General features: G+C 38.8%; 1 protein-coding gene across 1 annotated transcript; it reads left to right on the forward strand.

Moving 5' to 3' along the window:
• Window positions 1-7708: 7708 nt before the first annotated feature.
• On the forward strand, window positions 7709-41369 carry ACER3 (alkaline ceramidase 3; the record flags this gene model as incomplete). The annotated part of the gene is made up of 10 exons (XM_009578180.1): window positions 7709-7819; window positions 15939-15991; window positions 20200-20252; window positions 22211-22292; window positions 23438-23473; window positions 32408-32466; window positions 35778-35879; window positions 38608-38712; window positions 40433-40478; window positions 40708-41369. Coding segments are annotated over 10 exons (701 nt in total), but the record flags the coding sequence as incomplete, so codon positions are not given.
• Window positions 41370-50653: the final 9284 nt, after the last annotated feature.

Below are 50653 nucleotides of genomic sequence, written 5' to 3' on the forward strand. Positions count from 1 at the left end.
CCAATTACCTCATTACCCCTCCCCAATCCAGTAAATCACTGAAATGGTTTACTTCTTCAGAAGGATATCGTCGTACATTTATGTATTCTGGAGAAATGGAGGCCCAGCAAGGGAGAAGCAGCCTAGAAGATCTAGAAGCACTGCCCTGCACGCTGACTTTAAACGCTAAAACTTCCCAGCTGGCCACCAGCTCTGCAGCAGCAATGCTGCCTTTAGTTTTTTTGGCCTCGTCCCAGCACTTCGACTTACTGGAAGCAGCGCTCTGCTGCGGCTGGGGCTGAGACGCGTGTGACTGGAACGCAGTGTGCTCACACTAGTGGTATGCATCTGTGCTGGTGCTAGCATTGAGGAGGAGGCAGCGTTCCTGCCTCGTTTGCTTCTTTTCTTTACCCGTGGTGGATTGTTTTCTTCATGTATCTTGCACCGTGTTGTCCACTCTTGTTTGAAACTGTTCCAGGATTCATGGCTTCTTTTGGGAGATGTTGCTGCTGCCAAATAAACTTGATTTCTAGATGTTCTACCTAAACTTCCCCTTTCCTTGTTTCAGTCTGTAAGTGCTGATCAGAATGCTCTTCTTCAGTAATACAAATAATTTTTTTTTTCAGTCCTTCTCCCATGTAAATCTGTTGGCTTTCACGTTGCTTTCTTGTAGCTGCTGCCTGGCTGATGTTTAGGTAGCTGTTCTTTTAAGATCTTTCTTTTCCTTTGTAGTACTGCTGGTTGCTGTATCTGACCCCTCCCTCTCATTTGTCCCTTACCTTTTTTTTCTCATAGTAGTATGCCAACATCTATACAGAGCTAGATTAATGCAGCATTCCTTTGTAATGTACTCACTTTATCACATTTTTCTATGGTGTTTTATCTACCTTTTAATTTTATGATTCCTGTGATCCATATGAACTTGCTCTTTAGATTTCTGATTTTATTTTAAATACCTAGGGAGATCTGATAGTCCCTCTAATAACCCATTAGTATGAATTGTTATTCATCTGTACCCATTTTTATAGTTCTTCAGGAAACTTTCATACGTAGCTTATACAGTTCAGTAATTGCTTCACTATTTGTTTCCTTCAGTATTTTTCCCGTTTTGTTATTAGAAATGTGGTGGCTAATACAAGTTGCAGCTGAGTTGCTGAAGTTGCAACTTCAGTTAATGTCCAGGTAAACAAAAGCAAGGCTTGCTTAGTATTTGGAAAGGAGAATTACAGGAGGTAAGAAATAGATCTTGTCACTTAAAAATAAACACTCTAAACACCCCCAGCCTCCTCCCTTTTTTTTTTTTTTTAAAGTCAGCATTGGTCCTGTGCTCCAGCCTGGAGTAACGCTGTGTTGTGTTTCACTGAGTAACAGGGAGTTTATATTGATCCTTCATGCGTGTTAGCAAGTAGGGAGTTTATTAATTACATATTGGCAAAATTCCTGTCAGGATGACTCGGTTTTCTCCCCTTGAGCTCCTTCTGAAATACCAAATGGAGACAGGAGTTTTCATTTCCTGGCACTCTGAAGTGCAGTTATTGTAGACTTTGAAGTGGAAGATATTAAAAATGGCTGTTGGAAGTGAAAATCTAATTGCTATACTGCCCTCCTGGTGATAAGCCGTAAGCAAAAACAGCACAAGATTGAAGTTAGAGGCCAAAACAGCTGATTCCGTGTAGTTGGGTCTTCTGAACAATCATGAAATGCCTGTATTTTGAAACATCAGTGATAGAAACCTCCTCTGGGCTCTGGCTTAGTTATTATTGACTGATAATAGATATGGAAACTTGTTGGATTTTATTCAAATTAATTCCTCTGTTGACACTTAGAATGCTGTGATAGGTGAGCTATGAAGTACTTGTATCTTAGCAAAACTCCTGTATTAGATTTGAATGAGTTTCTTATTCTTGTAAGGAAATACTCTAGATTCCTCCTCAGTCTTTCAGCTGTTAGGCTACCTACTCCTCCAGTGCGAATCTAATTTCCAAACACCTTTCTGTCTTTCATTGTTTCCTCTTACCGGGTGCTGCTGGGCCACAAGACTACCCTTTCTATGCCTTTCTTTCGCTGTTATTCTCTGTGTGTGTTCATCTTTGGTTTCATATCCCTAGAGATTGTTCCAAGAGAAAAAATCTTTCTTTAAAAGAGAGGGTACCTAATGGTAGATGGTTATGCTCTCAAATGTGCCTGAATTGCGCTGCTTCGCAATCTCTTTAAATTTGGTAAACCCTCTAATAATGAGCTGTAGTTTGCACTAGAGCTGCTTGAGATGATTCCAGAAACAAAAGCCATGAAATAGAATTCCTTATATCTGAAAGCAGCTAGAAGGATGATTCAAGTTCAGCATGATGCCATCTGACAGGCTTTGGTTTTTATAATTATTTTTATTTTCTTCATGCAATGATGGAAAAAGAAAAAGCTACGTGATCCAGGAAGTGCACTAAAATTGACCGTGCAGAGCACCATGATACCCAGACAATGAAATGGATGTTTTCAGCCTCAAAGTCTTGTTTGTTTGCTTGTTTGCTTGTTTGTTTTACTTAAAGGGACACTTTGACTTTATTGCAACTTAGGTATCTATTTTAGAAAACAGCAGCCACTTTCCGTTCTCCTGTTTCACAGTGAGATGCAGTTGTCCTTCAGGGGAAGCTGAAAGCCTGTAGTTAATGTCATGTTTGTTGGTCCTGATTTTAAATGAGCTTTTTATGTATAGTCAACTTTTTTAACTGCAAAAATTTTCTTTGCTCTCTGAGGATAACATCTATTTCTATTGTTTTTGAGTCTTGTAGAAACCGTAGCAGAGTGAAAAGCCTTCATTTGTTTGACAGAGAAAGAACATTTTAACATTTGACAAGATCCTTGCAGTTGGTAAATCTTGCAGTCCTTCTGTGTACAAACATAGGAGAAAGGATCTCTTAACGCTGTAAATCCCATTGGTCACCTTGTCAAAAGCTGAAGATGATAATTTTTGCTTCTTTTTTATAATAGCGCTTTTCCTCCCTCACTGAAAACATCACCTGTATTCTAACTCCCAGTATTGTGTTCCTGATGTTTTTGCATCCTGCGTATTATTTCTTTATGACCATGTTCTGTTACAACTTGACTTATTTACAACTTTACTTGTTTTTTCCTTTTGACTCCTCATCCAAATTTATTGTAGAAATGACTTTCTAATGTAGAATTAACTACGTATTTGGGGAAATGGAGACTTTATGAAAGTAAGGTCCTTCAAATTTGTGTACTCTCTAACTGTACCAAGCTACCTGTATAACAGTAAGCAGTATATTGTGCTTGTGTTTGCCTGTAAATACTATTTCCTCTTTAAGTTTATATTTTTTGTCTTTGAGGTGGTAAGTCTTTGTACAGATCTTTGTGCATTTATGATAATATGCGTATTTTTCAGGACCTGAAGATGACTCTGAATGTACATGCATTGTAAAAAAGGCTTGTCAGGTTTTGCTGTTGTATTTGTAGAACAGGGTGCAGATGTGGTTTAACACTCATACAGCTGACCTTCCCGTAGACAGAGGGCTGTTGAAATGATGTTTTGCATAAATTTCATTTTGTTCTGGTACCGTAAGGCATTCTCTCAATGAATAAAACAGTATTTTGAAACAATGGTTTGCATTAAAACAGTCTTGAAAGATTTTTATGAAAATTTGTAAGGTCAGTCACACAGTCTGCGTTTTTCATGATTAGACATTAATTTAGCACTTTACCCAGTACCATGTGTAATCTTTGTGGACATAGTCTGTTTTACTACTGTGATAGGCCACCACATCATGTAATCTGGCTTTTGAGCTTACTGAGCTTCACCTGAAAGCAGGTAGGTTCATCATGCTGCCCATTTCTGTTGGGAAGCAGTTGTAAATATCCCCTCTTCAGTGGGAAGCTTTCCTCTTAATTCTAGCCCGCATTTATTTAGGGTTAGTTTATATCTATTCTTTTGTCAGTATTATCCTTCAGTTCAAATAGCTCCCTTTCATCCTTGGCATTTACTCATGGTGTATTTACCGAGCGCAGTTTTATTCCATCCAGCCGTTGTTTTGTTAGGCTAGGTGAGCTAAGCAATTTTTGTCCCTTCTGATTCATCACTCCCATCTGAGTGATGCTTCTCTGCACCTGATGAGCTTTCTCTTTTCTTTTATCAATAACTAGAGAACAGTGTATTCTACTGTTGGCTTGCATGAAGACATTACTATTTTCCCTGCCTCTACTGGAAATAAATTTAGGGGGTTTGGTGCCTACAGTGATGGCTTATGGTCAGTCACCATGCGATCTTAATTCACTTTTCTGCCTCTTCAAATAGATTAATCCTACATTTGGAATAAGGATTCATATTTGCGTTGAAAGGCATGTTCTTGGCCATCATATTTAATGCTGTTCCTGTCATTTCAGTCCACAAGTTCATTCATTTCTTCCTCTGATAATATAGTCCTCCTTCCTGTTGACAGACATGGTGAAGATAAAATGCTGAGAAGCAGTCTTTGGTCACTAAAGAAAAATTAGATCACACTCTGGACCAGTATTCAAGGAATCCAGTTCCGAAATACAAGAATGCTGTAAGAGTTAAGCCCAGGTCCATCCACGTGCATTCATCTAATTTCTGATATACTATATTTCTTACAGGCATAACCAATAATCTCTTCTTTAATTATTTTTCATACCTTCTGCTTTGTGCCTTAGTTGCAAATTTTCTCCAATATCTGATTTTCCCAAGGAGGTCTGCTGCATTATTTTTTTCCTTTTTTTTAAAAAAAGAAAATCAGATTAAAAAGAAAAAGATTAGGTTTCTTGGCAGTTTAACTTTTTTCCCATTTTTAACTTCCATATCTATTTCCTTCAAAACTTGTTTCACTTCCTTGTTTGTTAATTAACTTTAGAGTTATGGGTCTGTAGTTGTGTCACCTTTTTCCTTCTTTCTTGGTATTGTTTGCTAATCTCTGTGCATATCCCACTGCCATTTTTTGATGGAATTAGTAAAAATCCCTTTTAATGATTTTATAAGCTATTCTATGTGAGGATAATCCTGTAAAGACTAGCTAGACTTTTATGAAATACGCACTCCTAGGGACCTTGCATTTGAAAGAGGCCTTGTAGTTTTTGTTCTTGAAAGAAGTCATTTTGCTAGCAGCACACCAGAGGACTTCATTGTTCCCCCACCCCCATTTCCCTTTGTAAAAAATTTGCACAACTTTCAATATGTATGTTTTGCAAATAGGCTTGCCTAATCCGTTCTATAAATGTTCTGAATAATAAGGGCCAAAAAGTGCAGAGAAGGAGTGGCAGGAATTTACAGCTAGATTAGGTTTACAGTATTTCCTCTCTCAGCAAGATGGTCCTAGATTAAATGCTCGTAAATTTTCAATAATTTAACATAATTATAGCTTTACAGGAAGTGTTGAAACCTTCCCTTTCCTACAGAAGAATGCCTTTTCTGCATTCTTACATCCATCTGAAGTTTGTTGTCCTACTGCAAATCTCTTCTAAAGTCACGTGCCTTCCCAGGTGCGGATAAACATTGTGGTATTTCTTTTGTTCGCCATTTTCATATTTGAATTTTTGCCAGGTTTTTGACAGTTTCATAATGAAGTGACCTTGAACAGTGATATTTATATAATGTCTAATAACTTCTCTGGAAAATGGGCATAGATGAGAACGCCTTTAGGAAGCAGAAGATTCGGTATCCAGACTATATAGCCTTTATTCTACATTTTGAGGCTGGATGACATCTTTGTATGATCTGTGGGAGGACGTGGCAATGGTCAGCGTACCACGCAATACTGAGTTTTGGTGGATTTCTTCCAAACCTGGTCTCCGCTGAAAGTGAATCACTGCCCATTGCAACATTGTGGGAATGTGGTAAAAGGTTAATGATTCCCCAAAGAATTTAAGTACGAAAAAGGCCTTTTATATTGGTATAAACTTGTATGTCTTTGCAGAGCTGTTTTGGTTTCAGCTGGGCTTCTTTTACACGGAGGAACTTACTATAGAGCTGGTAATAAGTACTACAGACTAGAAGAGTAAGATCTCTGGCACATCTCTGTTTTGCTTGTTGTAACTTGGTGAAATTCATGGTTGTGCAGGAGATGATGTTAAATCAATAAGGAAGTGATTTAAAGAAGATCTGATAAAAATCAGATGTGATTTTTATCTAGTTGAGAGGACTGTCTGAAACTGAGATTTGAATCTACTTTGTGAGAATTTAGAAGAGCTAACTTGTTAACTAGGTACGCTTCTGCGTCATGTGTTCTGAAATAACCTTTTTTCCATTTGGGTTTGAATTTTATGTAAACCTGTAAAGTATGGATTTTTGTTCCCAGTGGTGCTGTAATACTTTGGGGTTGTATGATCATAGTTTGGTAGTTTTTGCTTTTCTTTGGGATGGATCTTGGGAACTAGGACTCCTGAAAAATACGTGCTTGAATTGGGGACTGATTCAGACATGGCCTGCTCGCTCTTGTTCTTTGTTTTACAAAGTGAAACTCTTCTGAGATAGAAAAGCCAGAAATAGGGTTTTTTTGGCCTCTCTGTACATTGTATTTTCCATTGAGATATCTGGAAATTAGTTTCAATTTTGTATATATTTAACTGACAGCATGTGAAAGTGTGCAGTTTAATTTATGTAAGCAACATTCTGCCTTTTTTAATAGATTTGCTCTTTTTCCCAAATTGCATGTCATTTTATTCCCGTTACATAACCGTTATTCTCAAAATTATGATTTGTGGTTAGGCTAAAAAGCTGAATCTGCATCCCTTCTGCTGAGAAATGTACCATTTCCTTATGCTTCACTTCTCAATATTTCATTGTACTTTTGCATACGCCAGGACAGTTTGAAAAAACATCTCTAAATCAGACTGGGAGAATAGTCTTAAGGAAAAGAAAAAGAAAGGTTCCTTCATCTTCCCAAGTGCTGGAGGAGCTGTCATGCCCCCTGGTATGAGAGCTGGGCTCTTGGCTTGTTCTTGCTTTCTCTGATCTCTGCCAACACGTGTCATTTCTTTGCGTTGCATCCCAGCTTCAATGGTATCTTGCTGAAGTTCAGGCTCTTAATAAGCTTTGACAGTTGCCTATCATGCTGATCAGTCATGGCTTCTGACTTTTGGCTATTCCGTATTGTACCCTCTTACAGTCTTTGGTCTTACATTGTGATCTGTGATGTAGCGTCCCACCCGGCTTGTTCTGCGTGTGCGCAGTGGCTAGCACGCTAAAGTTTGAACTGGTTTCATATGGGAATGAGTCATTCGCTGACCTTAAAGTATTTGAAGGGAGTGTGGAGGAGAGAGTTCCAAGAATAGGTTTAAGAAAAGAAAAAAACCAAACAAACAGTTCTTTTAAAATACGAGGCTTGAACTATTTGGGGCTTATATCTCTTTAAGGAATCGGGTTTTAATTCATGAGCTGTGCAATCAAGGTAACCCTATTTTTCTGCCTCCTGCCAAGAAAGTAAGCACCATCTAAATCAAACTTTTTAGTTAAATTAGTATTTTATTACTATCCATACATGTGAAAAAAGACAAGAGTTAAAATGTTCTTAGCCTTCAGGTAGTTAACTGTGTTGTACCAAAATTTAACTTTGTATTATGTGTGAAAGCAGAAGACAACTTCCAAAAAGATGTAGTTTTGGGGATGAAAACTGTCAAACCTGTCTTTAATGAGTGAATGCAGCTTTATTTATTTAAAGTGCATGGTACCCAATTCTAAATCTTGCTTTTGGTTTCTGTCCTACAGGGAACACAGTGAGTAACCTGATTTTCATTCTACCTCCAATCTATGGTGCGATTCAGACCTATAAAGATGGCCTTGAAAAACGGTATTTAGCTGCATATTTGTGTCTTACAGGTATGTGTAAAACTTAATTTGCTCTTTCATTATAAAGAGAGCTCAGATGTGCAATGAACAATATCCAAATATTAATAAACCAAGTAGTTAAATCCAAATGCTTTGTGTGTGAAACATAAACCTCAATTTGTTATACTTGTTAATGTTTACAGAAAATTGGTGTTTCTTGGAAGGACATGAAGTTAGAATTCACTAAATAACTTTGAGATTTTAAAGTGATCCTTTTCCGGCTTTAAGTCCTGCTCAGTGCATCTTAGCTAACTGTGTCCTTTTATGATGATTTACAGAATATGTCTTGTCCTACTTCCAAACAGTTTCACACTATATTAATATTTTTGTGACATTTGTATGGGACAGTAATACAAGAAATGGCCAAGATCTTCAAGGAACTGGAAAAGCATTCTTTCATGAGTTTGAATTTGTTTTCAGTTCCTCTTTGGCATATATTACCCAACAACCTAACTGCCATCATGTCTGGGAGGTTTTGCAGGGATGGAAGAACAATGTGACATTTTTGCATAGATGAACTTAAAGGCAGTCTGTTTTTTCTAAAATAGCAAAATCCAGAAAAGAACTAACTTCCTTTAAGACGTTAATTATGCAACTAGAAGTCATGTTCCTTACGAGAAAAGATGATGTTCGAAGAAGGTTCAGATTTGGCAGTTGGGTCGCGAAGTAGATTTCACAGAATTTCTGTGTTTCATAGGATTTCTGTGTTTGCTATAGCTCCTATCTCTGTGGAGGCTACCTTTTGCCCAGTCTTCTTAGCGGTAAGAGATCGGTTTATTGTAAATGTTACTTTTAAGATTGGCATACTTATGTATTTAGACAAACATTGTCGAAAACCACATATCCATATGCTAAATGTATTCTTGATGCCAATTAAACTGTAACATATATTAGGTACAACTTCATGGTTTTTCAGTTACGGCAGCTTTGCTGATATGTGTGAAAGATTAGCAGCAACAATGTACAGCTTTGAATGTTGTCTGAACACTTTCCAAATAGCCATTTGTAAGCTTTTTATGGTTTTGAGTAATTTTTCATTTTTGTCTCAGTATAAAATAGTTTGACAGAAGGAATTCTTGAAGGTCAGGGTTTCCTTTTAAAAAGACAGGGAGAGAAACTGTGTAAGCATTTGCTGAAGTTGACTTTTTGCGTGTTCTTGAATCAAAGTATCCTATACTGCCATTCTTTCTAAACTAAAAAAAAAAAAAAAAAAAAAAAGTAAAAGTCTGTATTTGAGACTCAGTCTTCACCGAAACTTGTGGCTACCTGTCAGTGACACTTCGTGATGGACAAAGTGTACCACTATCTGACCAGAATGTCAGGCTGTCACACCAAGATTGCCCTGAGTGGGCATTTCTTATATCTCGTTTAATGTTTAAAATGTTTTGGGTTTGTTTTGTTTTGTTTTGTTTTTTTTTAAAAATAAAAATCTTTGAGCACAATAAATACCATGGACTTCAGTTTTATGCTGTTCTTGGTGTTCGTGAAGGGGAGCTCAGCCTGTGTATTTGACAGCAGTGCTGGAGGGCAGTCCTGAGTTCCAGCTGGGCTCTGCTCATCTGTGACTGGGATGCCTTTGACTCCTGTCTGAAGTGATAAATGCTTGCATGGCTTGATTTTTATCTCTTGTGTTGGAACTTAACATTAAAGGTCACTCCCAAAACCGTTTCTCTTCTGTTTTGTCTCTGCTTCAGTATTTGTAATGCTGGACTGTTTTACAGCAGTTGAAAGACGTAAAGGAATGTAGAAGACTTTATAGTTTCTCAATGAAAAACAGGAACAGGATGGTTTGGAATCACAAACCTCTTAACATTTGTTCTACTATAGAATAAAAGCAGCAAATGAGAAGATAAACAGAATTTTAAATATAGTTGAAACGTGCCAGGAACATTGGCATTCTTTCTGTGCATGTGACTGAATGAGAAGCATACTGAAGTGGGGATAGAGTAAGTGTACAGAAATTGCTTTTTGTAAGGAAGTACCAGAGAGAATTCTTTCCCTTACAGTAATTTCATTTATTGATGGATTTCACTCTTCTTACTTGATTTGTAACAAACAAGTATAGACTTTATCTGTAAATGGATAGTGAATTTAACACAAACTTCTGATTTCACTTCAGGCACCATGCTTCATTAAAGACCATATAGTAGAGCTTCTAACTAGCTAGTAGTGTCTAAGGGTTGTTTTGTTAAAGTAGAAATTCTTTAACAATTCTGCTATGAAGATGGGGGTGGATGGGAGGGCACTTTAGTTAGGTTTTAACAACTTTGAATCATTACTGAGATTTTACAAGATGTTAAGACAGCTGTCAAAGCGGACATTAAAATTAAATCTGTTAGCATTGGAGAACATAAGAAGTGTTGTTTCTAGACATTATTTTGATCCAAATCAGCTGTTTCTTCTGGATGCTTCCAGACATTTAGCTGATTGTCAGTTCCTTTGTGTTTTACCACGCTGTGTTCAGTGCTTGATTTTATACCCCACAATTTCTTTTGTTGACATTTATTTCCTCTTTGAACCAAATGTGTTTTGAATTAGGGAAGCACTGTTCACTTCACATACATGCTAAGATCCAACATTGGCAGGACAAGAAGGGGGATTTCTAAACAACTATTCAAATAAATTTCTTGTTCATACTGGTGCCGAGACCAAGTGGCACTTTTCAGCAAGTTTTTTGAGATACAGCGCACTGTTCTCAGCCCTTATTTCTGCTGTCTTTCAGCTCAAAGGGCATGTGTCAATGAACTCTGTAGGAACTGGATACGATTTTTACGCTTGAGAGAACTATTTAATCAACCTATAGATTATGAAGAATAATCTTAAGTAATTACTTTAGCATGTTGCATCTCATGAAGTAGGTAGAACAAATCATCAGACTGTCACGACCTCGAAGAATAAGCAGTTGTTTTTGGATGGTTCCTTATGATGCTGTGGTATTGTATCAGGTTCTACCATATGTCATTTCCTCAAGCGTCCTGGGAAACTATGATTCCCAAATGGTTCATATTCTAGAAGGGTCTCGATTTTAAAAAAAAAAAAAAAAAAAAAAAAAAAAAATTATGTATATTAAAAAAAAGAGAGCGTAACTGGTTTGGAGCTAAGAAGATAAGAAAAAGCAGTCAGTGGAGTTATATACTTTTAGATGCTTTACTTGAAATTTGGAAGGATTGTTCTGTTTTGTATTTCTTTGGCCTGTTTAATAGGGCTCAGTCATTGAAGCTGTGCCAAAGCGGAGGGAAAAAAGGATGCAAAAAGTTTTCTACGTTAGGCATAGCCATAGGAACTCGTAAACAACTTTCTGAACTTCATTTCCAGTGAAACTCTGTATCTGTGAAAATAGTTGTTAGAAGCCCTTCAGTCAAAGTTAATTCCCTTATTCTTACCTAACGGCCGTAGAGAAGGTGCTTAGGCCATGTCAACGTTAGTAAATCAAATGTGCTCAGGAACATTCCTGAGTGCTGAAGCCAAGTAGTGTGGAACAGCCCGTGTCTGTTCGTCTTAGCCTCCAAAACAAGGTGACCGCATACAAATTCCCTGCTGGGCACGGGCCCTGGGCTCTTCTGGCTGCTGGGCTGTGCCTGGGAGCTGCTCGGGGAAAGTGCTAGTTGGAACAGGCCAGATTCACGCCGCAGACTGTTCTAACAATTCACTAGCGCAGGCGGTTGCATTATAGTGTCTGGGAACAGTCCCAGCCATGCTCGAGTTTATTGTACAGCTGTACCCTTGGAGCAATCAAGGTCTCTCCTGTTTCTTACGCTGTGAAGGGAAAACATTACAAAACAAAATAATTCTATAAAAATTGTTCATTTAATTCTACTTTTTCATCTTGTTTCATTCTTTGACTGTTTATGATGCAGTATGTTGTTGTTTATCTTTAGTTCAGTTCTATCGTTGTAAGAAACCATTGGTGGAATTCAGCTCCAAATTCAAACACCTAAACGTTTTCTACCTGCGCAGAGGGGTCTGTCTCCTACTGCAGCCAGTAAAGCCTAGAGAATCATTTGGCTCATCCTAAAATAGCCCCTTATATTTGGTCAGCTGAATTACTCCTTATAATGCCATTCTCTTTAGCGGAAGCTTTGACACCTAGTTCATGTGTAGATACCTAAATAAAGGTGTCTGCATCCGGAGCATCCTTTTCTTCAGAATGTTTTCATACAGAGCCTGTACAGTTTAAATTCAAACCACATCTATGAAATCCTAATAAACTGTTTTTTCTATAAAGGCTTTAGGCTTATGATAAGAATTTTGAATGCTGATGGATAGTCTTATATCAAAATGGATTATCACTGGTTGTGTGATACTTCTGATTCTTCCTAAAACTATTGAAAAATTCATAGGGGTTATTTGTGTCCCTCTAGGGTTCAAATCCTGAGAGTTTATATGGTTCATATATGGAGCTGGATCTCATGTATAATGTCAGATTATTTCTAGCATGAATATTGCCTTGAAGTCTTTGACGGTGTTGAAGCACAGTGCAATAACTGTGTATGAAGTAAAGTTTGCAGATGCATTGCTTTTACATCGTCACTAACACAACTATTTTATCAATTGGCAGTAATCACACATTGTGTTTGCTGCAGGACGAAAAAGACCATGTTAGTCTACATATAGCAGCTAACGTGACTTTGCATTTCCAGTCTTTTTAAGTGCTATTCTGATCTCATAATACTGTGATTTAATGTGTATTCTTTGCTTAATACATAATTTATGTATATCCCCTGTAACTTGAGAGGTTTGTTGGTGTAACCCCTGCTTACAAGATAAGGAGCAAATCTATTGCTCAGTTTGTCAATGGCTGTATGGGAAAGTTGCTTCTAATGAAAATTGGTGTAATTGCAGTGATTGTGTTCACTCACATTTTGAAAAGTACAAAGCTGGTAGAACCTCTTATTGCAGTGATAGTTTTTGTGAAGTAAATATTCCTTAGAAATGTCTTGATCCTGAAGTTATGTGATGAGAAGTATATCTAAAGATAGCTGCATTTCTGTAGAACTGCAGGTAGAAGCTTAAGTTTGAGCTTAAGTATTAAACCGCTATTTACTGGAGACAAATACATGTTAAGCCCCTTGTAAGTTTACAAGTTAGACTTTAAGTGTGACAAAAAGGTCGTGTGCTCTGGGCAGAGCAGAGGAAGTAAAGATTTCCTTGCGATCCTTGGCATGTGATAGGTGTTTTGTCTTTTTACTTTGCAATGTTTTCAGCACCAAACACTGACCCTGCATTAAGCCACGAGATCGCAACTCTGACTGGCACAGCTCTTGTCCCAGTGAATGCGGTATTAGCTATTAGTTCCCCTCTGCTGAAGTTTACCAGTTATATAGTGATGTTAGTGAAGCAGAGTATGACATATGCTTCAGCTGCTACAGTTCAGTTCATCATCTCTTAATGCAGTTTCCTTCTTCCTCCTTTTTGAACAGATTCATGAAGCTTTTTGCACAGTTCTGTGTTAAGATATAGCGTATGCCAAAGATAGCAAATGAGAAACTTGGGTCTTAGCTCATTCGATGTCTAGATGTAAAACATTTTTAAGTTGTCCCTCTGCAATGTAAAACACCTTTTTAAGTTATCCTTCTGCAGTAAGCAGGTATAAATGGGATATGTAAAGAATCATAGTTTTATTCTTCAGTCTTCATGTAAACCATCTCTTCAAAAAGGTGCTATTGTGCATAGTTACCACAATAATGTTTGAGGAAATGTTGTCTGTGCAGTCTTGAGAGGGAGAGTGTCATCTGATGAGTAATCTAGTCATACAATTTCTGTAGTCATGTAACATCCTGGGTTTCTTCCTGAATGCACTTAAATACCAAACAGACTTGACTGTGTTCAGGAGCTCTGTCAAGATTGCAGCAAGCAGTATTACAGCCATTTTCAGTACAGGTTTTTATTTTAGGAAGGACCATATGATGAGTCCCTGTAAACTTTTCTTGTTTCAGATAACTATTTTATTGCTACACAATATAGCTAAAGCATCATTCTCCAATGCATAGTAAAATTTCATAATTAAAGAAACTCCAGGTGTGATCATTACACAGAAGTAAGAGGGGTTTTTTATTATTTTTAGAAATTAATTGTAGTCGTGGGATTAATGACCTGAAACACTAACATCTGCGGCATTCTTGATTTTTGCAAAGACTGGAAAGGAAAAATAATCTAGAAATAACTGCTTCTAATCATATAGGAGGAAGGGGAGGAGTTTAGTAGCTGATTGTTGAGATTTATTAATCCCAATAACATTAACACCCTCCCCCAAAAACAAGAAGACCCCCCCGTAACAACATGTTTTGTTAAATTAAAATCAGTTTAAATTTCTTATGCAATGATTTTGCCCATATTTCAAAATTGCACTTGTTACAAATTGTAAGAGTTTGTATCATGAAGATACTGAAATCACTGTGACAGCCAGGATAATGGATGGTACTGTTTTAATGATGATCTTAATGATTTTTTTTCTTCAGAATGAACAGTAGTTGTAGTATATTCTGTATACATAGAAAAGTGGCTATGAGAATTTCTCATTAAAATCTCAATGAAGGTGAAAAACAGTTGTTGCTTATTGTTTGGAAAGATTTTTCAGAAGCAAAACAATTTAATCAGAACTTACAGAAGTGCATATGGTGGTTTATGTTCTGGTAGACGGCCATGCTTAATTTTCCCAGAGAATTAATGACATTAAAGTATTCGGCAATATGTTTTTAAATGTAGCTGTATTACAGTTTTATGTTTCAGTAAAGTTACATGCTTAGGTATTTCATTTCATTGAGTAAGTATAAGAATCACAATTCTAGTCTAATAGCATCTAAAGAAACATCTCCAGACATGTCTATCAGCTGTCTTTGGAATGCTTTACAAAATGCAGCGTTTGTTCCATAGAGGTCTGTTTATGCATCAGTGAAATCTAGCTGCTGCATGTAGAAAAGGTTATGCTCTTGCAGCAAAGCACAGCAGCACTACCCAGTGATCAAGGCTTGAGTGCAAATTACTTGGCTTTCTCTGAAAGTAGAGTCTGAGGTAAAACATAATTTCCTGAAGGAGGACAAGACATCGCATTAATGCACTTGTTCTTGCAAAATAAAAATGAGCTGGTGCTTAATGAGAGTGTTTAACTGATAACATTTCAAAGTAATGAATGATACATTAAATACTCTACCAGCTTTGCTCTAAACAGTGAAATCTAACTTCCAAGAAACATTGTCCTTGTCTAACTGAAAAAGCTGTGTATAGGCAAAGTATATATCTCATAAATTAATTTCAGAAGTAAATTCAGAGTTTAAAAATAAAGTATTTCAAATAAATAAAAATCATTACATAGAAGGATAAGCTTCCAAGAAGGCGGCTTAGAAATGGTGCTCTTGTCTCATAAAACAAATTCATACTGCGTGGGTTTTGTTTGTTTACCCTGAATTTCTAGTTCTGAGTTCTAGTAGCAATTCATTTCTGCTTCTACAGCTGACAAAAAGCTCCTTGTAAAATTTACCTTTTAAAACTGGACAACAAGCAGAAATATCACAGGCTTTCAGGAATACTAGCAGTTAAATGATGCTTTGTATTATAGAAGGATTGAGACTGATAAATCTTTAAGTACTTAAAATAAAAAAAGAAAAAAGAAGAGAAATAGAATGATAATGTTCCATTCATTCTGGGTTCCCTCCACTCCTATCCTCATTGAGATTACACTAGTTCATAGGAGACAGTATTGAGAGGAGGGAAAGGCTTTCAGGAATACTAGCAGTTAAATGATGCTTTGTATTATAGAAGGATTGAGACTGATAAATCTTTAAGTACTTAAAATAAAAAAAGAAAAAAGAAGAGAAATAGAATGATAATGTTCCATTCATTCTGGGTTCCCTCCACTCCTATCCTCATTGAGATTACACTAGTTCATAGGAGACAGTATTGAGAGGAGGGAAAGAAATTCAAGGGCATCACTGGTGACTAAAGTATAAAGTAGAAGGCTGTGGAAAATTGCGGTTTTGTCCCTGAAATGGGATGCTGATGTTCTAATTTTTTTCCCAGCAAAGTTCATGCATTTAAGTTAATGTACCTGAAAGTTTTACATGTAGAATTTCATGTTAACCGTAAAAAACGAAAAGTTTTGATTTATTTTCAGCTGTGGGATTAGGATCTTGGTGCTTCCACATGACCCTGAAGTATGAAATGCAGGTGAGTATTGATAAGTAGCTGTGAATCATTTTATGTGTGTATCTCACAATATAGTCATATTGCCATTTCTTGACTAGATGAAACTCGTGTAACATGAGTTAATCTACCTTAAGTATCATTGTACATGACTCCTGCTCTCAACAAGAGTGGCATGGGTCTTGTTTCATTAGATATTTTCCACCGATAGATATACAGGAATATATACTTGCATCTAAAATAAGAGCTCTAATCGATTGCTTATGTTGGTAGAAGACACTTTATCTTTTTACTCAGGTTGTTATTTTAAAATTCCTACAGCTTTGCCTTAATAGCAAGCAGTATAGACTAGAGTTATTGTTATTTATTGTATCCTTTTTTTCATCTTAATGTTTTCTATTACGTTTTCTATTTATCTAGGTGTACCTGTAGCATTAATACTGAAGTCAGTATCTTCTGAGTAGCAATAGTTGAGTCTTCCTCTCTCTCTCTCTCTCTCTCTCTCATTCTCAAATAGAGGCATTCTGTAATAAATCACTGGGCATAAGGATTTGGTCCTGGTATTTCCCATTTTCTAAAGGGACACAAGGAGTCTTGTCCTGTTGTCCTGTTTTAGATCTGAGAAGACAGAGGAAATTCGTCTTTAAATCAAAGTCAGGGTGAAGTGGGACTCAGTTCAGAATTAAGAAACCTATATTTAGAAGTGTGTGCTGGAAGTCTGTGCTCCCACCGTAGTCAGTGGAAATACAGTTAAGTCAGTGGAGTTCAGAGAGCCAGTCAGCTAGGCTGAAGCATTTTCCAGACTCCATTGGCAGTCTTAACTTGAATAATATTCATTTTTCTGAATATAGGTGTTTAGTGTCATTTTAGACCTCGTGAGTGTTCTGTCTGGCCTCCAGCTGCCATCCCACAAAGGTGCAGGTCTCTTAGATCCCCGTGTCACATCTGCCAGTCTTGGGTGGGTGTATTGGAGGTGACAGAGCATCTCAGACGGCATTAGGCACCTATGCCATGGTGACTGAATCGAGTCCTGGATTTCTACTGATCATAATGGGACCTGAGACACTGTGTATGTGGACACCAAAAGTTAGGGTGTCTTAAACTTGAACTGAATTACAACCTGTAGTGATATTTGCCTCCATAATGCTTTGTTTCATATCTCTGGCATGTGCTGGAGACTGTCAACCTCCATGGAGCATACTGTTGCCACCATGAAAGAATATTATTGCTTTTTCTGGCATGAAAAAGATGGTTTCTAGATCCATTTCACCACTCCCTCCCAAATTGGTGTGTGATTTACCTATATTCTCTTCAGTGGTGAAACTGCCTTGAATTTCCACCTTTTTATCTCTCTTCCCTCAGCTGCTTGTTCCTAACCCTGCCAGTGTTTCAAATCCTCGTTCTTACACTGATGCAGAGGTGAGCAAGGCCACCCTGAAACCCAGATCATTAAAATGATCCAGGCTTAAAACATTCTTATGTGGGTTGGGTTTTTTTTTTGTGTGTGTGTGTAGAGGCTATTTTAGTCCAAGTCACTTTGATGCTACTTACCATGTAGTTATGGTGTTGCATCAGAACAACTAAGGGGCCTATGAACTGTGGTAAGTAAAGGGCGGACAGAAGCAGATGAGAGGGGAGCAAGAATGTCTTGCGTCATCTTTCCAACTGGTGTAAAAGACTTCCTGTGAGGCAGAGAAAGTACGCTTATTATTTTGGCAGCCAAGTGAAATCTGCAAGTGGCCCATAATTACTGTGATTGCTAGCTCAGGAATCACCATAGAGGAAACATTTCAACCTGTAAATAATCTTTTCTCGTTCACTTTACCTCTTGTTATGATTAAAAGTCAGCATTGATAGCTGTTCGAAGAGGTTTTTTTTTTTTTTTACATTTGTTTCACAATCTTAATACTGTAAATGGTCAATTCAGATTGCTTAATTAAGAGAAATGTGAAAGCTTCTGTTCTTGAAAGCAGCTATTTAGAACACTTCTGAAGCAATCACCTCTCTTTTTCTCTTATTTTTATGGGAATCTGCTTGATTGTGCTTTCCTCAAGAATCCAAAATGCTTATTTAACCAGCAAAATCAGCTCACTGAGTTTCCTTCTATCCATGTTTCCTTTATTCTTCAGACATGTTCAGACACGCTGTTGACAGCATTTCTGGAAGCATTAATTCCTTTGGATACAGAAGCCATTGTCTTCTGCAAGCAAATTCTAACTACGATCTTTTGAGAGGCTCTTTGATGTTACTGTTATGTCCCTGAGATGCTGCCAGCATATGAACTTAAGAGTGTAATCAGCTGTCCAAATTTGAAAAATTTTGCTATATTGTATTTCTTGTTCTTTTTTCTTCCCGTTTTCTTTTAGGAGCCCTTAAATGACTGATGCTCTTAAAGAGCTGCATGAATTAATCCTGCAGCTAATTCCTATCAGACTTGGTAAAGCATCTCACTGAACTTATAAATAATAACTATTAGTATAAAGGCTAAATTCAGCTATTGCTTCTATTTTTTCCTCTCTAAGGCATCACAGCAAAGATAAACTAATGTGTTGGCAAGGTACCACCTAACATGCCTGTTAGCTGCAGCTGCCATCTATGTTCCTGATACTTTCTTTGTGCTACCTATTGTCGTCCCTGACCCTATAATGCACAGATTCAGGGATTTAAACCTTTTTCTGCAAGGTTAGTTGTGTGCTGGATCAGCTATTGGAACTGGCTCACCGTGGGTCAGGCGAGCATGACTGCCTCACGCGAGAGAAGCAGTGGGAGCGTGGGTGAGGAAGCAAGACCCGCCCATTCAGTGGCAGCTAGTCAGTAGATCGGTTTAGCAGTATTGTGAAACATTTCCTGAAGTTTCCATGACCGAAACGACGAAAAGCTAGTAGTTCACACTCAGGATAATACATCTCTCTCCTTCTGTAAAGAACTAGATCACTTTTTTTCCCCCCGATACGAAATTTCAAAACTAAATTAGAAAGTTTTTGCTTGTGCAGTTAGAAAAATTCTTCCAAACCAAGCAGAACCAGGCTGGCTTTATAAAAGGGTTTGTGTAAGCTGGTATTGCTCTTAATGTGTCTCATTATTCAGAAAAACATGGTTGTGAACTCATTAAGTACCCAGTACCGGTAGTAGGAAGGTAATTTCTGTACAGGCATGGCCATCAACAGCTTTGAGAGTGATGATGGAAAAAGATCAAAATCTTGTTTGCATCTAGTTCTTGAGTTTCTTAGGAAAGAGTCAAACCTGGTGTAACAATTCCAAGATGCCTGACTATTAACGTTTGCTTAACATATGAGAAATCAGAGGCAGTGGATCTTCATTGATCCATTTGTATGCTTTTGCATTTTCATGATTTTCAGTCCTTCATAAGAGGAGGTAAGTTTCACTATATATTTATGAGCAGAAATTTGTTAATATTCTTTGAGAAAAGTTTTAGAAGAAAATGGTGCTATGATTTTTACTTTTTTTTCCCCTCGATAAATAAATGGCAATTTTGAGCGTACCTGTTCTTGAGAAATCACCTCTCGTGTGATTACTATTTTAATTCCATCTCCATTAAGGTGGCAAGTTCCTCGCGAAATAACTGTTTTAGCTGTAACATGCCAGTTTTCTCCCAAAGTATAAAAATTATTTAAGGCAATAAAACATTATATGGCAGTCATAATTTGGGGGGGGGGGGGGAGAACCCCACAACAAACAAACAAACAGAAAAAACTGTCTCTGAATTAAAACAATGTAAGAAATTTCCAAAATTAGGAAGTAAACATGCAAGCACATCGCAAGGTGCTTCCTAATGGGCTGAAGTTCTATTTTATATTATGGAAAAAAATTATTTCAGTTTCTCTGTAAAGTTTGTACAGAAGTAAGAAAAGGCTACTGGCTGTATTGAGCAGGCTATAAATGGGGTGGTCTTATTCAATCTGACTTTACAAAACTAATTCTTATAAATGTTTCAAGAGGTATGAACAGTGAAAACGGCATGATTCTTGGAAGGCGTGGGCTTTTTATGAAACGTAATATTCAAAAGGTTCAGAGTAATAAGCTTATTAATGCAGCAAGCTTTCAGTAGCTGAGTATGATTTGACACTGCTGTGTACTGAAGTACAGTCAAGAAGGTGGATATCCAAATGACTTAACTCCTGTTTTCTTCAGACTTATCTCTCCTTAATTAACTTACACAAGCGTGTGAGTTAAAAGTAGTTTTCACATTTTGATGTCTCTGCTTTTTGTAGCTGTTGGATGAACTGCCAATGATATACAGTTGTTGTGTGTTTGTCTACTGCCTGTAAGTATTTGTTAAATGGTTTTTTTCTGAACATTTATGAAATATTAACTTTTGAAATGTAGAATCTGTGAAGCCCAGTCTCGCGTATAGTGAGGCTGACACTGAAGCTTCTACTGATCTCAGTGAGATCTCAATTTTGCTAACAGGAGAGCATTATGACTTAGCTATTAGAGCACCAGGCTGGCTTTAGTCCTAGTTTTTGCAAATTTCAGATTTCTGGTTAAACCTGGAAAATTAAAGAAAAAAAGATTTTATGAAGAGTTGAGTGCATATTATGTGGAGAGTGTCTTGGAACATGCGTGGCAGCTTAATGGCATGCCAGGATGTTTTCTCCCATTTAATTTTGGGAGCGTGTAGCATTTGGTGACTATAAAGATACTGTAAGTTGGCTTTTTCTTGCCTGTTGCTGCAAGGCCTGGATTTAATGTGATTTGTTCTGTCACTTGGAAAATCCAAATGATAATCAACTTGTTGCAGACAAAAAGACAAAAAAATTGTCTTTGCTTTTGAAAATAAAAAATATTCAGCCGTTTAAAAGTGGAATATCTTTGGTGAAGATTACTGGTATCTTGCAAAGGAGATGGGATGCTATAGGACTAAACCCACATCTGCGGAAATTACCATCAGTTTGTGATTCATGCATTAGTATGATTTGTGCAAACTCAGGACCAGAATCATAATGCCTCTGTTAGTGGAAATATTTCCATTGTAGCTCCCTATCTCCTTGAAATTGCCTTTGCATTTATTTTGTCTGATTTGAATGTGATTGGGGAAAAGGATGAGAAGTGGCTATAAAAATCTGTTTAAAAAAATAATTGTGCTTATTTTGTGCAATGGTTACTCTATTATCTTCAAAAGCACTGAAGTCTTACTGCGTTTATAGCTCTAATAAGATTCTGTGTATGTATGTTTGGTAGTAATTAAAATGTTCTGAAGAATGAGCTAATGTTTCATTTAGGAGGCCTTTAATAATCATTTTGGTTTTCTTGAAGGTAGGTGGCAGGGTGGTTCTGCACAGGACATTCCCTTATACATCATTCAGTCCTACTGACTCTCAAGCTGTGCAATTACTTTGGCAAGCCATTTCGCAATATAGCACATTGTGCCATCTTGTAGAATTTTTTTTTTTCCCCATATATTCCTACATGTTTTTTCTTTGTTTCCTTTTATTCATCCGTGATGGTGTCTGTTTCCAAAAGTTCATAAACAAATAAACTAGGTAGATGTAACTTGGAGTTACATAGAAAACTTTCTCTAGCCCTAATGATTTTGTGCTTCTCAAAGCCTATTTTTGTTGCGTTTTTTGGACCCTTTTTCTGGTGGAGATACGGTCTGGAATGTGTGTGTGTAATTCCATCACAACTGTGACTGAAGTGCAGTGTAGAGATTGCGAAGCTACTTTTAATTAGTTGTTTTACATACTGGCAGCAATTAGCTGTTTTTACCTTACACTTCTTCCAGTACCCAATCTAGCAAATGTACTGCACTCTGACTGTAGTAAAGCCATAAACAATCTGCATTTTAACAGATCTCTAGAGTTCACGGTTTTGTAAGGCAGTCCCTTTCCCATGCTGCCTTTAGCTCACAGATGTAATGTTTTTTGGCAGCTGTATTGCATTTTAAACTCATTTCTAATTTGCCATCCATTATCACCCCTTAAGCACCTTCTGAAAATGCTTCTGCTTCCCAAACTCTTTCCATTGGCTGGGTTATTTTTTGTATATGCATAAGCTTATTGGGTTTTTTTGTACTAGATTTTTTTAAAAACATTTATTGGTAAAAGTATGAATTTTTATATTAAATGACACCTCTCGATTGGAGGAGCTACAATTTCTTGAAGGGCCTAAGACTCATTTGGATCAATTTTCTCACAAATTTTGTGATAATATACCTTGAAAAATGCATCCTTTATATGGTAAGTGATGAATGTTACCGCTCTCCTTTATGTTCTGTTCCAGGTATGAATGTTTCAAGTACAAGAACACAGTCAATTATCCACTGCTTTTCTTGTTAATAACATACAGCTTCGTAGTCAGCATAGTAAGTAACTTTTTCTAATACGGCATTTTCACCTGTAGGTTGACAGTTTTCTGGCCAGTGAAGGAATGTTATACAGGCAGTACTGAATCTCTCTCACTTCCAGTCAAGAAAGACAAATTATTCTTTTGTCAGAAAAATTATGTGCTGGCCAGAGAAACCTGAAACCTTTCTATCTAAACCACTGTATAGAATAAATGAAGAAGAAAAGCAGAAATCCAGTTGCTAGAATAGGAATGTGAGAAAAACAGTCACCCTTGACTTGTTGTGAGACCTTGGACAAGCTGCATTCCTCATCTTCCCTCACTTTAATTAATCTACAGAAATAAGAATAATCCTGTTCAACAGACTGCAAAAAGTGAACTGCGATACACAGTCCAGGATATTGACTGGTGTTTTAAAACAACAGCTGGAATAAGAAAGGAGCTCAGCTGTTAGAAAAATTAGAAGAATTTTAACTGTGTCATGGCTAACTTGATTCCCTTTCTCAGTGTAGCGTGCTCCCTTTATGAATAAAATGAGTTTTGTGCTGGCTGCCAACCACAGAAGGAATCTCCTTCATTATTTTTATTGACAATAATTTCTTAAAAAAAAAAAGTAGTATTACAGGCCATCTTCTGCTTTCAAAATACTTGCCTGTTCTCTTCTGTGCCTCCTAAAATTTTTTACACTTGTGGCATGTTATTTCTAAGGTCTAGTGCCCTTCTCTCTTCAAAAACAGAAATTAAATGAGCTGCATTAACAATAGGAAGAACTACTAGCTCTTTGTAAAATGAACTGAAATGTTCAAGCATTGTCAAAAACAATAATAGCAAATGAAAGTAGAGTACATTATTTTCTTGAAATGCGTATCGAGAATGTGTCTGGTAATTTCTGCATCTTAATTGGTTTTGATTGTGTTGCAACTCTATTAAATGAGGAGATTTTAGATGTTAGTGTCTCTATTTGTGCTTCTTAATTTAAAATAATTCCACAGTTAAAACCTCAGGTTTTGCCAGAGGAAACTTCAAATGTTTAATCAACTTTAATGGTGCATGGATAGGCACTTGTGTCTTGATTCTAACAAAACAAGTCTTGGCAATATTTAGATGAATAATGTTATGATCGTTCTCTGTTGCAAATTATTTCTCTTCTTTTAATCTTTCCAGGTTTACTTAAATTTGAAAGAGCCTGTATTCCATCAGGTAAATCTTGCTCTGTTGGAGAAGCTAATCTTGTTTTTAAACTATGCTGATTTAGTGGAATGTGTTACAAGATTTTATAGTTGGAAGGAAGATGGAAGGCAAGCACAATTTGCCTTTTGCTTTTTCTTTAAGCAGTATTGCTGCCTGTCATGTTGCCATCCTCTTACTTGGTGACCTGAAAAGCTGGAATGGTTTAATGTGTGTTGTGTTTTAGCATTTGACCTAATATTTCACACGGTTTTCATCAGTGGCAAGTGTAACAAGGTGACCCTCGCTATGGGCTAAGGTATGTGTGAGAGGGAGGGCTTAATGAGTCCTTGTCCACTTCTTTCCACTAGTAGCTGCTGTGAAGCTATAACGTGATACCGTGACATGGCTTCGGTGACTTAGCACCATGTTCTCCTCTCCATTTTAACATGTTAGTTTGGGGGTTTTTTAAGTACTCAATTTTACTTTGTGTAAATTCAAGCTGAATTTGAACACAGAATCTTCTAGGGTTAGCAGGCTGGTTGTTACGGTCTTACAGGCTTAATGGCACATTTGGTACAGGTTCCTTTTGTAGTAGCCCAAGAGTACGAATGTGCATCCGCTGCCTGTGGGGATAGGACTTGTATCACTTGCCTCTTCCCAGGAGGTTAGAAATCATGCTTGTTTATGCATGCCATGAGTAGTTTTCCCTCTTTTATGATTTTTTTATTAGGTATAACAGATGAAAAATTGACAAGCAAAAACACTGAGCTCTTTGGAGGCCAGAGCTTTAAAGCCTTAATTTCTGAAATTGGTAGTGCCATTGCTTGTCAAAATGTGCCTGCTGCATCAGCAGTTGTAAAAATGATACGTGATTCCTGTTGGTGGATTAGTGAAGCACTGATGAATAAAATAAATTCCCAGCCGCTCCGAATAATCTCTCCTAGAAAAATGAATTGTTACTCTACCTATAGATAAAAAGAGAAACTTGCAGGGTTTTTTTGATAATGTTAATTAAATCCTTTCTTTTTTTCCCCTACTTACCTTTCCAGCAGGAAGATCCTGGCTGGGGTGAAAGCAGCAATTTCTGATGCTTTTACTGAGCTGATTATAACTGGTTTTGAATGAAGTGACTTAAAGTAATTATGTTAACAACAGTGGCAGAATTTACTACTGATACTGGACTTTTATTTCTTTAATGAATTATCTACTCAAGCTACATTTATTGCAATAAATATATCACAGCTTCACTATATTCCAGTTTGATGCATTGACATAGGTATTGTCCCCTGTCACAGGTGCTAAGACGATAAATATTATGACTTGTCGGGAAAGACGGAAATAGGGAAACTTTAAACTGTTGCCCCGGACCTTTAATTTTTTGCATCTGCTTTCTCTTAGGTTCAGAATATGAATTCCCTGTTATAATTTATACATGAGGAATCAATGTAGAAAAGATTTAGGCTCATAAAAGTGCTGGACTTTTTACAACAACTCTTTCCAAATTGATTTTTATGGAGAACATACAGCTATGGCCAAATTCCAAACATTCAAGTACTGCACTCATTTTTTCAAGATCTTTGCCAAATATGTTGTAAATCCAGAGGAAACTTTTCTCTGACTGCACAGCTAAGCAAGATTATTTTCTTAATACTTGTCCTTTATTTTAGAGTGCACCAAAAAGAAAAAAAAATCTCAATATAATTTCAGTAAGTATTTTCCAACTGAATGGGTCACATAGACTTGAAGTAAAGTTAAATATGCTTGTGCAATCATAGTTTAAATCACAGTCGCAGTCCTCAACTGTATTGGAAAGCAGCATCAGGACATAAAGCAGCATTTGATTCCTCTAGGTATTTGTCTGTGATCATCATCATTTGTCAGCCTTGCAAAAAGGGGAATAACTACATGGACAGCTTTATATTGTTCATTGTTTCAGTGGGGTTTTTTCCCTTAAAGGAGAGTAATAAGAATGGAAAAGGATCCTATTATATTTAGTAGCCAAGATCCAAACCTCATTTTTCAGTGAATTACTTTCTACTTTCCTTCCCAACTTAGGCTCATAAATTGCTTACTGCCGGCAGGGCATGAAGGAGATTTCAGTTTGTTATTCATGGCACAGTGGCAACAGAGACCAACTTCTTTTTCTCCATCTACATACTGCAGATCTTTAACGGTCTTAGTGCTTTAACCATAGGAGGGATGAGATGCACATTTCGGTCAGTTGGAGGCTACACATCATTAGAAGGAAAAAACCACTTCCCTGCCTGACAACTGATCTGGTATTTTTTGCAGCTTCATCAATTAAATGAAAGATAGCAGTGGCCTTTACAAGCATGTATTGTCTTGTTTATGTCAAAATCTCTCAGGCTAGAGCACTGTTATTACCTAATTTCCATGGTGCTAAACAAGCCTACATCCCAGTTTCCTAGTTGTTTTTAAGCCAGCATCATTGTCAAAGAAAACAACTATGCCTCTGCCCTCTTTCCCATCTGGCACACAAATTTACTCTCTTATATGAATTTGATTGGGGAACTGAACAGGTTAAAAGTCTCCTCAGAATTAGTTTTGTGTCAGATTAGTTGCTCGTCCCTGTTTACCGCATGTGTATTTGTGCTTACACAAGGAAAGGGGTAGGGGAAGACTGGCTGCTGGTGTGGAGTGATCCATAGACAGGCAAATATAAGACAGCACTGGAAATAGAAGAAATTACCATGGCAGTTAAATTTTTAGACTCAGATCTTACAAACAGCCTTCTTTCTAATATGATATGGCCCAGAAAGCTGTCACCTAACAAAATATTGTTTTCCATCCTGATTTGTTTACTTGCTACATACCATATGCTGGCTATACACTTGAAGTGATCAAAAACCTCATTCAGCTAGTGGCCCAAGTTATGTGAATAATGAATTAGATCTAAAAACCTGTTTTATTTGCATAGTCAGCTGCTGCAAGAGTTTGAAGCAAATTTTAAGCGAACAAATAATTAAAAGGTAAATAGAAAATTAGATTAAATGTTCAGGCTAACCTGATTTTTTTTTTTTTGGTAGCTTTTTCTTCTACATTAGGAAATGTGATTAAAAAAAAGTCTTTTGTATAGACATTCCAGAAGTGTTGTTATGGTGTCCCATGAGAAACTAAGCAAGCTGGAGAAGTAGATCAGTATGAGAACTGCAAATAGGGTAAGGGACTGACTAGTGGAAAATGGCTAAAGGAGATGATGAAAGGCAGTCTCAGTCTGGACTTTCTTGGGATCAGTAGTGGGACTGTTTTTATTTAATGGCCTGTAGCAGGAAAAACAGAGTTGTGTACTAGAATCATAGAATCATTAAGGTTGGAAAAGACCTCTAAGATCATCGAGTCCAACTGTCAACCCAACACCATGCCCACTGAACCATGTCCCTAGGCGCCTCATCTACACGTCTTTTAAATACTTCCAGGGATGGGGACTCCACCACTTCCCTGGGCAGCCTGTTCCAAGGCCTGACCACTCTTTCAGTAAAGACATTTTTCCTAATGTCCAGTCTAAACCTCCCCTGGCGCAACTTGAGGCCATTTCCTCTCGTCCTATCGCTTGTTACTTGGGAGAAGATTATACTGATGGTATTTGTGATGATACAAAGTTCACAACATCTGGGTACAGAGGAGGAGATGAAGGGATAACTGGGAGACCTTGAGGACTAGGTTGACAGATGATTCAAAATGGAAGAGCATGCACTGATGGGCAAATACCAACTGTTCTTGTTCTAAACTGCACATAGACCACCAAAGGAGGGAGGGAGTGAGTGCCTGGATGTGTTCTCTGATCACAGTGTAATAATATGACCAGTGAATTTTCTGCAACAGTGATAGAAGTAAAATACAAGTATTGGATTTACCAATTAAGGTGACTTTGGGTAAGAGGGAGACAGTGAGTGTGGGAGAAAAAGGTATTTCATTTGCTTCCATGAAAAAATTAAGAATATTGTTCTCCACGGGTGTTTTAAATATATGAATGCAAAGAAGGAAGTGCAATCACTATGAAATGAGTATGTAGAAGTACATATGAGAGCCTGAAACTGCATGAAGAATATGTTATGTCAGGGTACAACCTGTTCAAACTGACAGGACTCCCCATTTTGGGGAATCTACATGGACCCACTCGATGTCCTACAGCTCTCCAGAGTCCCTCCTGCTGCTAAGGCACGGACCCACTCGATGTCCTGCAGCTCTCCAGAGTCCCTCCTGCTGCTAAGGCAACAGTTAGTTGTAGGCTTGTGGCTTAATATATTGTGCCTTTTAGAGGAACGTGTTGTCTTACTTTCTACATGTTCAGGTTGACAAGCAGTCTGTTGAAAATGACCTTTTCAGGGCATGTCTTCACCACAGAGCTTTTTCTACTTGGGCATTGTCCTACTGAAGACCACGTATGAAACTAATTTAAGTGACAGGTGAAGGGTCTAGAGAACAAGTCTGATGAGTAGCGGCTGAGGGAACTGGGACTGTTTAGCCTGGAGAAGAGGAGGCTGAGGGGAGACCTCATCGCGCTCTACAACTCCCTGAAAGGAGGTGGTAGCGAGGTGGGGGTTGGTCTCTTCTGCCAAGTAACCAGCGATAGGACGAGAGGAAATGGCCTCAAGTTGCGCCAGGGGAGGTTTAGACTGGACATTAGGAAAAATGTCTTTACTGAAAGAGTGGTCAGGCCTTGGAACAGGCTGCCCAGGGAAGTGGTGGAGTCCCCATCCCTGGAAGTATTTAAAAGACGTGTAGATGAGGCGCTTAGGGACATGGTTGAGTGGGCATGGTGGTGTTGGGTTGACAGTTGGACTTGATGATCTTAGAGGTCTTTTCCAACCTTAATGATCCTATGATTCTATGATTCTATGACATTTCACTCTGTTACACAGCTTGTTTGGGGATGTCTTCCAGAAAGTGAATACAGCTTTCATTCTGGCTAGTACCTCTACCCGCACTTAGGGAGTGTGGAAAGGTGTTCAGAATCTCCAAAGGATCAGCTCTACAAGTGATTGAAGGGGAAGCTCAGTTTAGTGCTTGCTGGTACAATTCTTCATCACTGACATTTTGCCTAAAAAGTGCATGTCTGGAACATTAGACAGTGTTCCAGAAGCTCTGGAGAGCTGCTCTGTGCCATGCAGCAGCAGTGACTTATGTGTTGCTTTGCCATCACGTATGTGCATCTAAGCAAGACCAAACCAAGTGAATCTGAATTAGTTCATTTAGGAGCTGTCAGGACAGCATGTAGTACTAAACAGCCATAACTGTGTTGAGTTACTTGGTGTTTCAGTGTCATTGTGGGGATTGTCCTTCCTTTTTCTCTCTGCTCAGATTTCTTTTCCAGAAAGCGAAGAACATATAGAACCCTGTTTTCTTTGTTGTGAATTGCAAATACAGTTTCCAGCTTCAAATACTTAGGCTATTTTTTTTGATAGCTGGTTAGTATATTAATAGATAAGCAGTGGTCGCCAAGAACGCAAAATCTCTTAGTGCGGTTCCCAATGTGTACACTAATATTTGAGGCTGGTAAATTGACTTTATTAACCAAGGATGGGCAGAAGGCCAGGAGCAGAGGAGACAGAAGTGGAAATAGCAGGCTATTGCTGCTTTCTGTACTAGAAGGGTAGATGAAGAACCAGTTTTGTATGCTCCCCCCAGTGTGGAGTACCAGCCTTGCCTCTGACTTGCATAAGAAGTGAATCTATATGATTTGCTTAACTGCCTCCACATCAAAAATGCTGCCAAACACCGAACCCTGAAACGCTTACTTCCTATTTGTGAATTAGAATTATGTTCTTCATATTTGGCCGCCTTATTGGGTAATCCACTGTGTAGTAATCAGACTTTGGGGGTTTGCCCATTGCAAAGATACGGGCTTCAAAGCTGAAATACATGCAGCTTTATTTGCATCTTAAACAGCAAAGAGGGAACTGTCTAGTGATAACAAAAGATGATGAGATTCTGCTGTTTCCTTTTGTTTCAACTGTAGTGCAAGGGTGTTCTTTGGCTTACAATTTAAAGGCACTATGAGACAAAATAGCACAAAACTTACTTGGGTTTTCATCTGTCACTTAAGTGATGTGTTAGTTAAAGAGGAAGAACAAAGGGAGCTAAAAGAATTGAAAAATTTGAGTCAACTTGAATAAGGTAGATTTTTTTTTTTTTTAATTATTTTGTACTTTATCCTTCTTTGGGTGGATGGATAATACCTAACAAATTTTTGGCATGATGAAAATAGTAAATCCATGCGTGGTAAAGGAGTAAAAGTAAGCACTGCTCCCTGAAGTATAGACTAAGTTATGTAGCTCAGTTTATAGACCTCTAGTAGGAAACAGCTGTAGCAAGATGTGCAGCTACAGTCTCTGCATATCACAGCAACACCTCCTCGATGCTTGCCTTCGGCGTGAAGGGGAGGACTGGAGCATGCAGAGCAGAACAGTTTGTTGTTCTAGTCTTTCACAGTCTTTTAAACACAAATGTGTTTTACTGCTAACAACCTGTTTGTGTGGGGGAGCGGAAAAGGCAAGAAATTGAAGTGTCAACTGTGGGCATATTTTTCTTCAGTCACTGCAAGGTTCTTTTTATTTTTTTCCTTCCTCCCTCCATTAAGACTGTCCTCTTCTGCAAGCCACTAAGCAACTCACTAGGAGATACCAAGCCAGAGGCTCTACAAAGAAAGCTTTTCTTAGCTTTTGCTCTTTCCTGCTTTTGGCAGCTGCTGCAAAAAATAGCATTTTTAGCCTGTGTTTTACCTGGGCTTTGGTCTGCCTATAAGCCGTGTTTCTCTAGGCGTAGTCTGACACTATTTAACTCCTTGTACAAGCAACTCAAGAGCAAATTGGATAAAAGCATGAAGGTGGTCACACCCCTAACGAGTATGATAGAAATTTCTCTTCATGGGTAGGTTTTTCCTGTGTCTCTGCTACAGAAGAGCATTTTAGCAATGGAAATTGTAGGAGGGAGGAGATCAGCAAGGAAAGGGCATCAGACTCTGGTTTGGGTTCCGGAGGAGCCTTTCTGTGAGTTTCTTCCTCTGCGCCATCCCGCTCTTAGAATAAATTACTGGATTTGATTAGGAAAACGAAACAGGCTGTTTCAAATGAGACTGATGAAATAAAATGGCATTTAACTTTTAAATTTAGTCTGTATTGTTATATGGTGGCATCTTTTTAGGCAAAATATCAGCAATGAAGAATTTTATCAGCATGCAGCACCTAGCACACCTGAGCAGTCCCCTTTCTACCTTTAGTCTGGGATTGATAAGCACTTGATACTCAGGCTGTGTCTAGCGGGTTTTGTTGTTCCTCCCCCGATTTATGTGCTGTACCCCAGCAAGGAGACTGGAATTAGCTAACAGTTTTGTATAAAGTACAAGCCAGAAGCAATTAGCCTTTCAAATAGTTTTGCTTTGTTTAGCTCTACAGAGCAGAACACACAGTAGTAGTAGTTTAGTTACTGAAGTTATTTGATCTCACTCTGAATGCAAATAAAGAGCTGCTGTGCTGAATGACTTTGCATAGTCAATATTGGAGCTTACGTTTACCTGTTGTCAAACATAATGGCTCTGTTGTCTATCTTGTTCTGTATATATGCACTGATAATATGGTGTGTGCTACTAACCTCATCCTTAAAGCTAAAAGGAGTTTGAAAATTTGCCTTTATGGACTTTTGAAAGATAGGTTTCACTTTGCATTATTACAGCAATCTGTTTTATGTCAGATAACTAGACACGTCCATATGCTTGTGGGATAGTAATAGCTGAATGCCCCGGTTACAGCAGAGTAAGAGGTTGTCCTTGCCTTGAAGACAATGTAGCCTAAAAGAAGGAAAGGTATGAGGAGGTCAGTGGCACATGGTAAGGACACTGGTTTGTAAACACACCTCTGTGAGGTTTAGTGGCTTTTAAAAATAGGCAGCAAAAAGGTTTATCATTTTTCTGTTTCACGTAAAACAAGGCAGCATTAGATAGGGGTTAACTAAAAGCAAAATGAGAAAGGAAAGTCAGTGAACAAGGAAGAGAAAAAGAGCGAGGGGGTTGTGGGCCACTGGAGAGAGGCAAAGGGCAAGGCACAACTGCTTAGAACAAACTGCCTTTTGGCAGGAGGTAAACAGTGTTCAGAATAAAAAGCATGGAGAATAATTTAATGTCACCAGTGTCTGAAAATCCTCCCTGCTGCAGTGGCTTCTGCATCACTTTTCAGGCATGACTGACCACATTTCTTCTCTTCTTTAGTCTGTACATCATGGAGATAGTGTTATGTGGATCCTAAGCTTGTGAATAAAAAAAGGGGAGAGTGATTTAAAGATCACGAGACAGAAAATAAATGATTACTTTGACTTTTTATGTAAGTCAGGCAATTACATTCAAATTCATCAAGCCTACTGTGAGCCAGATTTTGCTCATGGATCTTTTCAGAGCGTGCAGCCTTCCCACTGTATAATTAGATTGAATCCTGACAATCTGTAATAGTTGGGTTTAAATGCTTCCTGGAAAGTTTCTTCCATACTGATGCTCAGTGTGGACATAGTACATAGTCTATTCAGGTGTTTGCTTTCAGGAAAAAATATTAACCAAATACCAGTGAAGGAAGTATAGCTTTCAAAAATGGTTTTAGCTGATGCTTATGCAATCCCGGGCCAAAATGCACAGATACAGAAGAGATGATAGGAATTAGTTACCATTTTGATTTCAGGATGCTTACTGAGTGCCATCTAGTGTTTGCTTTCTAATTCAAAAAAGTGAAACAGTGGTTTTACACAACGGACTTTTCCTGTAATTGCATAAAGGGCATGGTTTATAATCATACTTTTATTTGAAACTTTTATGGAAGACTGTCTGGAGAGGAAGTTAGAGGGGATACTGTTTTCCTGAGGCTAAGAAATAAAAATCAACAGAGCCTTCAAAAGTTTTTTACTCCTGTATAAAGTCTTTTGAATCCAACTGCTGAATTTTATCTCTGTTTTTATTTCCAGATCATGTATGGAACGCTAGTTTCCATTATAGTTCTACGATCTGTTTATATAGTATTATGGTAAGTAACCATTTAGTTCAGCATTATAAGATATAACTTAGCATTTGCATCTTTTTTGGTGGGCTCAACATGAGAAATTGGCAATGGCAAAATTTCTTTAACTAGGTACATAATGCTAGCTCATGTGCTCTGCTTGGTTGAAAGGGAACGGCTCGTCTCCTTGCATTTCTTTGAAGCCACTGGGATAACATTACACAAAACAGATCTCTACTCTTATGATCAGTGTTCACTGCCAGGTGTTCTGCTAGCGGCTTCAGTTGTTAGCCTGGAACGTCAAGGGGAATGGAGTTTCTGTCTTTATATTGCTGGGTAACGCCTGAAATCTGTTGCCAGTGTCCAAAATCTAATGATGATACTTGGAGAGAGGCAAGAGTAAGACTGCAGAGCTGAACCATCGGTTAATATTTTCCTCTCCTCTTCTCTATCAAGTATCTAAAATTTGAATGTAAAAGATAATAACACAGAAGGTTAAATGATAGTTTTCCTTACAGTTTTGACTGGATAAAGTTAGGTATACATTATGGAAATTGAAATAAAAACTATTTATAACAAACAAAAGGATATTAGAAATGCTAGGAGTCATTGAGAAGCATTAGAATCATCAGGGCACAGACTTCGTGGGTAAAAGTGAAGAAAAAGTGAAGAAAAGAATCAGTATTGGAGTAAACACATACCTTTAGTTTTCAGGGGCTCAGTTGGTTGCCCCTTCCTGTCTCTCCCCTGTGAATAGTTGGTGTTCTCGTGTGTTTGGGGATTGCCCCTGAAAATTACTGATTTCTCTCTACTGTCTTCATTCTAAGTGTGCTTTTTGTTAAACTTTGTTTCGAGTTGCACACGTATCTGTTCAGGAACACAAGGAAGAATTTAACAAAAGATGTGAATTTAAAGTAGATTCATTCAATGGCCTTCCAATTGCAATTTCAGTTAATTTGGTTTGACTTTCCCCAAGAAATCATTGCAGACCAAATGTAAATGTTCACAGTCTTTTATTAAACAAGAACTTAAAACATAGCGTGTTGCTCGCAGCTTTAGAAACAATCACCAGTTTAAAGGCACTTTTCAAACTCATGAACATGGAAATTTTAATCCTAACCTTCAGATCTTAAGTGATATTACCTTAATTCACTTCCAAGGGAAACCAAAGGGAATAAAGTTCAGGTCATTTTACACAAGGATTTAGCACAGTTCTAGTCACTTAAGTTACATTTCTTTCTGTCTGTGTAGACGAACCCTTGGGCCTGCTATCTTTCCAGTTCTGCAAATTCCACATACTTGTGCATTCTCATTATTTCTGAAGCATTTAGTTGTCTTCTGTCACCATCATCCTCGCTCCCAGGGTATCATTCATTGTTTTCCTCCAGCAAAGTCTGTCTCTGACAGACTTTTTCGCTTCAAATTTAGGGATTTGGAGTGTATTTTCTTAATTAGCCAGATCACTTCATTGCAACATGAAGTTACTACAAAGACTTGCTCCCCCCTTTGGTTATATTATGCAAACTGGTTAGAAAGTTGGGGTGGGGAGAGAAGTAGGTTTAAACTACTTCTAAATTTTAACTAAATTACTACTAATTTTGAATTAGTTCTGCTAGAGAAGCTGTGCCAACCTGAAGGCACCCATTCTTTTCTCTATAAAAGTCATCCCCAGGCACATTTTTGGATTTACTTCCTCTGCGCTGCTAAAACATATTCTTGTCTTTCTATTGATAGAGCTAGGACTTGTCCAAGCCTGTTTCAACTTACATATCGACCCCAATTTCTGCCTATTTTGTTTCTTACTTCCTTAATATATATTAGCTTCCTATCACTCGTATTTCTTAGTGCGGGGCTTGAAGTCGCTCTGAGCTTAGAGTAAAAATCTCAAAGAACAGCATGTTGTTCCTTCCAGGCTGCTGCCTCCTCCTGTCCTCATCATTTGTTGCTGTTCCTGCCTGTTTCTCCCACACTTTTCATCTCTTTCTTGGGTCTGCTTCCTTCCCAAGATCGCAAGTTGGCAAATGTTGTTCTCTCTTCACAAAGCATATTCTCCATTAATAAATGATGCCAGCCTCTCTCTCGTTCTTTCACAAAACAACACCATTTATTCCCTGAACAATTCTAGCTATAATTACCTAATTACCAGCATGTATAACATACCATTTAGTGCTCTTACATGTCCTGGACTTGCTTATGTCTGTAGAGCACTGAGTCGGGAATATTACAATGTAGTCTCTGCCATGTACCACATGGGGTTCCGTGCATTTATTAGCCTAAACAAATGATGATTTTGGTAGCTTATATTGGCAGTACACTTGTTGTGAACATGTACAACTTGTATCTGGTTAGCTTGCCCTGTGGAAGAAGCTCTACCTGTCAGTGTTTTGCACATTTTGGCTGCCACGGCTCACAGCTCTGAAACATGCGCTCTGTATAACAGTGGAGAAAAACAGCTCAGGAATGCGTTTTAACCCAGAATCTAAACTGTGCATTCATAATGCTTAAAAATAACTTGAACAGTATTCCATGGCAGCCTTTTAGGGTTGGAATTGGGTTTGCTTTTGGACTTGTCTTATTAGTGGGAAAGGAGCAAATGCTACCAACTTCCATGTAGGAAGTTTACAATTTCGTGGTCCAACCTGAATGCATATAGTGAGGGTAAATTCATTAATGATGCACTTTAATGCATCTGATTCTTCAGTGTGTTTCCCATATCCTAAAGAGGATTTTTTTTTTCCTCCCAAAATGAAATTGACATTTTTCCATCCTCAATAGCACTCAACGATAAAATACAACATGAAATTACTGTTTTCTAAAACCATTCATTTGGTTCATTTTTGGTCATGGTGGTCTACATTCACAAAAGACTACAGTCATTTGAAAGACCTTATTTAAACAAGTCCCCTAGTATAGGGATATCATGTATTGGAAAAGAGCCTCTTCTTTTGGGAGAGTCCTAATTTGTAAGACGGCTATTTTTTAACTGAAAGATTATACTTGGGACTGAAGAATTAGTACCTTTTAGCCAACTTCAGTTTTCCCGCTTGTTGCATTAGGAGAGAGCAATATTCAGGGGAACAATTAGAAATACAGGAGTAAAACATTTAAAAGACCAGTCTCGGAGAATGTGAATTCAGGAGAGAGGGGAGGAGGTAAAATACAGGTAAAATGATACTTAAATAGATGAGATTTGAAGTCGATGTTTTTCCTTTTGGAAGAAAAAATTAATAAAGCAGTTTATTTGTATGTAATAGTATTTACGTATGTTACATGAAAGCTGCCTTTAAAGAATCTTGAACTAAAGTTTGCATTATTTCTCTCTCTCTCTGTCTCTCTAGGGTATACCCATGGCTTAGAGGTCTAGGCTATACATCTTTAACTGTATTTTTAATGGGATTTTTTCTCTGGAATGTGGACAACATTTTCTGTGATAAACTGAGGTGAGTTCTTTCACTTTGTCCGGATAGTTCTTAATAGTCTTCTAGCATAAAGCTTTGTTTTTTCTGTGGTGTATATTCAAGTCCATCTCATGGTATGTATGGTACACTGCCTACAAAACATTCACAAGGGTTTTATCCAGTTTGCTCATGACTAGATTCAGCACTCAACAGTTTTTTAACTAAACAGTTTTTTATCCATGAATAGATTTATTTTTTTAAATAATTGATATTTCTCTTGGACTTCAATTTAAATTGAGAGAAAGTAATGTCACTGAAGTAATTTTGAGGATCTGTGGCTTACTAAACCCTGCTATTCACACTTGATTTCATCTGAATGAGTTTTTTATCCTGCTTTTTTTGGTTTCTGCTCTTGCCATTTCCAGGAAAATATGAAAAGTGGTAGTTCTGCAGGTTAAAGAAATATCTATTGCAATGTATCTGTCACCAATAAACAACAGCTGTTTTTGCGTCTCAGAAAGAACAGTAACTCTGTGAGCCGATACACCGTGCTTGGCTGTCATTATTAGCCTGAAGTCTTCTGGCTTAGCCCTCGTAGAGGAGGGCAGGAAAGACTTCCTCTCTGTTTAGTGTATTGCCAAATGGGGTAAAAAAGGCTTCCAGACAAAGGTTGTAGGAACCCACCACCTTGTCGTATGGCTCGATGTCCCATCTGTGCAAGAAAGAACACCAGTCCAGCAAGTTTTCTCTTAATGCGTGTTCCTTTGGAACTGGACAACTGCACCTTTCTTCTGCTTAGTTGTGGTGCTTGTGTTCCGCCGCAAGCTGGAGGAGATGGAAAGGTTGATGCCAGCATCCAGAAAATCCGTTCTTGACTATCTGATATATTGTTATGCCGCTAAATCTGTGGTGTACAGAATTGTCCTAGTAGGTTGCTTTGTCAGGGTAGGATCATAGTGTGCTGTAAAGAAGTCTGGTGTTTTCCATCTGTCCCTTTTGGCTCTGTAGTCCTTGCACTAGGCTAGGCCAATTGAAAGTTAACTCCAACAGAGTTTTCTTGAAACTTTTTTAAAAAATACAGGTGTACTGAATATAATACATGGTGCCTCATCTCTAGAAACACTTGATACAGACGGCATAGTAAAGTTATTTGCCAACACAAGTGGGTGGGTATAGAGTGACATTGCAAATACTGGCATCAGGATTGATTTTTGCAGCTGCATCACATCAGTGGTAAGATCATAACCCCCGATTCACTAAGCCTGCTGAGCTGCTGCAGGTCCGTGGGGCTTTTGAACTTGTTCCTAGGCTCAAAGATTACACCAGCTGCTGAAGCACTTTTTTCCATCCTCATTTTGCGAAGGCAAAAAAAAAGTTAGCATATTTCCTGTAATACTTGTTTGGTTATGGTACTGGAAAAAAATAAATACGCTTGTTTACTAGGTTTAGTCAGATGTCTGCAGAGCCTTGAATTTCTCCAGGTGGTATTATAACTCGAACCTTTGGAGAAAATATATTCCAGTTCCTTGTAATTTTTTATTCTCTAAAGATCTAACCTATGAATCATCCACCTACCTGCTCTTTTTGGTTTTAATGTTCAAAATTGTATTTTGGTTCAGTTTCTGGTTTTCCATATTTCATTAAATTTAGAACTTATTTAAAAAAAAAAAAAAAACAAACAAAACCAAACCAAACAAAAAAACCATCTGTAGCACTCAGCTTCCCTGGTTGGATCTGTGCACTTCTGAACTTGAGCTTTGAGATTTCCTGCCATCGAAAGACTCAGAGGCTGTGCCGGGGTGACAGTCTGTGTGTTCCACTATGTCATTCCCGGGCTGATTGAATCGAAGCTCTGTGTTCGTATTTGTGACTGAGCAGCTCTGGAAGCTAAGCAGTAGCTCAGGGATTAGCAATTAGTCTGAACACTATAACATCAAGCAGTAAATAAGTATTACAGAAGCTGCAGATTTTTCTTCCTTAACACCTGCGGCCATTGTTTTCCCATTTTTGTTTTGACTGAATGTGAAATGAAAGTTAAAAAAGAAGACAGGCAGATGCAAACATTTGCTCCACCGTCAACCAAAATAGGCGTTATCTGCAGAGGCCTAGTGAGCAGGAGAAATCAGGGCAATGTAGTTCCTCCCTTTTCTTTCTCTATCGCCATCCCTTAGTCTCTTCCCAAGTAGCTCACACGCCATAACTGTGCAAAATACAAAGCGGAGTATCTCAGACCCTCTACTTCCATTGCTTTCTCACTAGATATCCATTTTGTCCCTGTTGTAGAGTACAACAGAGCAAGGCAAGCTAATCTTCCATGGAGCTGGAGAATAGGTGATGTGATTGCCAAATGTAAAGTGGTGATGTCTGATGGATCCCATTTCCTCTCTCAGACTTTAAACTCAGCAATTCATCCTATGGACAGTAGTTCACCGGGTTTTGGGGAGGAGAATGGTAGAACTCATTTGGGAGTGTGGGATGCCATAAGTATATTACCTGAAATTTGAGTCCGGAAGTAACTGATCACTGATTGTATGAAGAAGTCTGTGCTTTCTTTAAATGTGTAAGAAAGCCAGTGTGCTAATATCTCTCTATACTGGCAATATAAGGTGTAACTGCTGTTCTGCACCTGCTGAAGGCCTGACTACGTGAAGCCTCACTCGTGAAGCAAATGCCTGAGATACGGAAACAGTAATGTGTGATCTGACACATGCGATTTGAGATTGTTTAGCTTGAAAAAAAAAAAACATTGAATGGTGTTTCGTTCTTACAGAGCACTACGAGAGAAGATGCCTCCTGTTCTGGGAGCTGTGACACAGTTTCATGCATGGTGGCATATTCTCACAGGCCTGGGCTCTTACCTTCATATTCTGCTGAGGTAGGAAATGTTTTCTAAACTGGATGTTCATAAAGCAGTCTTAGGAGTTTTCCCAGGTTCAGATTTACTTCAAAATGTATCAGCCAGAAGAGCAGGAAAATGACTTCTTACTAAACGGGTGGAAGTTTTTCTTTCCTCTTTGTAACTGGTCTAAAAACTCTGTAGAAGTAATTTATATTCTTCAAAGTGTAATCATTAATCTTTAAATAGTCATGGTTCTTCAGGAAAATGCAATTCGGAAATGGGAACCCTGTAGCAGTTAAACTGCAGAACTATTTGACAGTATATTAATTTCAAAAGATAAGCTATTAATACCTTTCTGTTCTTGAACAGCAATCCTGAAGTACTTAAACATGTTTCATTTTAGAAGCGTAACTAATCTTTCTGATAGGCACTGTTACTCCTGAAAACTAGCAGGCATCATGCTATAGAGCAGAAGGGTTGACAGCTGAAGTGGTTGGAGCAAAGCTGTTCCCAGGAGCGCAGGATGTTAGTTTTAGAAGGAGACTTAAATGAGAGCCCAAGTTAGCATGTCTGCAGCCAGCAGATTTTTGTCTCTGTTTTTGCTCTATACCACCATCTAGTGGAACCAGGAACAAAAATGGAATTTAAGCTGGAATCCAAAGAATTTCTGTATTTTTTTCATTATGTAATGAAATAATGTTTTATCACTTAACCATAAGAGAATGTTTGTTTAACAGCTACATTCTATGTAGTCGAGAAAACTTGATTACATATCAGTTTTTCTACATCTAACACAGTATTCTCCTTTTTTGTCAAATGTTAAAATAGCTAGTAAAAGGAAAATGCAAGGAAAAGAAGTACATTTCCAGTAGCTATTCTGATAGCTCTTTTTATATATACATATATGTATATATGTACATACATACATGTATATATGGACGTGTCTCTATACGTACGTGTGTGTATATATTTGTATATATAAAATGTGTCATGGTATGTGGAAAACAGCTGCTTCATTTTGGCTAACAGGTTGTGTGCTGCCCTAAACAGCTTGAGATAATCTTTTGAAGAAAATTCCTTACAGAAAGCAAGCTAATGCAGAGTTTGGATAGCATAGGCAAGGTTTTTCCAGCATGCTGCACAGAGAAAATAATTTGGGTTTGTATCCTCTAGCCCTTGGGGAATGTGCAGATGCCTGATTTGTCTGTCCTACCCCAAAGAACAACATGCTTTCCCTGCAGTAGTTTCCCCAGTATTTTCTCAGCCACACGGTGGCATCACCTATGGCCACTTTGAAAAGTGAGGTCATACACAGGAAAAGATCTACTGAGGAGAGAGGGTGTATAAGAACAAAAATGGGATACAAAATCAAGCTATGCTGCTTTCCCCTCACTGTGCTTAACATCTGCTATATTTTGTGGTACACTGATTTAATTTCATCCTTCCAAAATGACAGGCTCTAGTCCCTGTTTAGTCTTTTGCATAGTGGAGAGAGAATTTACTTCTCTGGGTTTCCCTCTTTCTCCCCACATAAGTGATAGGGTAGATTAGTTTGCTAATCATAGTCTAGCACAAAGGGATTTAGTGTAGGTTGACATCTCCTATTTTGTGTAAATCTAGGCAGAATGGGTAGCTCTGCGATCACAGAAGCAATTCTTCTCTAGTTGGACAATAAAACTGGGATTAGTACATCATCATCATTTTATATGCTGTCTTATACATGAAATTTTAAGCACACTTTTCTCCTTTTCCTCAGTTTATACACAAGGACACTTTTCCTGAAACACAGGCCAAAGGTGAAGGTAAGCAAGCAATACTTTGTGTCCATTAATGCACTGCAGCGTTTGGATATCTTGTGCTTTGAACTTGCATTGGGGCTCACTGATTATGCCTGTTAGGGTACTAGCTTTGATTTCTACTTACATCCCAAGAAATGTGGTTGAAACGATGGTTGACAGTGTTTGGTTTCTATTCCAAGAGACATAATATTCCAAGAAATCTTTCCCCCTCTTTCTATTTTTCTTTTAACAGTTTGTTTTTGGAATATGGCCTGTTCTTCTTGTGGAGCCGCCCAAGAAGCTTTGACTGAGACCTAGGCAGTCGCATGTGATCACCTAGCCTGGCTGAATAAAGCAATTCCACAGTTACTATGGCTGAAGTGTCAAAATTACGGATCAATTCAAGTACCATTGCTATAAAAGGACTTCTCTGTCTTACTAGGCCAGCTGGCCGGAACAGAGCAAAGAGTTGGCACACTAAGGAAATAATGTTTAGTACAGCTTTATTCTAAGTTGTTAAAACAAAGATTAAGACACAATATTTTTATGTACATATTGTATAGCTGATGATACTGAGCTAATATTTCGTGCTGGTCACAGAAAACTAACCATTTTTGAAGTGGATTGCATATGTTTTTCATTCAGTTGTTCTTTCTGTGGTTTAAACTAATATTAGTAACTGAATGACAAAAACAGGCCATTGATGGCCAAGCTAAGCATTTGTGTGGCCTATAGTGAACTGAATGCTTAACCTGAACTACTTTAATCTTGCACTTTTATACAATTAATGAAGTATGTAATGATTGATTTAGGGCTTTATTCTATCTTGCTTTTCCACAGCTTCCTTTGCAATTTATATTTTAAGCAAAACGGTTGGGATACCTGTGCCATATAGTTCATTTTGTACCAAGCTTCCATTTTCTCTTTAGTCCAACTGAGGTACATCATGGAGGATGTTCCAGGGTGTGACTGGCAGAAGACACTTAAGATGGTGAAATATTATATAGGTTCTTGTTTGTGTGTGCAAACTGAATTCCTAATTTGTTGGACCAGTGATCCATCAGGAGACTGCAGGGTGACTGTATAAACACAAGAAACACTTTTTTATTTTTTATAATTATTACTTACATGCCTCCCTTTTCTATCCCTATTTTTTACTCCCCATGTCCCATTCATACTACAGACTGACAAACACATTAGATGTGTGCTAGCTCAGCTTTGAATTCATCTCTTTCCCTTACGAGTCTTAAATACTGGTCTGACTTTCAGAAGCATCTTCTTGTTCAGAAATATTGAAGAAAGAGAGAATAGCCCAAAATATAATTGTCAGCAGTTTGATTGCTTGCTCTTAATCTGTCCATCACACGGTTACTCTGTGGAAAGTTGACCACCTTTTTAAAACCAAACTTTGGGGATTAATGGGGGGAACAAACCCTCTGGTTTCTGCAATTTTTATCTACCCAGCTGATGAAAGTTAGTAAGTAAGCGTAAAGAAAACATTGAACTAACAGAGTTTTTCAAAATATACCTCATATTGGAGGCTGTGGTTTTGACTCTTCAGATCTTGGGGCAACTAACGGAGTCTGTCTCTGGGCCTGCTAGCTGCCATGCTATGCAATTTTAGTCTGCTTTTGATGCTCTGAGGGATTTAACCTTCTTGCCATGAAGGAAAAAAGGGAAATACTCAGACTGATTGGAAGTCCCATTCTGTATTGATTTAAAATGTGCCCACAGCAGCAAGGCACAGTAATGTACCTATAAAGCTGTCTCCTAGATCACTAAGTCCTGGCTAGTGTAAGCTTCCTTGCTCCGACTGCTGAAAAAGTCAGACTGAAATCTATATTGTACAATCAACACTGACTAAAATGGTCTCTTCCCTTTAATATATTTTTTCTTTTTTCCTGTTGCACCTTAGCTGCATCCTCGGTGTCCATCAGTAGCACTCCTACTGATGTGACTCTCCAAATAAAATGGGGGCTTTTGTTATGTGACTGACCCTGGACTCTTGGGATCAAACAGACCCAAACTCAGGGCTAGAAAAAGATAGGTAACCTTGAATGACTTCAGTGAGGTTTAAGCAAGTGCCGATAGCAGTGCATTTCAACCTGTAATCAGCAAACCACTATAAAGGTTCTTGAATGAAAATTTTAAAACAGATTTGTTGTCAGTAGGCTCCAGTTCCGTAGACAAGGTCAGCATCTGTGTTGGGAAATTTGAGTGATCTTCAGACTGAAAGACATTGGAATAATTAGCATAGAGGTAGGAGAATGCTGTCTTGGATCAAGTGTCTTTAATTATCCAGGAGGCATATTTTTTGTAAAGAGATTTGAGAACTGTTTTAAAAATGTAGCTTAAAAATAAGTGCCTGTCTATTCACCTCCAGGCTCTCTTAAGCATGCTTCTGTACACTGCATCCAGTTTTCTTATTAGTATGTTTACATGTTTTCATAAGTTAGGGAAAAAGTCCCATAATAGGAGCAGTGCAGCAATGAGACCTATCAACAATCACTTGTGATATCTGCTAGGTATGATATTATTTTTAAGAAAATGAACAAAACCTTTATTTTAGTGGCCTTAGTTTTGTTACCGGAGGATCTGGTGGCTCTATTTGGTTTCCCTATAATTGCAGGAACCAGAGTGTGCTGAAAAGCCACTTTCTTATTGATAAGGCATCTCTACAATGGTAAATTTTACAGAAATTTGTTGATTCTCCTACACATTTGCAACTAGGAATGTATTTTTCTTTTCAGATCTTGTTGAATTAAATTGTTGGGATTTAAAAACAAAAGTTGGAAAAGCCCTTGTTTTAATTTTATGCTGCTGTTAGTTTTTCATTCACATATCATTTGTCACTGATGTTTTTATCTTTAAAAAAAAATTACACAAATTTGCTTCTTCCTTCATTCCAAATGACCAAAAACATGCACACCTCTACCACCCTTCTAGCAGCCTTTCAGGTTATGTTAGATCCTGAAGAATGTAATTTACGTGTGTATCCTTCTGAGCATAAATAATCTAAAATTATGGGTGCTTTGGTTTCACTGCCTTACTGATCTTGTGAGTGATATTGAAAACGGCAAGCCAGTTTTAACTGCATGTCACCAAAATTCAGACTGCCTTTTCTAGTGCCTGGAAAGACATATATCCTTACTCCTGTAATGTGTTAAATGTCTGTTAAATTGCTTTTTGTTTGTATCACTTATATGACATGCTGATTTTTTTCTACAAACCTTAGAGCAGCACATCCCAAACTTTTCTTGCACTACATCTTATAAGATGGGTCATTTTTCATCCTATTTTTTGAGTAGGATTCAGACAGCAGCTACTTTAAAGGGAATTAGGGATGTAGCAGGTGGTGTTTAATATGAATCCTACAGGATGTGTTGGACAGACTTGATAGCAATGAACTCTCACTCTTTAACATCCATGAAGAACCAGGAAATCTGCCACCTCACGACCATCGGCTTGGCACAGGTCAGCAGCAAGTAGTTCTGCAGACTGTGAGCTGAAAAATTCTTCCTTGGAAATAAAAGAAAAACCTCAAAATTACTCTCCCAGTACAGATCAACACCATACCTTATGCCGGGAATCTAGATTTTCTGGATATAGCTCAAGACATGCATTATCCAGAACTGAAGATAAGACATGATAAACAGAAATCTCTCATTGAGACGAATCTCGTCCGTGTTTTGAAGGCAGTGTTGTTAGCTAGCAGTTAGTCATCTCTGGACTTCATTTTAATGCTTTTCTTTTAGCATAAGGAAGATGTGCTACCTGCAAGTGTTTAGAAGACTACCCCATAGTCAGAATTGGAATATGCAAGTCTATCACTTGCCGATCTACCTCTGCCATGTATTGTGCAACACCTGTGCCCTTAATTACATCTGCCTGAATGTGCAGCCATTAGAGCAGCCTGGCTTAGACCAGGCAGCCCCTGAGGTTAGCCACAGTATTGTATTGATCTGTGGCTGACTCAGTTCACTCTCCGTAAACATCCTGACTTGTTTGGTGTCTGTCACGTTTAGGTTGTGCTCAGTCTGCTGTTCATCTGCGTGCAGAACTCTGGCTGCTTTAGAAAGCGATATGAGTAGGAGGACTTTAATTCAGAGAAGTGAAGTGAAACCTTTTTAGCAGTTAAGTTACATTTAAAGCTAAGATGCAAACAGTATAACTTGTTTTGCATGATTTTGGAAGAGATGTGATGGAAAATACTGTTATTATAATTAGCTTTAATTCTCTTTTAATCTAATATTGTGCTGTCTTGTTTGGCTGAAGGGACATTGTGTGATTTGAAATGCAGTTGATTCTTTTGGCTATAGTGCATTTGCTTCCAACACCTGGTTTCAAACAGCTGAATGAGTTTTTCAGCTGACTCCTCCATGTGAAACTCTTAGCAATGGAAAATCCTCCCCGTATCACGAATGTTTCTCACAGTCACTACCACCTTGTTTACGCTGCATTCAAGAATTTTGGTAATACCTTTTTTTTTAAACTTGTTTCTCTCTTTGAATATATTTTTGGCATTTGATAGCAGGTGGTGAAACAATTCAATATAACACTTCTCAGTGGAAGACGAGCTCTAATGAAGCAGCACTGCTGGTTTCTTCAGTAGACCTCACAATCCAGGAACACACCTTAACTTTGGCAGAATGTGTGCCCCGTAATTTAAATTAACATGTTCAGGTAAAATGGTTTACTTTAAAGAAACCCCATCTGCACTTTATAAGTAAGTGGTGGGAGCCTTTAACTGCAAAGTATGATTTAACTGTGAGACTTTAGTATGAAGAGGGATAAATGATGGAGTCTTTGTTACCCATGAGAAGCGAAAGCCAGAAGGAGATTAAGAAATCTTACATGGAAAGAGAATAACAAAAGATAAGCACAGAATCCTGTAGTATTATGTCAACCACCCTCCTGATAACTGCACTTTAGATACTTATGTTACAAGCTTGAATGTTTTGCTATTTATACATTTAGCTTTCCATGCTGACTCTTCACTCTTTACCATAGAAGTGATGTAGGCTCTGTTACATTCAGTTCATTGTAGATTATTCAGCTGTTTTTTTATGAGGATGGAACGTGACACGGATTGTTTCGTACATGAATGAATACATTTCTTATCCATATGGAACGTCCTCTGCCAGCTTTGTTTGAGAGTCCGTAACGTAACTACAGAGAAGATACTGTATAATTCTTAAGATTGGTTTTGGGTTTCTTTGTTCAGTTTCTCATTCACGACTGCCTACGGCTGCCAAGTGCCTGATCTCTTTGTTGCACGTCTTTTCTGAGAGCTGAGGCTGTGTTTTCTCCTGCGGTCTGTAAGACAAGGTCCTTGGTAGGTGGGAGGTCAGTTTGTTTTTTGTTAAAAATTATCCTGCTGCAGGAGTCGCAGCACTCCTCTTAGTCACTTTCCAGAAACATAGTTATCCAGGACGTGGCTGCCTCTGCTTGGCTCAAACTTGTGCCTGACTACCCCACATCCCTGATGCTGTTGCATCTTTCCAGATTTTGAAAGCTGGCTGGGAGATTTAGCCCAGTGGTGTTTATTTTAGTGTGTGTAGTTCAATGACAGGCAGTGTGAGGGCGCAGCAGTCAAGCAAGCACTTTATGCAGAGCCCCGTTACTGGAGCTCCCTGCCAGATGCTCCAAACAGGGACTGGGGATAATGGGGCTTCACATGTACAATTTTGGGGGTAGGGTTGATGCCTGAACCTAACCTCTTACTTTACTTCAGAACTCTGTGTTTTCACTTGTTGAAAGTGTTTAGATTTGATTAAGTATGTAATTGCAGATTTAAGAAGAACCAAGTTCAGAATCCAGCTAATGCAAGACCCTAAACCAGTGCCTGCAAATTTTTTTGCACATATTTCACACAAGTTGAATCTGCCTGATGTTTAGACCAGGTTGTTGAGATTTTAAAAATGCAAAGATAAAGGGTCTTTTGATTATTTGTCCACAGGAATAGCTGTAAGCACAATCCTCAGATTCATCTTTCTTTCCCCAAAGCTCTGCAACATATATATGTTTCTCCAAAGCCAATGTTGAATAGAATGGGCTTTCACACATGCTCATAGCAAATCACGTACCAAAATGTTTTCTAAATTAAAGCCTTGGTCAGTCGCTGCAGAAGAATTTTGGTTGTGTAATACTATTGCTCCCTGGATTTTGGAGGAGAGAGTTTCAAGCAGCATAAGCAGTAGTTACTCCTTAGACTGCACAGGAACTGGTTTTTCTCTTGATCTTCCAAATTGATGTTGACTATTTGATGTTAACTATTGAACTAAGCTTAATGCATTGATGATGTTTACTGTCTTAGCAAATAACATCTGTTCACCTGTAATAGACATGAAATACCCCGTGCGTTACGTGACCAAACTTTCTAACATTGACACTATTAGTTCTAACGTTATTTTTTTTCCTGAAATTCAGTATATTGTTGCAGATAGGTAATGACACTGTGACAGATGAGTAGCAGTTGACCTGTAAAACACAGCTGCATTGAGCAACGTTTAGTGACAATTTTGATTCGTCGTACCAAACCACCTGGTAACTAACATTAGACTTGTATGTATCAACATATCTTGTTTTGCAAAGCACAGTAGCTTTGAAATATTTGATGTATGTCATTTGTTATTCATGCTGCAGTCAAGCACTAATTTGTGTCTTTATAGTTAAAATTATTAAAGAATTTTGTTTTAAATACAACTTTCCCCAGGTGTTTCTTGGCTTTTGTGTTGCACGAGGCTGGCCGGTTCATCTCGATGCTGTTCAGTAGATGCGTGGTTGTATGTCTTGGCTAGTGGGTGCACAAGTCAGAACAGCAGGATTTGTGTGACCTGCAGTGATGGGGAAGCTGCCTGCCTACAGCTGCCACAGTCTGAACCCCCATGGTAGTAGCACAAAGCTTGGTCATCTTGGCTTCTTTCCCTGGGGAGAAAAACATTGTGATTCTGTCAAAGACCTCCTCCCAAACAGAAAATTCAGTTCTGAGCTTGAGAATTCCATTTCAAAACTGCCAACTTACTTGCAGCTTTATTAATCTCCCATTCCCTCTTCCCCCCCGCACTCCCCCTTGTTTTTAGTTTATTCAGCCTGTTCAAAGGCTAAAACTGAAGCTATATATTTGCCACACTTTAATCCCAGTGGCTCTAACCAGAGACCTGGCTGTGCTTGGTGCTGTACCCACAATGGAGACAGTTGCTGCCGGTTTGGCAGAGGAGCTGGTGATCCAGCCTGGACCTGTGGTGCTATGTGCATGGAAATGGTGGAGATAGTGGAGTCACTAATGGAGCTATGATGCATCTGTCTCCTCTGTGGGTGACTCCTTTTCTTTTTTTTGCTGCAAATGTACCTCAAGCAGCCCAAGTGATCTTGGCTGGGCTCTTACCTCCCCCCAGGGGGACCAAGCCCCTCACTACAGGAAGGACATTGAGGTGCTGGAACGTGTCCAGAGAAGGGCAACGAAGCTGGTGAAGGGCCTGGAGCACAAGTCTGATGAGGAGCGGCTGAGGGAACTGGGGCTGTTTAGCCTGGAGAAGAGGAGGCTGAGGGGAGACCTCATCGCACTCTACAACTACCTGAAAGGAGGTGGTAGCGAGGTGGGGGTTGGTCTCTTCTCCCAAGAGACGAGAGGAAATGGCCTCAAGTTGCGCCAGGGGAGGTTTAGATTGGACATTAGGAAAAACCTCTTTACTGAAAGAGTGGTCAGGCCTTTGAACAGGCTTCCCAGGGAAGTGGTGGAGTCCCCATCCCTGGAGGTATTTAAAAGACGTGTAGATGAGGCGCTTAGGGACATGGTTTAGTGGGCATGGTGGTGTTGGGTTGACGGTTGGGCTCGATGATCTTAGAGGTCTTTTCCAACCTTAATGATTCTATGATTCTAAAACAAGACTTGAACTGGCCAGAGGTCAGATCTGTGATTTGGCACTACCCAGGAGAGCTCTGTGTCCTCAGAGAACACCTTCAGGGCCATCTGCCCTGTGTCTGCCTCCCCAAACAGCCCATCTCCAACAGCTAAGATGGGGCTAACTTGGGTTGCCTGAAGGGATAGGCCCAACTCCAGATTGGGGTTCAGATCCCCATGGGGACAGGACAGACAGATAACTCCACCACGGTTGTGCTGGCATGGGAGGGATGATCAACAGAGGCAGGACAAGGACAAATGTCTGGATTCAGACTCAGTCGCCTGAGAGCCTGAGAGGGGATAATGTGGTGAGACCTGGAGCTCAAGGAGGTCCCCTGCACCCTGAGCAGGAACGGAGCTGGGATGTCCTCGTTCACCTTGTGCACGTGAGGGACCCTGTGTTTGCCAACACTGAACTAATGTTGTGTGGAGCAGCATGTGTGATGGATAAAACATCCCAACCTACAAGCAGAAACTGCACGGACTTATTTTAGACCTATTTTGCAATCAATATAGTTAATTCAGCATCCTGGCTCCTAAATTCCTTACCAAGCTGAAATACCCCCAAGCTGGGTGTCTCACCTTGCTCCCATGCAACACCCAAGGGTCTCAGTGCATGACGCTTTCCAGCTGCCACGGCAATCCAAATAGCCACTGAAAAATGTTCAACCTCATTAATCTCCTTCACTGAGACTGACTTTGTAATTTGCATGCAAGAGCCACACGCTGACTTAACGGAATTAGTAGTAATTAATGGTACTGACACTCATGTAGAGTCAGCACAGGGACCAGCAGAGCTTCATATGTGCGGCTCCTGTGGACCGTGCGCCAACAGCACAGCACCCAGCGACACCTTGAGACGTCGAGGGCTCTGACTCGGTGGTTCCTCATCGCTGAGATCATGTCGGTGAATGCTAATGAATAGCAGCTCGCATGATCCCACAGAAATTGAATTAATTGAATTACTCTGCTGATGTAAAGTGATGTCCAACCCCTATTGTTTATAGGCTGGCCGAGCAGCAGAGCTGCAGTGATTTATGTGGCTGCCTAACCTTAGCACTGCTTTTTCCTCATAGCTGGCATGTTGACTCACTGCCGAACAGTGGAACGGAGTAAATTTGTTAAAATATTGCAGTATTGTAGAAGCCTGGGGACAAGTCCAATTCCTCTCCTCAGGTAAGAGAAGTGACGAACAGGACGGCCAAATCCACTCTACACCCAGGCAAACCTGTCCAGGCACTTGTGAGTCATTGCTTAACAGGCTTTTGTTCGTTTGGAGTCCTCCAAGGGTTTTTTTTTTTTCCTTCTATTTGTTTGTTTTTTTCTTTAATCTTCTTGGTTTTACAACCATTGGCTGGAATGAAAACAAGATTAAGTGCTAGTTACAAGATGAAAACCAGCAACAAACCTGCGAGCAACGGCATCAAAGCAGAGCTGTTACAAAAGGGATATTTTTATACAGGTTATCCGAAAAGCAAACAAATCCCAGCGGTGTTTTCTTGCTGCTGGCATTAATTGAAGCAGGAGGGCTGATTAACATTGATTGTGGAGTTCTTTCTGCTGAAGATCTCTGGGCCATGTCCCCCTGAATTTGACAGTTCGCTATCAATTTGCTTTGCAGCCGATGCGCTCACGTACGCCCCTCCAGAGCAGTCGTGGCTCTTCAGTAACGCCCGGGACATCTGATACTCGGTGGGTTTGTCCATACGCTCGCATCACGTGGTGTTCGTGTTCGGCATGGAGTAAAAGCCCCTCTTCCCATACCATGATCCGTGTTACATCCCAGCAGACCCCTTCCTCTCCACTAAGCATCACGGGGCACAGCAGCAGCTCCACGTCAGGTTTGTATAACCATCACAGCAACAACCCCAGCCCCAAACCCACGATGAAATCTTGGCATGGATCAGGCTTTAGGGGAAAGTAGTGTTTAAACACCACTCAGGACATATCTTTTTAAAGACAAAACCCCAAATCAATGTAAAAACCTGGTCATTCTTGCCTTAAGTAGATTTAACAGTGGTAGACAGAGCGGTGGAGGCAATTACCTCCAGCAAGGGTGGTGATGAGTATCTGGAGCAGAAACATCATCAGGTGGGAAGGCTGAAGGTGGAGGAGAACATCCCTTTACAGCTTCCGATTTCAAATGAAACCCTGGTGTTTTCCTGCCTGAATCCATGCCCAGCTTGGCTATTTCTGCTTAGAGACCTTGGATCAGGGACAAAGAGCAAAATGGGAGAAACACTCACTGACAACTAAGATATATTTTAATTTTTTATATATATATATACACACACAC

This window comes from Fulmarus glacialis, unplaced genomic scaffold, assembly GCF_000690835.1.
Source record: "Fulmarus glacialis isolate BGI_N327 unplaced genomic scaffold, ASM69083v1 scaffold33535, whole genome shotgun sequence".
Taxonomy (NCBI): domain Eukaryota; kingdom Metazoa; phylum Chordata; class Aves; order Procellariiformes; family Procellariidae; genus Fulmarus; species Fulmarus glacialis.